Raw genomic sequence first — 72,089 nt, 5'->3', positions numbered from 1 at the left:
ACTGGTACTGTATAAGGCATAAGTCTTGGCAAAATGTGTAGAATTGCAGGAAATTAGCTTAAAAACTGCAAAAAACATTGTCTCTGCCCCATGGCAAAATGAGTAGAACTGCATGACTTTTTTTGGGGAAAATTGCTAAACTTCTCTCCGCCCCATGGCAAAATGTGTAGAATTACATAAAGCTTGCTTTAAAACTGCAACATTTTCTCTACTCCCCATGGCAAAATGTGTACAATTGCAGGAAATTAACTTGAACCCTTTGACACTTACCAACAAACGGGTGTGATCATTCTACAGTGGTCCCTGCAGCGTATGCTCAAACCAGTGTGATTGGAACGCTTATTTAGAACGTCCAGTTTTGATTGACGCAACAGTCAGCGTTTGAGCTGAATGTGACCAGTTTATTTTTGGATGCAATGTTCAGAGATTCACAGAAGTAGCAACAGCATAACACAATCATCCAAACCGGAAAATGTAGGCTACATTAGTCCTAGCGCTAACTGAGAAAAGATTGACGTAACACAAGCGGTCATATTTAGCTAACTCTCGGCTGACAGAAACCACAATATGAATTAGCTAATAGCAATTACTATTTACAACTCATCACTAAAAATCGAAAGTAATCCAATGATTGGTAGTTTGTGCACACCACCATGTTTGTTTTTTCACATCAACCAAAGATAAGAAGAGGAGACCAGATGAGTTTGGTCTGTTTGCAGTATGCATGTTGAAGGGGGTGTGTCGTCTATGATCATTCACTTCCCTTTATTCACTTCCTGAAGTTTGCTTGAAAGATGAGTGAACCATTCCTTCACCTTATTTTGTTATAACATCTTTGGTCTGACAGACGTTGACGTGACACCCAGAATGCATTGTATAATGTCAACAAACAAATAGCTCAAAAAAGTATTTTACACACATCATAGGTGTCCATTACAAGTTATACAATAATCGGAATGCATGATTTGTCACCAGTACTTGAAAACATGTGAATAAAACTGTAAATATATTATGCTCCATACATACATACAGTATGCTACAGTAGAAATGACAACAAGGTATACAGAAAATAAGGCACTCACAGGTCCAATTTATTATTTGTAAGGAAAACAACATCTGGTAATGTTGATGTTGTTATTATTTGCCTTGCTTCCAAAGGAGAAGGCATGCACTTTCAGTTTAAAGGCAGTTTGCAATCAAAAATGTTATTTTCCTGTGTTTTATATATATTTCCACACTATGAGGTTGGAATAATACTGTGAAAATTATGATATGCCTTTTTGTGTAAGAGCTGTTTGAAAAGAGCTGGAATTTCAATATGTTATGGTGGGATGGAGTTTTGGCCTGCCTGGTGACATCCCCAGGTGGTAAATTAGTTAATAGACCAATAAGAAAGCGAGTTCCAATTCTCTCTGCCAATAACAGCTAGTTTACAGTTTTCCCCTCCCCACTCAGACCACTCCCAGACAGTCCTAGCACAACTCTTGCTTGAGAAATGCTAAGAAGCTATTTTTGTTTCTTTTTGACCATTTTAGTTGAAAACAATCACAGTAGTGATTTGATACTGTGATAAAAACTGCTGCATTGGATGCAGTTTGACGTTTATTGTCATGAGTCGGAACTGAGCGATTTCCTCTTAGACAGGCCAGCTGTAAAGTCAAAATTGTCTATTTTGTACAAATTTATGAAAATGTAAGGTTGGGATTAGGTATTAGGGTTAGCAGTGTGGTTAAGGTTAGGGTTAGGTTTAAAATCAGATTTTATGACTACTCTGCAGAGCTGCCTGCAGAACAACATTAATGACGAAAAACCGTAACCTGCGCATTGGACCTTTAACTCAACTCTCACTCCACAACATTGCACTCCATTAGTGAAGTCTCCATGGCAAGGTGTCTTTTAAACAGGGATTTTCGAGAATGGACATGCCACTACAAGCACATACAATTTGGCTCAAGTATGTCATAACATTTCACTAAAAAATGTGCATGCCACAAATTAACTCTTGGGATTAAGTTCCAATAAGGTATTCTATGGGACTGGAGAGCTCCCACTTTATGCTGCCATATCAACTACTGTATTATCTTAAATCTATATATATTTTATTTTCACAGTGCAGTGAAATGTGTTGTTTTACAAGGGCAGCCATAGTAGTACAGCGCCCCTGGAGCAAATTAGGATTAAGTGCCTTGCTCAAGGGCACATCGACACATTACACATTTTTCACCTTGTTGGCTCGGGTTACTGGCCCAATGCTCTAACCGCTAGGCTACCCTATGTACAGATGATACTGTCCCATTTTGAGAAATATCAACAAAGGCCTCAGCATACTCAGTGAGCTAAATTAATTCCAGTATTTGTTATTGTAAGATTTCCTTTTTGAACATTACTTTATTATGTAATACAGAAAATTGTACTGTGAATTAGCACACCATTAGGGAGTTCAGAGGATGAGGTGAAGTTGTGTTGTAGGAGATCCTGCCTGGTGATGTCACTCATTTACAAAGGAACTAAATGCCTGGCTGCTCTAATCCAAATCCATCCCCCCTACATTGATTACTGTATTTGTTATGATTTTCAATCAAGTCTGTAGATATGTGGTTAAATAATTTGTAATTAACAGAGTTTATAAGGGTATCTCTCCCCCCCCCAGTTACCTCACTTATCCTCACTTAGCAGTGTTGGGTGAGTCGGTGAGTTATGTCATTTAGAATGTACCCAGGGACACAATCAAAACAACCCATGGATTGACAGTGCATGCATTGCCGTTTCAAAAACAACAGTTACTTCTCCGGTTCCAAAGGAGGAGTGACTGGCTGGCTGGTCCTGAGAACTGCACAGTGTACATGGTGCGACCCGACCAACCCAACGCCTGAAACAGCAGAGCAGCGAGCTCAGACGCACCGTCAGCCTCCAAACCCAAGCCACAAATTATGTCTGGGGCATGGAAAGGATCCTGTGGGCCAGCCAGGCAGAGTAGGAGTGGTGAGAGCAAGAGAGGAGGTTGGTGGTGGTGGTAGCAGAGCCGGATCGGACGGATACGATTTGCATTCCTTCTCCGGGGATGTGATATCAAGACAAGGTCAGAGCAAGGCTAATACACAAGAGACTGGAAGTACTGTAGTAGTACTAGGACCCAGGGACGGCCTGTTCAATAGGGCGATATGGGCGACGCACTGCCAAACGGGAAAAGGAAGGGATTTTTTTTCTATTCAATTATATCACGGCAACAGTAGTTATCAGTGTTCACGTCTGATCTGCCAGCCACTAAATGTCAAATCAGGCTAAAGTCGTGCTTCAAATGGCCCCGCCCGTTTTTGGGGCGATTTCAGTCAAGTTGAAAATCGCCCAGAAGTCTCTCATAGCCTGTCATGTAAAATCTATTTTTTTCAAATTTCAAAGCTTTCAATACATTCTCTATGGGTGTCTGTGGGCTTGCACTTACGCGCTTTCGTCATACGTGACGTAACCATGAACGTAACTAAGACAATAGCGGCTAGCAGCGTCTCTGTTGCGACCTGCAGTGTGGCGTTATTTTATGTTTTTAATTTGTAGACTTAGTTTACAACGTTCTGCCAACCATGGATTTCCAGTGGTTGGTTTTGGACTGATCTTGTTGATCGTGTACATACCCGCTACGAACGGACTAAATAATGAAAACGCTGCTGGCAGCGGAATCCCAATACAGCTGGGAGACTTGGCTGGATGACAGAGTCCCGGACAGAGAAGTGGAGCCGGCCGGCTTCACCCCTGGTCAGAGCGGACCGCGATCCTGGTAAGAGAGCGACTCTGTACCCCGACATTGAACTGCTTTCTGTGTCATTGCGACCTTACTATCTGCCCCGTGAGTTCCCCCAATTGTTTGTTACCGTTGTGTACTGTTGATAATCACAAGTTTACTGGAGAACTGAGACCAAGTAGAGACTTTGGACAGGGTGGATATGGTATAATAAAGGCAGTTTATTCAGAGGTAAAGATATCTGGAATCGCGTGCACGGACTCGTTCGTCAAACTCTTAGGGAGAAGAGAGCCCCGAAAACATTGTGTGCAGACATTTTATACAATAAATGATGTAGGTTGAATCTAGTAGTTCTGATCTTCTGATTGGTCCTGATGAGTTGGGCGAGGTCCCCTCCACTGTTGCATTGGCTCTGAGTCGGGTTCTCTGTCTTCAAATGTTCAGCCTAAAGAGAGGGGATTTTTGTGTGTGTGTGTGTGTGTGTGTGTTTAACAGTGATGATGTGTGTGTGTGTGTGTGTTATCGGTGATGATGTGTGTGTGTGTGTGTCCTCAGAGCAAGAACTCGTGAGTTGGAAGAACTGAGAGACCTATGGCGTGGGTGTTGTCCTTGGCCACCTGCTGACAAGGCTGACAAGATAGGACTCTTTTGTCCATTGTTATAGGATAGGAACAGCATTGATTGAAAACAAACGCCCAACACAAAATGGGTCATGCACAAGATTTTAGTCAGACCAAGCTATAACATTATATATTTACTACGACAGTACATTCAACCAAAAGCTAATATAACAAAGGCATCAGAGATTATTTATAATCTGTCACAGAAACTGGAATCCATCTCCCCAGATCAGTCAATAAATGCTTCTGGTATTGACTTATATGCTGCCCCTGTCTTCATGTTGTTGCTGGACATATCTTTTTTAAAATGTGTGTAGGTCACCTAAATCATCAGAAAAATTGCCCCTCCTGAGAATTTTTTCAGGAGCCGCCACTGCTAGGACCCTATGTTAGAACTTCTCTGGCATCTCCTGTGCTCACTGTTTCAGTCATGAAGCTGACACTGTGGGTATCTTCTTCTCATCCCTTCAATTTTAAGTTACTTAACAAATAAAACAAACATAAACTGTCTTTATAGAGGCAGTGGTTGAAAAAGTACCCAATTGTCATACTTGAGTAAAAATAAAGATACCTTAATAGAAAATGACTCAAGTAAAAGTGAAAGTCTCCCAGTAAAATACTACTTGAGTAAAAGTCCAAAAGTGCAAATAGTCCGGGTAGCCATGATTAGCTGTTCAGGAGTCTTATGGCTTGGTGGTAGAAGCTGTTGAGAAGCCTTTTGGACCTAGACTTGGCGCTCCGGTACCGCTTGCCGTGCGGTAGCAGAGAGAACAGTCTATGACTAGGGTGGCTTGAGTCTTTGACAATTTTTAGGGCCTTCCTCTGACACCGCCTGATATAGAGGTCCTGTATGGCAGGAAGCTTGGCCCCAGTGATGTACTGGGCCGTACGCACTACCCTCTGTAGTGCCTTGCGGTCGGAGGCCGAGCAGTTGCCATACCAGGCAGTGATGCAACCAGTCAGGATGCTCTCGATGGTGCAGCTGTAGAACTTTTTGAGGATCTGAGGACCCATGCCAAATCGTTTTAGTCTCCTGAGCGGGAATAGGTGTTGTCGTGCCCTCTTCACGACTGTCTTGGTGTGTTTGGACCATGATAGTTAGTTGGTGATGTGGACACCAAGGAACTTGAAGCTCTCAACCTGTTACACTACAGCCCCGTCAATGAGAATGGGGGAGTGCTCAGTCCTCTTTTTGTTCCTGTAGTCCACAATCATCTCCTTTGTCTTGATCACGTTGAGGGAGAGGTTGTTATCATGGCACCACATGGCCAGGTCTCTGACCTCCTCCCTATAGGCTGTCTCATCGTTGTCGGTGATCAGGCCTACCACTGTTGTGTCGTCGGCAAACTTAATGATGGTGTTGGAGTCATGCCTGGCCTTGCAGTCATGGGTGAACAGGGAGTACAGGAGGGGACTGAGCACGCACCCCTGAGGGGCACCCGTGTTGAGGATCAGCGGGGCAGACGTGTTGTTACCTACCCTTACCACCTGGGGGCGGCCCATCAGGAAGTCCAGGATCCAGTTGGAGAGGGAGGTGTTTAGTCCCAGGATCCTTAGCTTTGTGATGAGCTTTGAGGGCACTATGGTGTTGAACGCTGAGCTGTAGTCAATGAATAGCATTCTCACGTAGGTGTTCCTCTTGTCCAAATGGGAAAGGGCAGTGTGGAGTGCAATAGAGATTGCATCATCTGTGGATCTGTTGGGGCGGTATGCAAATTGGAGTGGGTCTAGGGTTTCTGGGATAATGGTGTTGATGTGAGCCATGACCAGCCTTTCAAAACACTTCATGGCTACAGACATGAGTGCTACGGGTCGGTAGTCATTTAGGCAGGTTATCTTAGTGTCCTTGGGCACAGGGACTATGGTGGTCTGCTTGAAACATTTTGGTATTACAGACTCAGTCAAGGACACTTGCCAGTTGGTCAGCACATGCTCGGAGTACACGTCCTCATAATCCGTCTGGCCCTGCGGCCTTGTGAATGTAGACCTGCTTAAAGGTCTTACTCACATCAGCTACGGAGAGCATGATCACATAGTCATCCGGAACAGCTGGTGCTCTCATGCATGCTTCAGTGTTGCTTGCCTAGAAGCGAGCATAGAAGTGATTTAGCTCGTCTGGTAGGCTTGTGTCACTGGGCAGTTCGCGGCTGTGCTTCCCTTTGTAGTCTGTAATAGTTTTCAAGCCCTGCCACATCCGACGAGCGTCAGAGCCGGTGTAGTACGATTCAATCTTAGTCCTGTATTGACTCTTTGCCTGTTTGATTGTTCGTCGGAGGGCATAGCAGGATTTCTTATAAGCTTCCGGGTTTCCGAGTCCCACTCCTTGAAAGCGGCAGCTCTACCCTTTAGCTCAGTGCGGATGTTGCCTGTAATCCATGGCTTCTGGTTGGGGTATGTACGTACGGTCACTGTGGAGACAACGTCATCGATGCACTTATTGATGAAGCCAGTGACTGATGCGGTGTACTCCTCAATGCTATCTGAAGAATCCCGGAACATATTCCAGTCTGTGCTAGCAAATCAGTCCTGTAGTTTAGCATCTGCGTCATCTGACCACTTTTTTATTGACCGAGTCACTGGTGCTTCCTGCTTTAGTTTTTGCTTATAAGCAGGAATCAGGAGGATAGAGTTATGGTCAGATTTGTCAAATGGAGGGCGAGGGAGGGCTTTGTATGCGTCTCTGTGTGTGGAGTAAAGGTGGTCTAGAAATGTTTTTCCTCTGGTTGCACATTTAACATGCTGATAGAAATTAGGTAGAACGGTGTAAGTACTTTACACCAGAGGTTCATGGTAACATAACATTTTGCACAGTTTGTTGTCCATAGTCTATCTGGCTGCATACATACATTGGCCATTGGGTTTAGGTTTAGCCTGTGCTGAAGGAAATACCTAGAACTCCATCATCACCCTACAGCACATTCCAGCTAATTTGAATAGTCTACTCTGTGATCAGAAGTGCTCCTAACCACAATGCCCAGAATAAACTAATTGTAATTGCAAAGAAATGTACTGTAACACTGTAGGCTAACTCCTAATCCTGTCTGAGTATTATAGTCACACTAGGAGTTGAGACCAGGTTGACTTTTTCAAAAGAAAACTCAAGGCTACACCTGCATTTAGTTACGGATACTTTTCACATGATATTTTATATCTCGACACACAAAATATTATTCACATTCCCAAATGCAAAAGGCATAAGAAATTGATGAAAAGTTTCAGTCAGACATCATATCCAGCTGCCCATATCAGAGGTGTGTGTGTGTGAGAGAGATAGAGAGAGAAAGAGAGAGAGAGAGAGAGAGAGAGAGAGAGAGAGAGAGAGAGAGAGAGAGAGAGAGAGAGAGAGCTCAAAGACATTGCTCCTGCATTTTTAACAAAAAATATAGATTTAGAGTTAGATAAAGTAGGATTTTTTGGCAGGGACATATACAGGATGCTACCCTCCACAACATAACCTTCCCGCTTGACCCTATCCCCTCCTCTCTTCTCCAGACCATCTCCGGTGACCTTCTCCCCTACCTCACCTCGCTGATCAACTCATCCTTGACCACTGGCTATGTCCCTTCCGTCTTCAAGAGAGCGAGAGTTGCACCCCTCCTCAAAAAACCAACACTCAATCCCTCTGATGTCAACAACTACAGACCAGTATCCCTTCTTTCTTTTCTCTCCAAAACTATTGAGCGTGCCGTCTTTAGCCAACTCTCTTGCTATCTCTCTCAGAATGACCTTCTTGATCCAAACCAGTCAGGTTTCAAGACTGGTCATTCAACTGAGACTGCTCTTCTCTGTGTCACGGAGGCTCTCCGCACTGCTAAAGCTAACTCTCTCTCCTCTGCTCTTGTCCTTCTAGACCTGTCTGCTGCCTTTGATACTGTGAACCATCAGATCCTCCTCTCCACCCTCTCCGAGCTGGGCATCTCCGGCGCGGCTCACTCTTGGATTGCGTCCTACCTGACCGGTCGCTCCTACCAAGTGGCGTGGCGAGAAGCTGTCTCCGCACCACGTGCTCTCACCACTGGTGTCCCCCAGGGCTCAGTTCTAGGCCCTCTCCTATTCTCGCTATACACCAAGTCACTTGGCTCTGTCATATCCTCACATGGCCTCTCCTATCATTGCTACGCTGACGACACACAACTAATCTTCTCCTTTCCCCCTTCTGATAACCAGGTGGCGAATCGCATCTCTGCATGTCTGGCAGACATATCAGTATGGATGACGGATCACCACCTCAAGCTGAACCTTGGCAAGACGGAGCTGCTCTTCCTCCCGGGGAAGGACTGCCTGTTCCATGATCTCGCCATCACGGTTGACAACTCCGTTGTGTCCTCCTCCCAGAGTGCGAAGAGCCTTGGCGTGACCCTGGACAACACCCTGTTGTTCTCCGCTAACATCAAGGCGGTGACCCGATCCTGTAGGTTCGTGCTCTACAACATTCGGAGAGTACGACCCTGCCTTACACAGGAAGCGGCACAGGTCCTAATCCAGGCACTTGTCATCTCTCGTCTGGATTACTGCAACTCGCTGTTGGCTGGGCTCCCTGCCTGTGCCATTAAACCCCTACAACTCATCCAGAATGCCGCAGCCCGTCTGGTGTTCAACCTTCCCAAGTTCTCTCACGTCACCCCCCTCCTCCGCACACTCCACTGGCTTCCAGTTGAAGCTCGCATCTGTTACAAGACCATGGTGCTTGCCTATGGAGCTGTGAGGGGAACGGCACCTCTGTACCTTCAGGCTCTGATCAGTCCATACACCCAAACGAGGGCATTGCGTTCATCCACCTCTGGCCTGCTGGCTCCCCTTCCAAAACTGTTCGCTGCTCTGGCACCCCAATGGTGGAACAAGCTCCCTCACGACGCCAGGACAGCGGAGTCACTCACCACCTTCCGGAGACATTTGAAACCCCACCTCTTTAAGGAATACCTGGGATAGGATAAAGTAATCCTTCTACCCCTCCCCAAAAACAAAAACAAAACACATTGTAAAGTGGTTATCCCACTGGCTATAAGGTGAATGCACCAATTTGTAAGTCGCTCTGGATAAGAGCGTCTGCTAAATGACGTAAATGTAAATGTAATTCCAAACCAAAACTCCAAACCTACAACCTGATTTTGGACGGAATTACCTGGAAAGCTTTCTACTACCAAGGATTACTATTCTCAAACTATACAGCAAATGCTCTGGCAAACAAACAGAAACCTGAAAACACCATCCAACCTGGAACTGAGTGAGTAATGTTTAGTATGAAGCTATTTTTCACTTTCAAAAACCAAGAAGAATAATACATTACAATGATATATTTTATTTTATAAGGACTGAATGCTAAGGCTACCAAGCTTAAGCTTGCTTGTACAAAGAGATACAATTTCAATTAGCACTGACGTGTGAAGTGAGAGGTGTCAAAGCCCCTGAGCCCAACAATGGCAGGAGAGTCATACAGTCTACCCCAACCAAATGGAGAGGCCTTAGAAGCACCCCCCCACTGTTCAGAGGTCATTAAAATACAGTACCCTCTGAATGTAAAAAACGACAAGACACGAAAAGAGTACAAATTGAAACTTATTTTGGGGAAGCAGGAGACACTTTTTGCTGATTTGTATAAAAATGGGAACATAAGCAACCTTATCTTCCACACAGACCATCCCCTGGCATGGCACAGTGCTATACTAGCACACTACCCCTCTGTTAAGAGGGGGGTTGTTAGCGACGGGTGGAAACTCAGGATACTGGACAACGAGGACTCTGAGTCGTCTAATATTAATCTCTATAAATCTGGAACCGTTTTGGTTCAAGGCAACACCAAACAGTTCCAGCTGGACTTTCACCTAATCAAAGAAATAGCTCAGCAGGAGAAGCTCTCCCTTGAGAAAGATACCCCTACCCCGAGCGGGTCAGACCAGACCTCTTCATTAAATAACCCCACAGAGCAACCCCAAGCAGAAAGTCAACTTCCCAGCACAGAGTACTACTCCCTCATTGAAATGAAGGATAAATTCACCCAGCTGGAGGTAAGGCAGGTGGAGCTGGAACAGCAGGTGAACACACTCCAGTCAGCACAGACCCAGACAACAGCCCAGCACAACAACACCTCCTTAACTAGACCTGGAGAGCTGCAGGTAGAGAGAGACATGTCTGCACTCTGGACTGTGGTGAGACAACATCAACAGGAGAAAGAGCAGGAGCAGGAGAAGAACAGAGCACTAGAGGAGAGGATCAGAGTGCTGGAGGAGAAGGTGAGAACGATGACGGGTGACATAGAACAACCCATTAGAGAGCTGGCCACTTCCGCAGAGAAGCCAGCAGAACAGCCCACCTCAGATCCTGGCCAAAGTCTCGACACCGCAGCAGAACAGTACACCCTAGACCATAGCCTCGACATCACACCCAGACAAACAAATGAAGAACCCCAAGCCCAGGGGATCCCAACCCCTCTGAGCAACCCCCCAGTCAGACACCCTGATAGCCCTCATGACGACCCCCCCACACCCACTGAGGACATACACAAGCCACAGATTGTAGTCCTTATGGACTCAAACAGGAAATACATACAAGAAAATAAACTTTTTCCAAAACACACAGTGTCTAAACTCTGGTGTCCAAACACCCAGCGCGCCCTAGACCTTCTGTCTGAGGACCGACTAGGATCACCCAGCCACATAATAATACACACAGGCACAAACGACCTGAGAACACAGCAGGAAAGGGTGGCCACATCACTCAAGGGAGTGATAGAAAAAGCTTCTTCTACTTTCCCCAACGCACTAGCGGTTATCTCAACCCTATTACCACGAAAAGACTTCCACCCTGCTACCATACAGCGGGTAAACGCAAGTATTTCCCGTGACTGTGCATCAAAACCAAATGTCTACCTGGCCCACCACTCCACCCTGGATGTGAACAGCCTTTATGACCAGGTCCACCTATACAAGGCAGCAGTGCCCACCTTCGCCCGGACCCTAAAGGATATCACCCTCAACCGCAGACCCAACACCTCACACAGGAGCAACAGATCAACAGACACCCCGCCCAGACCAGCGAGACACTCTCCCAGACCTGCGGGACCCCCCAGGACCTACACATAGAGGACCCCCGCAGAGAGGACCTACATCCAGATCACAGCACCATCAACCACATCTACACCCCCACCCCACCCCCACCAATTAACTCCCCCCCAAGTCAACCATGCCCACACCCCATTTAGGCCCCCTCAGATCAGACCTATGCCCCTACTACCCACCCCAAGCCCCCCACTCCCACAAAGAGGGCCTCAACATGAAAGTCACACATACGCCCAGGCCGTGAGCAGGCAAACAGGCCCAACACCCACTCTTACATTAGCCCAAGCCAATGGCATGTACCAGATGCTCAGCAGGCTCTGCTCACAATTACTGGCCTGAGGCCAAACCACACAACCAACAACATTAGACACTTTATGGAACACAAAGCCTTCACTATTTCATCCTGGAATATCCAAGGCCTGAGGTCATCTGCCTTTGGCCTAAAGAGCAGGAATCTGGACTTCACCAAAGAAATCGGAAATACAGACATTGTCATCCTACAAGAAACATGGTATAGAGGAGACGGACCCACTGGTTGCCCTCTAGGTTACAGAGAGCTGGTAGTCCCATCCACCAAACTACCAGGTGTGAAACAGGGAAGGGACTCAGGGGGTATGCTAATTTGGTATAGAGCAGACCTAACTCACTCTATTAAATTAATCAAAACAGGAACATTTTACATTTGGTTAGAAATTCAAAAGGAAATTATCTCAACTGAGAAAAATGTCCTCCTGTGTGCTACCTATATCCCCCCACTAGAATCCCCATACTTTAATGAAGACAGTTTCTCCGTCCTGGAGGGGGAAATCAATCATTTCCAGACCCAGGGACATGTACTAGTCTGTGGCGACCTAAATGCCAGAACTGGACAAGAACCTGACACCCTCAGCACACAGGGGGACAAACACCTACCTGGAGGTGACAGCATTCCCTACCCCATATGCCCCCCTAGGCACAACTACGACAACATAACCAACAAAAACGGGTCACGACTCCTGCAGCTCTGTCGCACACTGGGTATGTACATAGTCAATGGTAGGCTTTGAGGGGACTCCTATGGTAGGTACACCTATAGCTCATCTCTTGGCAGTAGTACTGTAGACTACTTTATCACTGACCTCAACCCAGAGTCTCTCAGAGCGTTCACAGTCAGCCCACTGACACCCCTATCAGACCACAGCAAAATCACAGTCTACTTGAACAGAGCAATACTCAATCACGAGGCATCAAAGCCAAAGGAACTGAATAATATTAAGAAATGCTATAGATGGAAGGAAAGTAGTGTTGAAACCTACCAAAAAACTATTAGGAAACAACAAATTAAATCCATTCTAGACAACTTCCTGGACAAAACGTTCCACTGTTATAGTGAAGGTGTAAACTTGGCAGTAGAAAACCTAAACAGTATATTTGACCTCTCAGCTTCCCTATCAAATCTAAAAAATCTCTAACAGAAAACCAAAGAAAAGTAATAACAGTGATAAATGGTTTGATGAAGAATGCAAAAACCTAAGAAAGAAATTGAGAAACCTATCCAACCAAAAACATAGAGACCCAGAAAACCTGAGCCTATGCCTTCACTATGGTGAATCACTAAAACAATACAGAAATACACTACGGAAAAAGAAGGAACAGCATGTCAGAAATCAGCTCAAAGTAATTGAAGAATCCATAGACTCTAACCACTTCTGGGGAAATTGGAAAACACTAAACAAGCAACAACACGAAGAGCTATCTATCCAAAATGGAGTTGTATGGGTAAACCACTTCTCCAATCTTTTTGGCCCTATAACAGAGAACAAACAGCAAAAAAATATACATGATCAAATGCAAATCTTAGAATCAACTATTAAAGACTACCAGAACCCACTGGATTCTCCAATTACATTGAATGAACTACAGGACAAAATACAAACCCTACAACCCAAAAAGTACTGTAGTGTTGATGGTATCCTCAATGAAATGATAAAATATACAGGCCACAAATTTCAATTAGCTATACTTAAACTCTTTAACATCATCCTTAGCTCTGGCATCTTCCCCAATATTTGGAACCAAGGACTGATCACCCCAATCCACAAAAGTGGAGACAAATTTGACCCCAATAACTACCGTGGGATATGCGTCAACAGCAACCTTGGGAAAATCCTCTGCATTATCATTAACAGCAGACTAGTTCATTTCCTCAGTGAAAACAATGTACTGAGCAAATGTCAAATTGGCTTTTACCAAATTACCGTACGACAGACCACGTATTCACCCTGCACACCCTAATTGACAAACAAACAAAACAAAACAAAGGCAAAGTCTTCTCATGCTTTGTTGATTTCAAAAAGCTTTTGACTCAATTTGGCATGAGGGTCTGCTATACAAATTGATGGAAAGTGGGGTTGGGGGAAAAACATACGACATTATAAAATCCATGTACACAAACAACAAGTGTGCGGTTAAAATTGGCAAAAAACACACACATTTCTTTCCACAGGGCCGTGGGGTGAGACAGGGATGCAGTTTAAGCCCCACCCTCTTCAACATATATATCAACAAATTGGCGAGGGCACTAGAACAGTCTGCAGCACCCGGCCTCACCCTACTAGAATCTGAAGTCAAATGTCTTCTGTTTGCTGATGATCTGGTGCTTCTGTCACCAACCAAGGAGGGCCTACAGCAGCACCTAGATCTTCTGCACAGATTCTGTCAGACCTGGGCCCTGATAGTAAATCTCAGTAAGACAAAAATAATGGTGTTCCAAAAAAGGTCCAGTTGCCAGGACCACAAATACAAATTCCATCTAGACACCGTTGCCCTAGAGCACACAAAAAACTATACATACCTCCTCCTAAACATCAGCGCCACAGGTAACTTCCACAAAGCTGTGAACGATCTGAGAGACAAGGCAAGAAGGGCCTTCTATGCCATCAAAAGGAACATAAAATTTGACATACCAATTAGGATCTGGCTAAAAATACTTGAATCAGTTATAGAACCCATTGCCCTTTATGGTTCTGAGGTCTGGGGTCCGCTCACCAACCAAGAATTCACAAAATGGGACAAACACCAAATTGAGACTCTGCATGCAGAATTCTGCAAAAACATCCTCTGTGTACAACGTAAAACACCAAATAATGCATGCGGAGCAGAATTAGGCCAATACCCGCTAATTATCAAAATCCAGAAAAGAGCCGTTAAATTCTATAACCACTTAAAAGGAAGCGATTCCCAAACCTTCCATAACAAAGCCATCACCTACAGAGAGATGAACTTGGAGAAGAGTCCCCTAAGTAAGCTTGTCCTGGGGCTCTGTTCACAAACACAAACAGACCCCACACAGCCCCAAGACAACAACAACAACACAATTAGACCCAACCAAATCATGAGAAAACAAAAAGAGAATTACTTGACACATTGGAAAGAACAAACAAAAAAACAGAGCAAACTAGAATGCTATTTGGCCCTAAACAGAGAGTACACAGTGGCAGAATACCTGACCACTGTGACTGACCCAAACTTAAGGAAAGCTTTGACTATGTACAGACTCAGTGAGTATAGCCTTGCTATTGAGAAAGGCCGCCGTAGGCAGACCTGGCTCTCAAGAGAAGACAGGCTATGTGCACACTGCCCACAAAATGAGGTGGAAACTGAGCTGCACTTCCTAACCTCCTGCCAAATGTATGACCATATAGGTTAGGTTAGGTTAGGGTAGGGTAGGGTAGGGTTGGTTAGGGTAGGGTAGGGTAGGGTAGTAGCAACACGTTTGAGGGGAAACTCCTGACAGACCTCAGAGATTTGGCTAGGTTACAAAACTAATCTCTAGTCCAGCCCTCACGTCCTCTTTATAACCACACACTTCTGTCTTCAACACCACTCTCTCTCTCTCTCTCTCTCTCTCTCTCTCTCTCTCTCTCTCTCTCTCTCTCTCTCTCTCTCTTTCCCTCTCTCTCTTTACACAAACACACACACACACACCGGTGAAGGACTGTTTTCCTGGTTTCTCAGCCTGGTGTAATGAGAATTGAGGGAGAGTGTTTAAGTTAAGCAGGGTGTGGGAATCAATCACCCCACTCACCAGACATGTAGGACCAGTGGGTATTGCCTACCAGGATTAGTGTCCATTCTTGTCATGTAGCTGACAAACCCTCCAGCTTATCTCCTTTAAACCAGGTGTTATTAAGAAGCAGGCCAGGGATCTCTTTCTTACTCAGGCCTAGATTAACTGACAACAGTGTCAGAACTGAACTGACTGACAAGTGTAACTGTAACCCTATAAAAAGCATTCCTCTGAAGTGGGATACAAGTGGACACCTGTATTGAGATTCTTTCAATATTCAGGAATAATGTTGTTCTTCATTGTAAAAAGCCCACAGTACTTTACCATGTATGTGACATGGGGTTCAACAAATGCAATCATACCAAGCGCAACACTTCAATCCCTTAGGCTAATTAATGTTTGTTGTCAGACAAATGGGCCACAACTGAAATGGTGACCAATTCATACACATACAGTGAGGGAAAAAAGTATTTGATCCCCTGCTGATTTTGTACGTTTGCCCACTGACAAAGAAATGATCAGTCTATCATTTTAATGGTAGGTTTATTTGAACAGTGAGAGACAGAATAACAACAACAAAATCCAGAAAAACGCATGTCAAAAATGTTATAAATTGATTTGCATTTTAATGAGGGAAAGATTTCTGGCTCCCAGGTGTCTTTTATATAGGTAACGAGCTGAGATTAGGAGCACACTCTTAATGGGAGTGCTCCAAACTCAGTTTGTTACCTGTATAAAAAACACCTGTCCACAGAAGCAATCAATCAATCAGATTCCAAACTCTCCACCATGGCCAAGACCAAAGAGCTCTCCAAGGATGTCAGGGACAAGATTGTAGACCTACACAAGGCTGGAATGGGCTACAAGACCATTGCCAAGCTGCTTGGTGAGAAGGTGACAACAGTTGGTGCGATTATTCGCAAATGGAAGAAACACAAAATAACTGTCTATCTCCCTCGGCCTGGGGCTCCATGCAAGATCTCAACTCGTGGAGTTGCAATGATCATGAGAACGGTGAGGAATCATCCCAGAACTACACGGGAGGATCTTGTCAATGATCTCAAGGCAGCTGTGACCATAGTCACCAAGAAAACAATTGGTAACACACTACGCCGTGAAGGACTGAAATCCTGCAGCGCCCGCAAGGTCCCCCTGCTCAAGAAAGCACATATACAGGCCCGTCTGAAGTTTGCCAATGAACATCTGAATGATTCAGAGGAGAACTGGGTGAAAGTGTTGTGGTCAGATGAGACTAAAATCGAGCTCTTTGGCATCAACTCAACTCGCCGTGTTTGGAGGAGGAGGAATGCTGCCTATGACCCCAAGAACACCATCCCCACCGTCAAACATGCTTTGGGGGTGTTTTTCTGCTAAGGGGACAGGACAACTTCACTGCATCAAAGGGACGATGGACGGGGCCATGTACCGTCAAATCTTGGGTGAGAACCTCCTTCCCTCAGCCAGGGCATTGAAAATGGGTCGTGGATGGGTATTCCAGCATGACAATGACCCAAAACACACGGCCAAGGCAACAAAGGAGTGACTCAAGAAGAAACACATTAAGGTCCTGGAGTGGCCTAGCCAGTCTCCAGACCTTAATCCCTTAGAAAATCTGTGGAGGGAGCTGAAGGTTCGAGTTGCCAAATGTCAGGCTCGAAACCTTAATGATTTGGAGAAGATCTGCAAAGAGGAGTGGGACAAAATCCCTCCTGAGATGTGTGCAAACCTGGTGGCCAACTACAAGAAACGTCTGACCTCTGTGATTGCCAACAAGGGTTTTGCCACAAAGTACTAAGTCATGTTTTGCAGAGGGGTCAAATACCTATTTCTCTCATTTAAATGCAAATCAATTTATAACATTTTTTACATGCGTTTTTCTGGATTTTTTGTTGTTATTCTGTCTCTCACTGTTCAAATAAACCTACCATTAAAATTATAGACTGATCATGTCTTTGTGGGCAAATGTACAAAATCAGCAGGGGATCAAATCAAACGTACAAAATCAGCAGGGGATCAAATACTTTTTTCCCTCACTGTATACTGTACAGCCTTGAGCCAGTGGTGTAGTGGAGGGTATACACAGGTAAACGCCCCATACCCACTTACACTGGATATACAAAAGTATGTGGACACCCCTTCAAATTAGTGGATTCGGCTATTTCAGCCACACCTGTTGCTGACAGGTGTATAAAATTGAGTACACAGCCATGCAATCACATTGGCAGTAGAATGGCCGTACTGAAGAACTCAGTGACTTTCAATGTGGCACCGTCATAGGATGCCACCTTTCCAACAAGTCAGTTCATCAAATTTTTGCCCTGCTAGAGCAGCCCCGGCCAACTGTAAGTGCTGTTACTGTGAAGTGGAAACGTCTAGGATCAGCAAATGCTCAGCCGCGAAGTGGTTGGCCACACAAGCTCACAAAACGAGACCGCCGAGTGCTCAAGCGCATAGCATGTTAAAATAATCTGTCCTCGGTTGTAATACTCACTACCGAGTTCCAAACTGCCTCTGGAAGCAACGTCAGCACAGGAACTGTTCGTCAGGACAGCTTCATGAAATGGGTTTCCATGGCCGAGCAGCCGCACACAAGCCTAAGTTCACCATGCGCAATGACAAGCGTCAGCTGGAGTGGTGTAAAGCTCGCCACCATTGGACTCTGGAGCAGTGGAAACGTGTTTTCTGGAGTGATGAATCAGGCTTCACTATCTGGCAGTCCGATGGACTAATCTGGGTTTGGCGGATGCCAGGAGAAAGCTACCTGCCCCAATGCATAGTGCCAACTGTAAAGTTTGGTGGAGGAGGAATAATGGTCTGAGGCTGTTTTTCATGGTTCGGGCTAGGCCCCTTAGTTCCAGTGAAGGGAAATCTTAACACTACAGTATACAATGACATTCTAGATCAGGGTTATTCAATTCCGGTCCTGGAGGGCCGAAACACCTCTGTTTTTCATCCTCTCCTTCTAATCACGGGCTAATTCAGACCTGGGACACCAGGTGAGTGCAATTAACTACCAGGTAGAAATAAAAAACAGAAGTGTTTCGGCCCTCCAGGACCGGAATTGAAGAACCCTGTTCTAGATGAATCTGTGCTTCCAACTTTGTGGTAACAGTTTGGGGAAGGCCCTTTCCTGTTTCAGCATGACAATGTGCACACGGCAGTAGGCCTACGTGTGAATATTCCAAAATGCAATTTGCAGGAAAACACCTTTCTAAAATGCACACCACACATGCGAGCAGTTTCATGGACAGAGATGGAAATAGCCATTAGACATTTTGAGATCGAAAGATGCAATATGACTAGGAGAATGCCTTTGGCTGCTAGACAATGAAAGAAAGTTGAGAAAAAAAAACAATAGAACAGGAAATCGTTTTTATAAAATAATTGCCTCCACGTTTCTACGGTGGGTTTTGTCTCTAGGCTACTTTAAAGCAAGGTAAGACATGCTTCATAATATGAACGTCCAAGTTTCAAACAATGAAGAAACAGGAAAAATATAGCGATGCTCATGATAGGCCTAACACGTCTTCTGGTAGATGGAAAGGCTTTCCCAATAACCTTCTCTATTAAATGTTAACAAACTACGAAGTAGCCTATGCCTACCTGGCAGAATGATATCATGATTATTTGCATCAATCCAGTGGCCATTTGTTTTGCTAACTCCATCTCAGTTCTAACTCCAACAGTGCTAGGTGCCTGCACACTTGAATTAACAGGTAACTACACTCAAAAATCTAAATTCTTAGATTTTTCCCGACCTCAAAAGTGGTCTCCTGGTGTAGTTGAAGCATTCTTATGGACTTACAACATCCAATATTGTTGTTTTTCTATTAAAAAGTGTGACTTTGAACAACCCGGGCTCAGTGGTAGACGTAAGATAGTAAAAGTAAATCTGGGAACTCCAATAAGTATAATATGTTACACTTTATATGGTATGTATTAATTTGTGGATGTCCATCATCCATTTTGTTTGATATTGTACGAGTTGCATTCATACAATATGTTACAAATTTGCAAAATGTATAATTTGTTACAAATTCCAATTTGTTGTGGCTAATGTTAGCTAGGTGGCTAACGCTAATGTTAGCTAGGTGGCTAACTTTAGCTAAGCTAGGGGTTAGGGTTAGGGTTTAAGGTTAGGGTTAAAGTTAGGGTTAGGACTTAGGTTAAATGGTTATGGGAAGGGTTAGCTAACATGCTAAGTAGTTGCAAAGTAGCTACAAAGTAGTAAGTAGTTGCAAAGTTGCTAATTAGCTAAAATGCTAAAGTTTTTTTTATAAAATCAGAAACCTGTGAATTTCTGACTCAGTTGACATCCTAATTTATCTGTTTCAATAGTAGGCCTAGTATTAACCTACTTGCACAGTACAGCTTGGGTTGGCCTGACTGTGAAAGACCAATATGGGGTTTATCACTTTAGGTAATTCAGAGTGTATGTCACTGTTTCTCATAGAATTTCTCACACATGGCGCTTTTCCTTGGCCGGGCGGGGCCGTTTGGGATTTTGTTTTGCAAAATTAGAGTATATCCACTTCTCCAGGCACCTCTACACCACTGCCTTGAGCCTCACAGTAATCTATGCCATTACTCAGGTGAACACAACACAAATGATCTCTATGACATTGGGCAACCCTTCAGTAACTAACTACATAATGATTTATGAAGCACAGCGACATACAGTAGGCCTCTATATCACATGGGTGAGGTGGAACTTTCTTCAGCATGATGCTGATCTTTGGTAATTCCTTTTCTCATTCATTCTTATCCACTATTTGTGAGCTTGTATAACTGGCCATTCTGTAAACAGAAACTTGGCAGAAGCGTGGCTGTTCCTGGCACTTGTGTTGATGTTGCTGTGATCTTTGTGATGAATGGGGATATATTGTTTAATTTTGGGGATGAATAGACTTCATCCCTGGTTCTGGCATGCGTTCTTCACAGGTGTAGGGTATGAGAAGAAAGCTGGATCCTTCCCAAGTCCAGATCCATATCTATTGTTTACTCCTTGCTCCATAAATTAACTAAAATTAACTAAATGAACACAGAAATTATCTTAATATGTCTGAAAATCATGAAATGTATTGATTAGATGTTTAATTTATGGCCATCAAAGTCTCTATTATGGAACCGAATACTGTAGATCAGAATAATAATATCAGAACAAGCATAGACAATCTTTTCCTAACCATGCTTGCCAAAATCCTATTGATTTATGGCTTTGAGTATACATTTGTGCTTACTAATTAAAAGGTTCGATCTTCAGCTCTTGCGAAATATTAGCCTAAAGAAATATGCTTTCACATGCAGTTGTGAACTAGAAATGAACCTATGTTCTTACTTAGTTCAGTAAATAAACACAGAAAAGGATATCCCACAAAGGATAGGCACATACACTGATCTTTAACTTAGATGGATCATCTTTAACCGAAAATAATTAATAATGGTTAGACTGTCTGTGATTTATGTTTTCGCTATACATACGCAGGCCAGCTGCAGGTGATCGAAATAGTTTTTGTCTCCGTGTAGACAATATACACCTTTGGGAGTAGCTATACACAACAAAATGATTATTTTAGTCCATATGTCTTCTTGACTGATTTTCTCAGCCCAGGACATTTTTGGATGAGCATAGTGCCAATTTAGTCACTGCTACACAGGATACTATATTGTAGCAATACAATAGATTATTTAGTGAAAAATAAATCATGCACAAACTTTTCCAAGCCAAGCCATTTAGTAGTGTAGGTTGCATGCAACTTTTGCACAACCCCTACTAACCCCTAAAGGCTAACTTGCCATTCCAGAAATGAATTGTTATGTCATTGACCAATTGGCAGTAAACACAGGGGACATATCAGGCTGACACCTCTGCTCAGCTGACCTCAGTTAGCATGCTGCACAACTACTGCTGGACACTTACCAACAAAGAAAGACAGCTCATAAATGTCGATCAAGTGTTGTTGACTTCACTAGCATATATATTTATATATATACATCAAAACATGCTTTTGACATGTGTACCCACTTTCACAGAGTTTATTATGTCTGCAAGGAAATTAGTCCATAATAATCATATTGTTGAGTTATAACAAAAACTTTTAACAGGTCTATGATCAGTCTGTCAAGTTAGGCTGTGTGTGTGCGCGCGCATGCGTGGATGGTTGGGTTGGTGCATGCGTGCGCGCAAATTTGACAACATCAGTGATACTTAAAATATTGAAAGTAATTCATATTTATAATCTATAACAATCGGGTTCACAATGCAAGCGCTCGCTCTCTCTCAATTAAATTAAATTCAATTTAAGGGCTTTATTGGCATGGGAAACGTATGTTAACATTGTCAAAGCAAGTGAAGTCGATTGTAAACAAAAGTGAAATAATCAATAAATATTAAAAGTAAACATTACACTCAGAAGTTCCAAAAGAATAAAGACATTTCAATTGTCATATTATGTATATATACAGTGTTGTAACAATGTGCAAATAGTTAAAGTACAAATGGGAAAATAAATATAAATATGGGTTGTATATACAATGGTGTTTGTTCTTCACTGGTTGCCCTTTTCTTGTGGCAACAGGTCTCTCTCTCTCTCTCTCTCTCTCTCTCGCTCTCTCACACACACACACACACACACACACACACACACACACACACACACACACTCACCCACTCCCTCTCCCTTACTCAGATTTGCTCTCCGCTAATGGGAGGAGCGCAAAATTTCTCTCTCTATAAGAAGTGCCGAACGTACAACAAGGGATTTTACACAGCTACTCAGGAGAAACGAAATGATCTGCCCTGGAGCCGCAGCAAAATGCTGGATGGACACCTACTCCTGGGATGGTTATCGTTCACAGTTATAGTGTACCTTTTCAACTTGCCAGGACCGACAACAGCGTATTTTGGGTAGGCACTGTATCCATCCACATGTTCATGACACTGTCATTGATCAGAGTTTATTACGAGATATCATGCGCTCTTAGAGCAACTTTGAAAGATCGGATAAATTGCTTTACTTATATTAGCATACGGTTCATTCAATTGCTTCAACTTTAGTATCGCGTAAATATGACATAAATTAATAAGTATGGCACTCATATTTATCACTGTTGATGTGTCCTTTAGAAATATCAAATGTGGTTCAAGTGAATCGTTTAGGCTACTGCATGGTGTCCTTGTAGCTATATTGTGATTTGTTTCAAGTATCTGCAACATTGTTGCATAGAACTGTCAGTTCAGCGGCACTTCTGTAGCGCAGTAGGCTGTCACAGCGGGTGGTGAGAGCAGGTAGATGTGAGATGAATTAGTCGGAATTGCAGTGGGTTTACAGACGGGTGTAATAGCTCAGCCTACCGAAGGTTTGTTTTCCTCTGTCTTTGGGTAATATGCTGTAGCATATATATTTTTAAGGGGAGGAGGAGTTGGGGTTGTAAAATAACCAATATCAGCTGTCTCTGGGCAGGTTTAGACACACAGCATTGTATTTGCCTAACAAATATTAACATGGATCTAATAGGGCTAGTTTTGACAAAACCCTTATGTAAGTGTTGTTCAACTGAAAGGTGAACCCCTGTAGCTCAGTTGGTAGAGCATGGCGCTTGCAACGCCAGGGTTGTGGGTTCGTTTCCCACGGGGGGCCAGTATGAAAATGTATGCACTCACTAACTGTAAGTCGCTCTGGATAAGAGCGTCTGCTAAATGACTAAAAATGTAAAAAATAAAAGATCCCAAAAGCAATTAGTCTTCTGACAGGTATCCTACGCTCAGCCATTGATAGGCCTATCAGGCATATTTGAATGAAAGTAGCAGAGTAGTGTGATTACTTTGTTGAAATCGGCTCTGAAAACAGACATGGAGCGAAAGGTGAATGTAGGCTTCAGTCGCAACAGCTGGTAACAATAAAGCAATGCAGCTCACTTAACCGGTGTCTGAAACGTCTGTTCAGCTTTCATAGAAAATTCCCCGTCTAGCATAAACATCGAGATAGGGAAAATTCTGGCATATGGTTCGTGCTCCCACTAAGTTTAAAAACAGTTTAAAACACATTGGAAAGAATGTGTCCAGAATTTACAGTTCGTTTCGCAATCTCATGAGATACTATCATATCAAGGACAGTATTTTATTTATTTAATGAACAATTAAAAACGTTATTCCCAGGGAACGCCTTGGTTTTTTAGGTGTAGCCTACTATGACCACCGCAATATATCGAGGCTACTGGCAGCCTTTGTCTTTTCTGATGAATTTCATTCATTAGGATTCAGACTTCTTTGGAAGACCATTAATCTAAACATAGCAACAACAACAAAAATGCAATATCAACCTTCAAAGCTCTTGTGTGAAGGATACAAGTAGCCTACAGCAGGCATGTTATAGCTTGGATATGTTATAACAGAAGGTTCCTTCCCAGTTGGTGGTTTATATATCACTAATCTATTCTCAGTGGCACCTGCAATCTTACAGCAACTATGAGAGAGTTCAGTCAGAATCGTGATATTATTTTTAGGGATCTTTTATTCTACCATGAACACCACATCATTACAGTCACATTCTGTCTACAATATACAGACAATATATTGTTGTTGACGGAAGTAATCGATACCACCTTGTGTTGCAAACAATAGTTGTCATGAAGTTGATTTGAGTCTTTCACACAAACAAATGTGCACTCCTGGCAGCACTGAAATATTGTGGCTGTTTTAATTGTAGAGTGATGAGAGTGAGTGATAACACCAGCAGTATAATTCCATGGGTATCAAATAAATACATAGGTTTTATTGTCACATACACCAGATAGGTGCAGTGAAATGTGTTATTTTATAGGGTCAGCCATGGTAGTACGGCACCCCTGAAATAAAATAAATCAAGTACCTTGCTCAAGGGCACGTCGACAGATTCTTTATCTTGTCAACTCGGGTATTCGAACCAGCGACATTTCCATTACTGGCCACATGCTCTAACCGCTAGGCTTCCTGCCGCCTATATAAGATAAGGGCGTCGTTTAGCTGTGAACCAGTGGGGGGATGCAGGGACGGGATGGGCCCTACGGGACCTGTTGGACATTATTACATTTACATTTTAGTCATTTAGCAGACGCTCTTATCCAGAGCGACTTACAGTTTTAGTGAGTGCAAAACATTTTCATACTGGCCCTCCGTGGGAATCGAACCCACAACCCTGGTGTTGCAAGCGCAATGCTCTACCAACTGAGCTACACGAGGCCCATTTTGAAGCTGTAAACTGGTTTGTTAGGCCTCAGGGGTCTAGTCTTCTCTCAGATCTCATAAAAGGAAACCAATAAATTAGGAAGGACCGGACAAAGCCGACTAGGGTGGAAGGAAGGAATAGCGCTGTTTGGAAATAATTACTTTTTGGATAACGATCATGGTTTTCATTGCCAGAGGTTGTGTGATATGATAGGAGTGTCCGTTTAGGTCTAATGTGTCACTCCTGAAAAGGTTATGTCCCCTGACCGGTACAGTATGTTGTTAGAGGAAGTTACTATCACCATAAATCCAACATGTTATTACAGATAATAAACATAAGTAACCTCGAATGTTAGGGTAACTGTCATTACTTAGTGTTCTTACTGTAGAGTTCAGACCTATGCTAGTTTGGTCTGGACTGTTACGCTGTCTAGTTTGGTCTGGACTGTTACGCTGTCTAGTTTGGTCTGGACTGTTACGCTGTCTAGTTTGGTCTGGACTGTTACGCTGTCTAGTTTGGTCTGGACTGTTACGCTGTCTAGTTTGGTCTGGACTGTTACGCTGTCTAGTTTGGTCTGGACTGTTACGCTGTCTAGTTTGGTCTGGACTGTTACGCTGTCTAGTTTGGTCTGGACTGTTACGCTGTCTAGTTTGGTCTGGACTGTTACGCTGTCTAGTTTGGTCTGGACTGTTACGCTGTCTAGTTTGGTCTGGACTGTTACGCTGTCTAGTTTGGTCTGGACTGTTACGCTGTCTAGTTTGGTCTGGACTGTTACGCTGTCTAGTTTGGTCTGGACTGTTACGCTGTCTAGTTTGGTCTGGACTGTTACGCTGTCTAGTTTGGTCTGGACTGTTACCCTGTCTAGTTTGGTCTGGACTGTTACACTGTCTAGTTTGGTCTGGACTGTTACGCTGTCTAGTTTGGTCTGGACTGTTACGCTGTCTAGTTTGGTCTGGACTGTTACGCTGTCTAGTTTGGTCTGGACTGTTACGCTGTCTAGTTTGGTCTGGACTGTTACGCTGTCTAGTTTGGTCTGGACTGTTACGCTGTCTAGTTTGGTCTGGACTGTTACGCTGTCTAGTTTGGTCTGGACTGTTACGCTGTCTAGTTTGGTCTGGACTGTTACCCTGTCTAGTTTGGTCTGGACTGTTACGCTGTCTAGTTTGGTCTGGATTGTTACGCTGTCTAGTTTGGTCTGGACTGTTACCCTGTCTAGTTTGGTCTAGACTGTTACGCTGTCTAGTTTGGTCTGGACTGTTACGCTGTCTAGTTTGGTCTGGACTGTTACGCTGTCTAGTTTGGTCTGGACTGTTACGCTGTCTAGTTTGGTCTGGACTGTTACGCTGTCTAGAAAATGATACATGTGAGAGTTGTTCAGCAGCCCAGTGCCATAGAAACCACATCATCGCTAAAAGTCACACGTGTATCAAGTGAGCGTTTGAGGTATAGAGACATAGTGGTAGATCATAACCATCCAACAACATTACTATTGGCCCTCAATAACTAACCAGTTGCATGTATTAAGATTGATGCACAAAACAGGCACGTTATCTGATCTATATCTGTGGTCTTTGGAATGAGGACGCTATGATACTAGTCCAGAGTTATTCTATGTCCTTAGGACAGAGGGAGAATATTAAGGAGATGAGTGTCATTGAATGATTTATCCCTTTAAACCAGAGAACATGAGACAAACAGATGACATAGGTGACATAGATACACAGAGAATGTTGCTGCTACTGCCCCAAAGCCAAACCGACTACCCAGAAACCGGACACCACTGACACTCAGTGCAACACACGCATGCACACACACGCACGCACGCACTCACAGACACACAGACACACAGACACACAGACAGACACACACACACACACACACACACACACACACACACACACACACACACACACACACACACACACACACACACACACACACACACACACACACACACACACACACACACACACACACACACACAGCCAAACACACACACAGCAACAGACAAACAGCAACACACACACAGCAACAACACATACCCAAGAGTCCACTGTTCCCAAGTCCCTTACTGAGCGTGTTTTATCCTCTCCAGGCCTCATCTCAGAGGGGAGCACGTCTGCCCCCTACTGAGTCCAATACCCACTTCCTAAAGCAAGGGAAGCCTGTTCTGAACAGCCCGCTGGCCTCCTACCTCCATTCAGACAGTGCCGACTAGCCCTGCAGACCCATACATTTGCTTTGATTTGGGCATGACACACACACACACACACACACACACACACACACACACACACACACACACACACACACACACACACACACACACACACACACACACACACACACACACACACACACACATACACACATCCCTAGGCTGGCTGACATTGAGTGGAGTATACATACATACTAACACACACTTGTTCAAATAAATATCTGCCATGAGCACGAGGACAGCACATCCTCCGGCCCTCTTCCTGGGTACTGATTTACTCAAAATAGATGGTCGATGTTGCATACCCAATTTCCAGAGTGCGGTGGAGCGTAAGTGTAACATAAACACTGTCTCTGTTGCCCGTAGTCTGCAGCGGCAGAGGGCGGGGTGGGATTCCTAGTGTGGTCAAGCACCCGCTCAAATTGTCATCCTTTGCCACAAGAATGTGAGCACTCATTTACTTTCCCCTGTTCAGCCTGTTGTGGCAGGTGCTGTTTCTCTCTCACATCCCAGTATCATTAGGCTTACCATTGGGGAAGTTAGCTGTGGTTTCATTCTCAGGCTTAGACAATACTGTACCTTGAGGGAATATTCTTTGTTGGGTGGTATTTTCGAGAAGGGAAGGGAGTGAGATTGTTCACTTAGTTGACCCCGGCTGAAGGGTTCACCTTGAGGAGTTTCAGCAGGATGCTGTTAAACAAGCTAACTTCATTCATTTAAATGCTACTTTTGGCCCATTAAAAGGCATTTTGTGGTCTTGTAAACTGCATTCAATGCAAGCCCTAAACTGACTCAAACAGGCATTTGTTTTTATTTAGTTCACATGCTGCGGCATATACAGGAAGCCTACTCACAGCTATGCTATGTATGGTGAATTACCAATCACTAAGGCAGGGGTTTCCAACCTAGGTAGCGCCCCCTCCCCCCCCATATGGGGCCCCAACGTTTCGTGGGACTTTCCTTGATTTGAGGATTAAACGTATTTTTACAATTCACGATTTTACCAATATAAAACAATGCATTAATCTGTGATGCTTTAGGCTAGAAACAAACGGTGAAATGCCAGAGGAAGACGCGACGTTGATGCACATGGGAATATCTTTGGTTTGTCTCTATGACATTCAGAAGCTGAGGTACGACCTTCTAAAGTCAAGGAGTCAAAGAAATTGGTATTTTCTTGGGAAGTAATCTTATACAATGTGTGACTGTCGCTATCAATTGATTGAATCACTTTCTGTAAAAGATAATATGTATAATTAAATTGAGGGTGATCGTTTTTAAATGTGAAAAAGGGGTCCCTGGGGAAAATTTTTTGGGAACCCCTGCACTAAGGCATCACAATGAGTGTTAATAGGGTTGTTTATTGCTGCGACAGCCTTATGTGCCCTGTCCTCAGTTCAAGCTCCCAAAGGTAATGTCCACCTATTGTTTTCAGCCCCATTATTAAGAGAAAGTCTCAATATGCCTAAAACAACGTAACAAAGCAGATTCATTTGTAGCCTGCAATATACTCACTGCTTCTCCACAGTCTCCAGCGTTAATGTCTAGGCTTTAGCTTAGCGGGCTAACACAGTTGTAGCGGGCGGAACACGCTGGTTCAAACCCCCAGTTGGTGTGTTTCCAAGAGGTTATAGGCTACTCAACAGCCAGTCTCCATGTAAACACTTCCCGCCTGCTCCCCTCCACTCCCCAGGCTGCTGGTTCATGTGCGTGCTGCTGCTGGTATCCCAGTGGTTTGTGTAAAGATGCAGGGTGATTACCAGCCATTAAGAGTGACTGTGGGCTCAGGGCTGATGTTGGCGTGGGGCTAGGCTGGCAGACAGTGGTGGCGGGCTTCTCATTACAGAAGCCTTAAGCACTGATTAGCCCTGACGCTAGGCTAGCTCACAGGCAGGATACAGGCAGGCAGGGCGCAGGCAGGCAGGCAGGGTGCAGGCAGGCAGGGTGCAGGAAGGCAGGCAGGTCGCAGGCAGGCAGGCAGGGCGCAGGCAGGCAGGCAGGGTGCAGGTAGGCAGGCAGGGTGTAGGCAGGCAGGGCGGGGAGCGTTCCCTGCCTGGGATAGAGGGATTTCCCAACATCAGAGGATATCCTGTGGCCGCAGTCACACCTCAGAGGGTATCACTTTACAGTGAGCCAAGATAGGATTCTCTCTCAGTGCTGGCTGCTTGGGGTTAGCTGTGATCACATGGAGTCTGGCTAGTGGTGAGATCTCACCTGGTATATTTGGCACAGTATTGTTTCAAGCTTGTCTTATGAGTTAGAGTTTGCACTGTGTAGAGTTAGGTCAATGTCCTCCCAGAAAGCATCTGGTGGAAGGAGTGCTATGCCCATAGCCACCACAGGGGGGAGCAGCCGCTTTCTGGAGCCCAGGATGTGTCTCATTCAGCACCTTTTAACCCCTTTGTGTAACCTTAGGAGAGTTGGAAATGAGATGTGAAAACAGCCAAATCTAAAGGCACCAGACACTGTGTAAGTACAAATTCAGGAAAAAATGTGTTCCATGTATGCATAGTTGTGGTCAAAATAAATGTCAAGTACAAAATGCTGACTTTGATCAACTTGGATGTCCGATGTCATTCAACTCAGCTCACTCACAGCAGGGCCTTGCTGTATTGTGCTGTAAAAATAAGAATTAATTTCACTTAATTGCTCCTTGAATAGCAGGTTAAGGCAGTCTGTCATGGAAATGGTTCCTCTACCAAATGTTGCCTGTTGGAGTTATTTTTCGAGTTTAGTCATTTGGAGGTTTACATACTCACACACCTTTGTTGTGAAGGTTTTAGTCGATGTTGTCTGCAGTGGCCTGGGTAGTGGATAGTCTGGATACACTCTGTACAGTATAATGATATGGTTCTACTGTATATGTTGAAGATTACATGGTGTTATTGCATTTGGAAAGGTCTTTAAAATGTGTGTTGGCCCACTCACATCCGAAGGGCTTAAGGTTCTGGTATCGTCAGCATGCCGAGCCCGACCACAGTTAAGAAATATTGTCTTTTAAAAGGAGGGAGCGGCTCCTGCTCCTATCCAGCCTTTACCAGTCAGCTGTGTAATTCATGGCTGGGTAGTCTGCAGATATGGAACGGAAACAAATTCTCATTGGTAAGAGAAGGTATACAGAGTTAGACACATGATGTTCTTTACAGATGGGACTCGGGACATAGCCTCGACAAGGGTAATTTGCAAAACAGGAAAACCAATATAGAATCATGATGCTTTTAGTGGTCTGGGATTGATGATCTGACGTTAATTAGCGGGATTGCCATGTCATATGTTTTCCGTCCTTAACCACAGGACAATTTCTGTGGGAGAACGCCTGTGTGTGTGTGTGTCTCTGTGTGTGTGTGTCTCTGTGTGTGTGTGTGGCCCTTGTCTCCAGCCAAGATTAGCCAGATTGACAAATGCTTGCTTTGGATTCTGGCTTCGAAAGGTAATCTGTTCTACTCTTCTTGCCTCATTTTCAGGTCGTGATGGGTTCAAGGAGGTCGTATGCAGTTACATGCAGTCTTGCCTTGCAGGCAGGTAGCACAAAGCAGCACAGGTTACCCCATGTTGTCTATGATCCAGTACAGTATGTTCAATAACTGGAAGTCCTTGAGAAATGAATCTACATGTAGAATCTAGAGTTAAGGTCTCGGAATGTTTAGCAAAAACCAAAGTCAGAATCATGAAGTAAATTAATATTTTATTGGGTGATTAAGTCTCAGTGTATGATGATTCTTACCCATATGGAACACCATAAGAATCTCATTATGACTAGATTGAATCCAGGTGGATGTACTGTATGTAAGGTGAGCCAAAATTACATCTCTTCCAGTTGTGACTAAGAGTTAGTACCTTGATGTTATAACCAGTGTGTAGCTACAGGACAGTAGTTTATCATCTTGATTCATTCATGTTGCTACTTAAGACTGCAGTGCAAACAATATACTGTACCACTTCCACCCTTACTGAGTATTGAATTTAGCTTTTGCTGGCTTTTCAGTAATTCTATTTGAATTCCCTGAGAGAGAGAGAAGGAAGGAAACCTTGTAATCTCTCAGTAGCAACTGTAAATAACCGTTAATAACGACTAAACTTAGCCAGTCTTTCAGTTGCTGATGCATGGTTGAAAACAGCTACTGTTTTTTTGATAGTGGTTTTACTTTACATGCTTGGATTACCCCTGGGAAGTGAAGTGCTCACTGTACAGTAAGAATAAATTAATAAATGTGTGTGTTACAAATCTATAATCTGCATAACCAATTACTCATTGTACAGAGTATTATCGAAAAGTACACTTTAAAATACACTGGTTCCCTTTCTTTCTTACCAAATAGTGGTGGTCTGATTCTCGTGTGAGCGTGTGTGTGTGAATGGTATATGAATGCGGTGGGTGTGTATGAATGTGTGCCGTGGCTGAACTTGTTTGGTGCGTCGGTCGGTCGGTGTGCTGGTACAGGGGTGCTCTGCGCTGCTCTGTGCCATGGCGTATGCTAGAACAGGGGAGTCATGTGGACACTGTTGTGGCGTGCCCAATCTGTGCCAGTCACACAGTGACTACAACTGAGCCGCTGACCCTAGGAGCCTTGAGTTCTCACATTGCAGTTAAACCTCTTACCAAGCTCCATGGTCTCATTCCCCAACCAACCCCATATTCAGACAGTACAGACCGCTCCACGGCTACAGAGCCAATAGTTCAGATCAGGGTAGCATTTTGAATAAAAGATTGGGAAATAATAATCTGCAGATGTCTAGAAAATGGTGATGTATTTCATTTTCTGGATTAAAAACTATAGTTTAGGTTCATAATGACTCTGGTAGGGGGGAGTGTCCTGACTGCTGTAGAGTAGGGCAATAGGGGGACAGGAAGGCCAGAGCAGTGCAGAGCTACGCCCTGTTGAGAATGGAGATGTCCTCCTTTTGCCAGCCTTAATGACACTGTTTCCATTTCACTTGTAATTTATGCCAGATATGGGGGAAAGAGTAAAAGGTTATTGAGGAGGTAAAGCTAAGATCAGCCATTGGTTGAGAGAGAACTGAGTTATATGGCTATTGCTTCTAAAGCCCTGAGATTGATACTGTACAGTTACAGGACACATAACAGATCATCTCTATAATAATAATAATAAGCCATTTAGCAGACGCTTTTATCCAAAGTGACTTACAGTCATGCGTGCATACATTATATATATTTTTTTGTGTATGGGTGGTCCTGGGGATTGAACCTACTACCTTGGCGTTACAAGCACCGTGCTCTACCAGCTGAGCTACAGAGGACCATCTCTGTGCCAAAACAGACCAATATAACTTCACATTTCAGTAAGTCATTATCGTTTAAATAATGAACCTTCCCGAATGGGGAGAATATGATGCCTAGTCTGTTAACGCTACAAAGTATTGTTCACTAAGTCGTAGAGGGGGTGAGGGAGGGATGGAGGGGATCGGGGGAAGTCCCCTATCTTCAACTGCTGACCTATACAGGATGTGACCAAGCATGATGTCATCTCTGTCCCTCTAGCCACTTTCCCAAATGGGACATGTCAGAACTGTGACTCAACTTGGGCATAATGATGCAAAGTATGATGACAACCATTACAAAGTAATGTTCATTGGTCATCTAACCCAGTACAGATCAAATGTGGACCTAAACATTTTCAATGACTTGGATGCCACAGTCGGAATGTTGTTTTTTCTCTCTTTCACTCAAGCTTCAGTTCAGTCAGTAGTAGTACATAGCCTAGGCAGCAGCCTTGGATTCAGGCCGGGCCAGAGGGAGAATACCACACTGACATTCCTACTACCTCTGGCAGGGCCTGGCCCGTGAGATACCGGATGGGACGAAGGTTTGGGCCCTCCAGAGGTCACACCCAGCCCAGATTTTCTTTTAAAAAATTCCCCTGTTATCTTTACAATAGCCTGGCTACCACCATAGGGTTGGATCACATTTAGACTTTTCTGAGGTGAGCATGGTGGTTTGTCCCTAACAGACAGGGGATTAGGTAAACTACCCCAGGGGGCTTGTATTTACAACGACTGTTAATATGGGACCTGTTGTGTCTGCTTGCCTTGCTCACTGTCTGTCTGGCTGTCTGTCTGGCTGGCTGGCTGGATGCCGTTGTTTTGGGTTATCTTTAGTAAGACAGCTGGCTGGTTCGTTTTCTCTGGGAACAGACTTTGTTTTGAGCCAACAGCTGGAGGGAATGATTGGCATTCGTTTAGAGTAAATTGGCCTGTGGGGGTAGGTATGGGTGAGGAGGGCGAGAGAAGAGGGGAGAGCAACCCCTTGAGAGGGGGAGCGAGGGATAGGAGAGGGAAAGCAGAGGGAGATGCAGAGGGAAAGGGGGGAAGAGGAGGGGGAGAGGGGAGACAGGTAAGGAGAGAGGGGAGACAGGGGAGACAGGGAAGGAGAGAGGGGAGACAGGGTAGGAGAGAGGGGAGACAGGTAAGGATAGAGGGGAGACAGGTAAGGAGAGAGAGGAGACAGGTAAGGAGAGCGGGGAGACAGGTAAGGAGAGAGGGGAGACAGGTAAGGAGAGAGAGGAGACAGGTATGGAGAGAGGGGAGACAGGTAAGGAGAGGGGGGAGACAGTTAAGGAGAGAGGGGAGACAGGTAAGGAGAAAAGGAGACAGGTAAGGAGAGAGGGGAGACAGGTAAGGAGCGAGGGGAGACAGGTAAGGAGAGAGAGGAGACAGGTAAGGAGAGAAGGGAGACAGGTAAGGAGAGAGGGGAGACAGGTAAGGAGAGAGAGGAGACAGGTAAGGAGGGAGAGGAGACAGGTAAGGAGAGAGAGGAGACAGGTAAGGAGAGAGGGGAGACAGGTAAGGAGAGAGGGGAGACAGGTAAGGAGAGAGGGGAGACATGTAAGGAGAGAGGGGAGACAGGTTAGGAGAGAGAGGAGACAGGTAAGGAGTGAGGGGAGACAGGGAAGGAGAGAGAGGAGACAGGTAAGGAGAGAGAGGAGACAGGTAAGGAGAGAGGGGAGACAGGTAAGGAGAGAGGGGAGACAGGTAAGGAGAGAGAGGAGACAGGTAAGGAGAGAGGGGAGACAGGTAAGGAGAGAGGGGAGACAGATAAGGAGAGAGGGGAGACAGAGGAGGAGAGAGAGGAGACAGGTAAGGAGAGAGGAGGCAGGTAAGGAGAGAGAGGAGACAGGGAAGGAGAGAGGGGAGACAGGTAAGGAGAGAGGGGAGACAGGTAAAGAGAGAGGGGAGACAGGGAAGGAGAGAGAGGAGACAGGTTAGGAGAGAGAGAGAGGAGAAAGGTAAGGAGAGAAGGGAGACAGGTACGGAGAGAGGGGAGACAGGTAAGGAGAGAGGGGAGACATGTAAGGAGAGAGGGGAGACAGGTTAGGAGAGAGAGGAGACAGGTAAGGAGAGAGGGGAGACAGGGAGGGAGAGAGAGGAGACAGGTAAGGAGAGAGGGGAGACAGGTAAGGAGAGAATGGGAGGGAGTTGACCTTAGAGACACCAGACCACACAACCAGCAAGTTGAGACTGATTGATAAACTGTAGTTTCAAGTTGAGACTGATTGATAAACTGTAGTTTCAAGTTGAGACTGATTGAGAAACTGTAGTTTCTCGCTTTTCTGTTTGGGAGGGTTCAGCCAGGGTTGACTCTTTAAGGTGTTGACTTTAGGTAGCAACACACACAGACACACAAGTGCTGTGCACATGCAAGCGCAGGTGCGTGACGCACACATACACACACAAGTATGTACACATACACACACACACACACACACACACACACACACACACACACACACACACACACACACACACACACACACACACACACACACACACGCACACGCACTCACAGCACCTGTTGGCAAGTGGGGTGGAGATGGTATAAGGGTACATACTAGCTGCACATTTGTCTAACCTTCAGTAGCCTCTGTTTGATATACACTGAGTATACCATACATTAGGAACACCTTCCTAATATTGAGTAGCTCACAAGGCCCTTTAATGATGTGAGGCTTGAGGCAATTGCCTCTTCTGTCTAATGATAAGTCCGCTAGTGTGTGCAACCAGAATAACCATTGACGAAAGACAATGGGGATTGTGATACTGTAGCCTAAGTTTTCAGCCAAGTGTAATATGTAATGTCCCAAATGTCCATTGGAACTCACAAAACCACCAATGGTTTGCAGTCTGGAAAAGCACAGATCTGATTGGAGTAGGGTGGTCAGTTATCGTTTTTCTCTATCAGCATCACTGGATGTCAATCAAAGCCAATGTAGTCTGACACTGTTAATGAACAATCTGGAGATCTAAAAAGCAATAGTCATGGTTGTCGTCTTAAGTTCATCACTCCCTCATTATGTAGTTCACAACAGCAAGAGCATATTTGTTACAGAGCAATCCGTTAGTTGCACTGCAGCTCTCTCTGTCACAACATGTGTTTTTATTAGTCCCCTGTAACTGCAGATTTTGTACTGAGTTGCCTTTTTGACATACTGATATTATGAAGTGTAAATGACACGCCAGCATCTATGCATGTTTGCATATGTTTATAAAGAATGAGTCATTGCATACTCATCACATACTCATTAAGATGATCAATATTAGGCCAAAGGTTATGTGATATCAAGGTTATTATCAAGCTGCCAATATTTGATTATGTTAAATGTTCTTGTACTACCCCTTCACATGTAACCCTTAATAACCCTTCATAAACCCTTTATAAACCCCAGATGAAGAGCGACATTAACAGCCATATTATAAAGCAGTGCAGCAGCAGTGCAGGCCAGGGTCGTGGTAGGGGCTCTGACACGAAGCCAGAAGGGTGATGAAGGCAAAGTTTAGTCTGAATAAATGATTTCCTCCAGGGATCCAGGGCTGTGTGAGTACACACACACACACACACACACACACACACACACACACACACACACACACACGCACACACACACACACACACAGCGTAATGAGTCGTTTTCACTCAGCCATCATTGGAAAATGTATATCAAGTAAATGTCACGGGCAATGGGACGCGTTGACAGGTGAAGAGAAAGACCTAAACAAACTCCACCAGTGAAAGGTGCAGGCAGGGAGGAAGAAGGCAAAGCGACGAGGGAGATTAGCCTTGTTTGAAGCCTCGGTCGACGATGTCTGTGTGTGAGTGAGGAGTGCATGAGTGAGTGAATGAGTGAGTGTTAGGAAAAAGCAAAGCTGAGCAAACAGCAGTAAGAATCCCACCTCACGTAGGATAATAGTGAACTTTATTATTTTTCTGTTGGTGTTATGTTCCATGTGTGTTGCTGTGCCAACACCTCAAAGGAGAAACAGCCTCTGAAAACAGTTCATGATAGAAAAACAAGGGTCTACATGCTCTTACATTCTAATGTGTAAGACCTAAACCTAGCAGCAGTAGCTCGCTACACTGCTAACTATACTCCCTTTAGTTCATATACCTTACATTGTTAACATGTACAGTCGTGGTCAAAAGAGAATGACACAAATACTAATTTTCACAAAGTCTGCTGCCTCAGTTTTGATGATGGCAATTTGCATATACTCCAGAATGTCATGAAGAGTGATCAGATGAATTGCAATTAAGTCCCTCTTTGCCATGAAAATGAACTTAATCCCCAAAAAACATTTCCACTGCATTTCAGCCCTGCCACAAAAGGACCAGCTGCCATCATGTCAATGATTCTCTCGTTAACACAGGTGAGAGTGTTGACGAGGACAAGGCTGGAGATCACTCTGTCATGCTGATTGAGTTAGAATAACAGACTGGAAGCTTTAAAAGGAGGGTGGTGCTTGAAATCATTGTGCTTCCTCTGTTAACCATGGTTACCTGCAAGGAAACATGTGCCGTCATCATTGCTTTGCACAAAAAGGACTTCACAGGCAAGGATATTGCTGCTAGTAAGATTACACCTAAATCAACCATTTATCGGATCATCATGAACTTCAAGGAGAGAGGTTCAATTGTTGTGAAGAAGGCGTCAGGGCGCCCAAGAAAGTCCAGCAAGCGCCAGGACTGTCTCCTAAAGTTGATTCAGCTGCGGGATCGGGGCACCACCAGTGCAGAGCTTGCTCAGGAATGGCAGCAGGCAGGTGCGAGTGCATCTGCACACACAGTGAGGCGAAGACTTTTGGAGGATGGCCTGGTGTCAAGAAGGGCAGCAAAGAAGCCACTTCTCTCCAGGAAAAACATCAGGGACAGACTGATATTCTGCAAAAGGTACAGGGATTGGACTGCTGAAGACTGGGGTAAAGTCATTTTCTCTGATGAATCCCCTTTCCGATTGTTTGGGGAAAACACCTTGTCCGGAGAAGACAAGGTGAACGCTACCATCAGTCCTGTGTCATGCCAACAGTAAAGGATCCTGAGACCATTCATGTGTGGGGTTGCTTCTCAGCCAAGAAAGTGGGCTCACTCACAATTTTGCCTAAGAACACAGCCATGAATAAAGAATGGTACCAACACATCCTCCAAGAGCAACTTCTCCCAACCATCCAAGAACAGTTTGGTGATGACCATTGCCTTTTCCAGCATGATGGAGCACCTTGCCATAAGGCAAAAGTGATAACTAAGTGGCTCGGGGAACAAAACATTGAAATTTTGTGTCCATGGCCAGGAAACTCCCCAGACCTTAATCCCATTGAGAACTTGGTTGATCTTCAAGAGGCGGGTGGACAAACAAAACCCCACAAATTCTGACAAACACCAAGCATTGATTATGCAAGAATGAGCTGCCATCAGTCAGGATGGGCGGCAGGTAGCTTAGTGGTTAAGAGCGTTGTGCCAGTAACCGAAAGGTCGCTGGTTCTAATCCCCGAGCCGACTAGGTGAAAAATCTGTCGCTGTGCCCTTGAGCAAGGCACTTAACCCTAATTGCTCCTGTAAGTCGCTCTGGATAAGAGCGTCTGCTAAATGACCAAAAAAAAAAAAATGGATGTGTCCCAGAAGTTAATTGACAGCATGCCAGGGCGGATTGCAGAGGTCTTGAAAAAGAAGGGTCAACACTGCAAATATTGACTCTTTGCATAAACTTAATGTAATTGTCAATAAATGCCTTTGACACTTATGGAATGCTTGTAATTATACTTCAGTATACCATAGTAACATCTAACAAAAATATCTCATAACACTGAAGCAGCGAACTTTGTGAAGACCAATACTTGTGTCATTCTCAAAACTTTTGACCACGACTGTACTCACTGTAGTTTTCACATGTTTCAGGACCATAGATATTGAGACATTGTGGTTGGGCAGGGCTTTCCATCATTCCTACTCAGAACCAGTGAGCTCCTGTGTTCCTGGAAACAGAATAATGACTTTAAGACCAAAGATCTTGCAAGATCAGTTTCTGGAGTGCTACTGTACGGGCACAATACTCTCCTTTCGACTCCATCCTTTGTTCTAAGTGAGTTGAATGAGTTCGCTCTGCAGAAGTCAACAGTGCTCCTTTTGAGTGTGTGACACTGGCTCTGCAAAACTTAGCATAGTCTGAGTGAGTGTGTGACATTGGGTTTCTTTTGACTCACATTATGGAGGTAAACTGATCTTTAAACTGATCTTTAGCTAGTTATTCTGTACGGTTTTGGGTTCTCCTTCTTCGTCTAACACCTCTTCAAATGTGCTTGTTAGGCAACATGCAGGAGCACAATTCACCAAAGTACTATGACCACCATTGTGCATGTTGAGGATAGCTCTAAGAAGTAAAATTATAATTTCCATCAGTGTTTTAAAACCTAATACCGATAGCCTCCCCTCAGCTCCTCCTGTAGATATCAGAAATCCTTTAGAATAGGGGGGAACTGGAATTAAAGCACATCTGTGATAGCATTTGACTGCCACAGAGCGGAAACATGCACAAGACGAGCCACAGTAGCTTCTTCTCGCGAGACCTGAAGAAGTGTTTCTCAAATCTCCTCCTCCTATCCGCACTTTGCCTCCCAGCCTTCTTGGTAACTGGATAAAAATATGCTTTTGTGTGGAAGTCAGCTAAGCAGGCAGAGCAGTAGCCCAAATGATTAGTGTTGTCTCTTGCCTCCTTCCAGCTTCAGAATGTCTTTGTGTCTCAGACAGACACACAGGCAAACAGACAGACGGACAGACGGACGGACAGACGTCACAGTACACAGACACTTTTGAGGAATGGCATTTTATTTGACTCTTGTCTTGGATAGCCTCAGGGCCAGGCAGGCAGCCAGCCAGGCCTCTGTGCTCTATGGAGAGTTAACACTGAGGAGACTGTGATAGTGACAGTAATGGTTGAGGCTCCTGATGTGTGTCATGTCCACTAAGGAATGTAACATGTCATGGTGATAGGATTTAGATAATTCTGACAACATTTTTGTCTGTGGAGTTTCACCACTGTTGTTATTGGTAATAATGGCACACCCATGTATAGTTTAGCACAACCGGCAGCAAACTATCTAGAGTTATGCCATGAGCAACCATTGTGCCTAACATAATTGAATTGCTGTGTACGGTACATTACAAAGGGTATAACTCAGCATCCGGTTGCTGTTTCTTTTGCTCTTACAGACTTCAGGAGCGTGATGCTTACATCTGTCAAATCTCTAGGAATGTTTAAATAATAGTTTTAAAAACAGGTGCTTAATTTACTGAGACTGCCAAGCTTCATGAATAATCTGTTCCACTTTGTATCTCCTGGGTAACATCACTTATTTTATTCATCCAGCGATATCTAAGTTCAGTAAAGTTTGTATATTATTATATTTGTATATTATTACATTTCAGGCATATATCTTAGGGCTTGTTGAGTGATGGCTGGAGTTTGGCTCTCCTGATGGCATGTAGAAATTAATTATGCAGGTTCTCTAAATGGTGTTGCCATCATTCAAATATTGAGCCTCAGCCCACAGCAGAAGTGTTGTGGAAATGTTGTCAATCACGATGACAACCGTTTATTAACTGGTACATTTTGCTCTTCAGTTCTTTATTTTTCTCCTCACTGTGTTGCAGACGTAGTGGATACACATATTATCAAAATAAATAACAATTAAGATGAATAAAGATAGCATTTGTATGTTTGGAGTATCTCTATACGTACAGTATATACTGAGGCACAGTCAGGCCAGACTATCCTACAATGTACTTAAGCTCTTTTACTCCCTAAAGGAGAACAATTTCTGTCAAGACACAGCTTGCCAGGTTTCCATTAGAAAAATCCTTAGATGTCAGACAAGTTAGGAAAGGCAAACATGTTTTGAAAAAAATAAGAGATAGGAGCCATTTGACCTGATCTGAGTACACAAATTCCAAAACCTGCCCTTAACCCCACTAGACTGTTGAGATCATATTCTTCATATGGGGCATGCCATGTACATAGTAGATAATGAAAGCACTGTAAAGTATTCAACAGAAAATGTATATAATAACATACCATTGTAAGCTAACATAAGCTAAACATAATAGGATATTGCTATGCAGTATGACTTTGTGGCCATATAGAGGCACCACTCTAGGTTTTGTTTGTCATGATTTTAGACTCCAGGGAAAACACTTCACAATCAGTTATTATCAGTTCTGAAAGTTTTCTCTCTCTCTCTGTGTAACATGACCTCTGTGACCTCTTCATTGAGGCCGTTTGGCTCTGAATGGTGACAGAAGACAAATGAGGTCATAAAGTGAACATGTAGCACCATTGACTGGAGGAGTACACAGGCAGAAGTACCCAGTAACTCTCTTGATATACAGACTGTGAATCAATCAGTGTTCACATTCGCTGCAACACGGCCTATGCCTGGGACATCTGGAAGGAATCTCTATGGCTGTGATTTGGTTAATAGTTGTACCCAAATGACTCATGGGCTGGAAATGGAATTGAATAGGTTTCTGGTTCATTGGCATCAGTAACACGCTAGCTAAATGCTAATAGTGGTTGGCTGACTGGCTGTGTCTTGCTCACTCTCTCATTAGCTTGTGTCCTACTATTACAGAACAGGGCTGAATCTTTCCTCACTGAAGAGTTATTGTACGGTTCACTTGTCATAGTTACTCATTAGACTAGCTATCGCGACCTGTTCTGCCCATGTGACTGGTGATGTCTGCATGGGCCTCTCATTGTGCACGGTGTAATCAGAGCATTGTTTTGTGAATGAGATCAGAACTGTGTCATCCAAATCTGACACACCAGATTCACTTGAACATGACAAGTAAACTCCGCTTTTTGTCTGGTGACATGCTAAAGCCATTAGATAAAATAAACCTGTTTTATTAAGATTGATGGAAGGGAAGTTCACTGAAGGCCTAAAGCTAAATGCCAACATTTTGATGGCGGAGGCCAGAGACAGGTCACCGTATGGCACTGAGCAGAGCACTGAAGTTATATTGAGGAGACAGGAAGAAAAACAACCTCTCCTTGTCACCTCCAGAGTAAATCTAATATGTTTATCCCTTATTGATGGCTGTTGTCAGGACAACCCCAGATTGTTTTCAAATATAGCAGATGTCAATATTAGCAGGGAAACGTTGACATTTAAAAGGCATCAAACTCTTTCAGTAATGGCATATTATGTGCCCGGGTCCGTTGTAGGAGTCTGTTTGTGAATTCTTCTGTAAATCCATGTATTCTTCTCTTTCACTTTAATGGTGTAAAAGTGGCTCTGAAATTGCACATAATGAACATCTACCCTGCCAATCCTGTCAGATGGTGTGACCAAAATGGTCACAGGCTGACAGTCATGTCCCCTGCGTCTGTTTGTGAAAGTAATGCTCTGCTTTGCCTATCCGTCACAACCTCAGAACGCTGGTCAGTCAGGGAGGGTTTTGCCAGCTATGCGGCAGACCCCGTGATAGCTTGTGTGTTTTATATACACTTCCTTTAAATAAACTGACGAAAGGAGTGCAACTCTACCACATGTTCTCCTATACCGTGTTTAGAAACTAAGCTTAGCCTCATTATATTTCAAATGAATTGCAGCTCTAGGGTCCTGAATACTGGAAGTTTGTATGGGGATTCTATAATGAGAGTGTAAAGCCTGCTGTGTGATCATGTTTAAATCTATACACCGCTGGTCGCCGTGAGTGACAGTCAGTAGTCCCCAGGATATGGTAAGTCTCCATTGGTTGGCTACTGTTTAGCATGCCTGTGGTGTGACGGTCAAATTGACTGTGTGGGACCATTGTTTTAAATATGTCATATCATGTCCTTTAACCACCCTGTATCAATCTAGCTAGCTAGCCAGCGATGTTATGACTAGAGTCCTTATTGGTAGCTACACTAAAAGAGACAAATCAGCACAGAACGTTCTTCAGCTGCTGAGAACGTGCTATATACACAGACATGGTGAATGTTGATTTCAATCTCCAGAAAACGTTGCATTCCCCGGAACATTAACCATTGAACTCGATTGCAACCTTCAAAAAATGGCAGCCGAATTCCCTCGAACATTAACCAGCTCTGACTTAGACCATAAAGGTCAGCCTTCTGTATTTGGGACTTAGCATACCATTTTCCTGACATTTCCAGTCCACTGTACTGACTGAGTGTTCCGATAGTTGATTTTTCATTCTCCGTACCCCAAAAACGGTGTGTTACAGTACATCTCCCCAGATTGCCAGGTAATGCCTGTAATAAACTTGAGGAAGGCCCTTGGGTCGAAGCGTTGCTAGCAGGAGCACAGCAGGAGCACAGCAGGAGCACAGCAGGAGCACAGCAGGAGCATCTGACAGTATCTAACGGGCATCTCTCTCTGTCTCCCCAGACTGACAGGTAATGAACCGCTGTCCATCCTACCGCTGAGCTCCCAACCCGAGGAGAACGTGGGTAGGGCCCACTACAAGCTGTGCGACCGGCTCAAACTGGAGAAAAAGCAGCGGCGGATGTGTCGACGAGACCCGGGTGTGGCCGAGACCCTCATGGAGGCCATCAGCATGAGTGCCCTGGAGTGCCAGTACCAGTTCCGCTTCGAGAGGTGGAACTGCACCTTAGAGGGCCGCTACAGAGCCAACATTTTAAAGAGAGGTAGGGAAAGAAAAGCTTCTCAACTTCATATAAAAATATGCCATTTAGCAGACACTTTTATCCAAAGTGACTTACAGTCACGCGTGCATACATTTTTACGTATGGGTGGTCCCGGGGATCGAACCCACTACCCTGGCGTTACAAGCGCCATGCTCTACCAATTGAGCTACAGAGGACCACATGTAAAATGTTCTGAGTTAGACTTTTTCAGCTTGCAGATAACTCATTTCTGACTTTCATGGGTGGAGGGGGAGAGACATTTTTGCAATTTATGCTGCCATCATTGAATGGTATAACATTGAATGGCCATAGTAGATAGTACAGTAGAGAGTATTTGTTTTGTGATGGCAACTTTCAATGGCTCATTTTGAGTGTCCAGTAGGAAGTTGGTAGCTTATAACTGATATCTGATTCTTCCCCTTGCTCCACATCTCTCCAGGTTTTAAGGAGACAGCCTTCCTGTATGCCATCTCCTCAGCAGGCTTGACTCACGCCATGGCCAAGGCATGCAGTGCCGGGCGAATGGAGCGTTGCACCTGCGACGAAGCCCCAGACCTGGAGAACCGCAAGGCCTGGCAGTGGGGCGGCTGTGGAGACAACCTGAAGTACAGCAACAAGTTTGTCAAGGACTTCCTGGGCAAACGCTCCAACAAGGACCTGCGTGCCCGCGTGGACATGCACAACACTAACGTGGGCATGAAGGTGAGTGTGGAATGGAGCCATGTTGGACGATGCAGTACATTTGATCTTGTTGATTTGTGTGATGGGACCACAACTCACAATTCGTCACAACTGTTGCTGTAAAAAGGACTATATGAATATTTGATGGTTAATTGACTGATTGACTGATTAATTGAGTGATTTAGTTATTGATTGATAGTGGAGTTTGATATATCTAGGCCTGAGTTCTATGGGCGTATTCTAGGGTGAATATATTCTCCTACATACACATCTCTATATAATGTTGGGTTGTTAAATTATTGTTCTCTAAGTTGACATCAGTCTAAAGTCACAGCAAAATGACCAGAACCAGTGAAAATGACCAGAACCAGTGAAAATGACCAGAACCAGTGAAAATGACCAGATAGGAATTTAATGTGACCACGAGAAGAATAACAATGACAGGGTTTTTACGGCTACATTCCAGTGGTCGACAGAGAACCGTTTACCCACATGCTGTGGTTATTAAACAAAACTATAGATTCTAAAGCATCCCACTTAATAGGAAGATAAAAGGCCAGCCTAAATCACTTAAATTGACTGCTAAATTCAGTCAAATAAGAGGCCTCTCGTTAATCAACCTTTGGTTCTCCCTCTCAAATTAGAGAGATAATAGCCTTAATTTGTGCCTTGGCGAGAGTAGACAATTGTTTGTGGTGAGGGAATGAGGGTTTGGTTTTTCAGCTTGGATGTGATTTTAATAGTAAAAACAAAAAGAAGAGAGAATGGTTTTAAATTGTCAAGCCAAAGCAAACTCAAGGTCCTGGCATCCGCTAGCTTTACTCAGATTTTCTCATATTGTAGCCATTTTCATTTTAGTATTAATATAAATGATAGCAGAAGCACACTTCCCCAAATGTTATCAGACACAAAGCTCTCCCCGAAGACCAATGGTGTGTTCTTCCTCTTCAGCTTGGCTCTCCAAATCCATTCTCTCAGGAGATTTTATTTGTGATAAAAGATTTACAAGCTGTTTTCGTTCAGGTTTTTTCTTATTTGCACATGTAGTGAGGTGTACCACGTCCCATATGGAGCACAAATCTTGGAATGTGCTAGGCTATGCATCCCTAGAACATTTCGAAGCTGACATTTCAAATTTTCCTGAACTGAACTGCAAGTGTGGCGAATATGCAGCACTTCTTTCTTATCCCCGAAGCAGTTTCCCAGTGTGTGAGAAAATAACCGGAGAGAGTCTGTCCAGTCCAAGCCTCCTTTGGAGAATATGCATTATGGATTTTCACAAAACTTTTTTATGTTGTGGTCAGTCGATGCTGACTGAGCTGTACACAAATGAACCGTTGCCTGCCACAGAGAGTTCAAGCAATGTCGCAACGTGTGCTATTTACTGTTGTGCTGTATTTGACCAAACAACAACCCGTTCACCACCCGAAAATTTTAGTTTGTCGAACATTAACGGTCAGAAGTGGTCTCTCAAGTTCAACTGAGTCCATATTCCATGCCATCTGTTGAATAGATCCTGTTATATGCATTATGAGAAATCTTCAGGTCTCAACATATTTGACGTAAAATGGATTTGTTTAGCTTTCCACTTATTAGCCTAACTGTAGTATTATGAAGTTGGCCTGGTGAAAGAGATGGACCTTAGGGTTTTTTGTCTCCCACATACCTTAAAACAACCCAAGAACAGGGGCCAGGGTCTGGGTATCCTGTCTCCTTCTTTCCCGTGGCTGTGGAACTCAATGGATCTTTTCTTCAGAAAAAGTGCCTCCACTTACTACTAGTAATAACCATGATGACTTATCACAATATTATCACAACAGTATGTATCGTCACTCCACCTACAAAGATTATCTTTTAAATGATTGCTTATAGTGTACCACATGTTTTGGTCTTTGGTCAGGAACTGATTTCAGTGTGACAATGTTATCATGTAAATTGTTATTATGTTAATGACAGTTTATCACCAATAAGTAGAGCCTATAGATAATCTAACTCTGTGGTGGGAGTATCAGCAGAAAATATCATAATGGCCTCGGTGCTCATCACATTTTAATACATTGATGTCCTGTGTATGATATGAGTAAAGTCTTCATATTGGAGGTTATTAATTATGATATTAGGATGTATAACATAGACCCATTGTGCTGCAGAAATTACAGGGGAGTGTCTGGGTAGTTTTTCTACCTTCTACCTACAAAGTACAAAGTGGGTCAAAGTTGATATTATGTTGTTCTCAGGCTGTCCCTTTGATCCCCTGTGGTGGCTGACTGTCTGTATGTTCCTCTCCTCTCCCACCACCAGGTGATCAAAGCTGGGGTAGAGACTACCTGCAAATGCCACGGTGTCTCAGGCTCCTGCACCGTCCAGACATGCTGGAGGCAGCTCTCGCCCTTCCATGAGATCGGCAAGCAGCTGAAACAGCGCTACGAGACCTCTCTGAAGGTGGGCAGCTCCACCAACGAGGCCACAGGGGAGGGGGAAATCTCCCAGGCCCGGCCCCAGCAGCAGCAGCCCCCACCGGGCCCCAACAACGACCCAATCCCACGCACCATGGACCTTCTCCACATCGAGGACTCACCCAGCTTCTGCCGGCCCAGCAAGTACTCGCCGGGCACCTCGGCCAGGAAGTGCTACAAGGACAAGAACTGCGACGCCATCTGCTGTGGCAGGGGCCACAATACCCAGAGCCGCGTGGTGACCCGGCCATGCCAGTGTCAGGTGCGCTGGTGCTGCTATGTGGAATGCAAGCAGTGTACACAGAGAGAGGAGGTCTACACCTGTAAAGGGTAGCCCAGTCTTAGAGGAGAGAGCAAGACAATGGAGTGGGAGGACCTTTAGAAGCACTTTGAGGGATTTTCTGTTGTGTGGGTTTGGTTCTAATGCCCTGTGGCCCCAGCCAATGGGGGTTGGGGTTGCAGCAGGAGATTGGCCTTGTCTGACAACCGGGTCAACATGTGTCTCATGCTTTCTGGTTGCAGAGTTGGAGCCTTGGAGAAAGGCTACCTCGCCTATTCAACATCCAGTCAGATGTGTCAGTGAGAAAACACAGCACTTGGCAGCTGTCTCCGGCTAGCATGCTGTTAACGAGGATCCAATATAATGACAGTAATAGTAAAAGACTGGCTTTTGGGCCTTGCCCAAAGTAGAAATGTGTGTGTTGGCAGCGAGTGAGGGTGCAGGGGGGTCAAATGACAACTCATATGGTAATCATGGCAACCATATTCCGAAACTGTTCTGAACACAGGGTGTAAGATTTATTATACACGCACATATTTACACTCACACACCAATGTGTGTATGCATATGTATGTAAATCAATTAAATTGTATTATAATGATATTATACACACTTGCCACTTCTCTGAATATGTTTAAACAAACCACTAACTACACAAATGTTTTGTTGTTTGTGTGTTCTCACTCTCTTTTGCTCTTTTGTCAATTTGTTTTGACAAGGCGCTTTGGAAAGCAGCACATTTGTGTCCTTTGTGTCTCTCTGTGGATAATTTATGGACCCTTTGGGACTACTCCTTCACGAGGAGAGAAAACACGTTCATTTGTCTTTGATTCTTTTACACTAGAGGGAAATTGTTGGTGAATACATGTACAGAAATGTATTTTTGTTTTGCCAGTAATTTTAGGCTACTCTTGGCCTTGAGTGAACTCAACTAATGTTCAGGGAATAACTGAAACCACTATACTTATTTGGAAAGAGTAAAAAGAAAAACTGAAAATCTGTACGTAATCGAATGTTCAATGAGAGAATGGCCTTGCTTTTCTGAGTTTAGTGTCTATTACTGTCACCGTGACAACAGGAGACCACCTGACCAGTAGAGAATGCATCTTCCAATCAGATGACTAGTGCTCTAAGTAACAGCAACTCAACTATGTCACCTTGCTTCTTGGTACTTAGTTAGCCCTCTGTTTAAAAAAGAAAAGCCAATCTTGCTAGTAATAGTACTATAACATTATAAAGAAAACAGCAAACTGTGGGGTACAGGAGAAATGTAACCCCTATTTCTATACATACCCTCTCATATCCTTCCTTCCTCTCTCTACACCCACCATTTGATTGACAAGGATAAATGGTTGAGGTTGAAAATGAACAGTATGGTGCAATAGAAACTAAAATACATCTTGAGATGTTTGCAAAATGGCTTAAACATTAACACCCAGAGCAAATGTGGTCTTTTAGAGATAGTCCTGCTGAAGCTCAAAGTATTAGGTGACAAAGTGTGTTTGCGACGACAAAGCAAATGTATGCTCTAGCTGGAGCCTATGCATTGTCTATCCATTGTTTTGGGCATAGCTACCACAACTCTGTGACTGCAAAGGTACAATCTCCTTTTGTGTTGTTTTGACAGGAATTTTCTCTAAGGCAGGTTACTATTATGTTGTATGACTAACATTTAATATAGGACGTTTGAAGCTTAAAATGACTGGTGGCAAAGGCAGAGCCAACCCTGTAAAACAGCTACAATAACTCGTGAGATCCAAAGTCATCTTTAGATTCCCTTTAGATATACAGTCTTTGCCTTGTTTTAAGTGGGTGAGAATGAACTACTGAGTGAGGAACCCAACATTGTAAGATAGCCCCATTCACGCACTGAAGCCCCAGAAGCCCTTAATAATTTCCCTTTAAAGTATTTATGAATATATACAGTGCAGATGTTTTTGTTTATTGTAAATAGCAATGGTTTATTCTCCTGTGGTATAGAGACAAGAGTGAGGCACATGGTAAAATCTCACAGGGAAGTAAAGAGGAAGTTGGTAGCAATAAGGAGGTTAGGACCAAGATATCTGATGCTGGGAAGTCAAGTGATAAAATATAAGTTGATGCGTAAGGCTAAGGCTAAACCATGAATATGGAATACATTGCTTCTGTAAACTTTTGATTGTAAGTGATCATCAGTAAGTGAAAAACAAGTGCCAAAACGAGTACCAACATTAGTAAATAGCATGCCAATACCCTCAAATAGCTTTGACCATCGGCTATGTTATATAGACTACAGTTCGCCTACAGTTTTAAACCAGGGACTCTCACAGGATTTATATCTGATTCGATCCACCATGATTCAGCCAGAAAAAGCAGCATGCTCTCAGAAGGGAGTCTAGTTTAACGAAGGTTGGTTGGTTCATCCTCTAGAGCTGAATTCCAAACATTTTGAAAATGACGAGGCATGCCAAATAAAGAATGGTCAAAGCATATACATAGAACATAGCACGCTACATGGAAACCATAATGGCTATGCTGAAACCCTGAGCATAAATGCCTGCTTCCCACAGCTTCCACACTCCTCTGCCCAAGACTGTGGTTCTCTACAGTGGTCATTTATTGAATGGATACAAATGGTCAACAGAGTCATGGCGAGAGGAATACAGTATGCACATTGCATGTATTTTGTGTGTTTTATATTGTACATATATACACTTCTAAGTTTTTCAAGACAAAGGACGGCAAGATACAACGGTTGTTTTTCAATGTCATTGTCTTAGTCCTCCATATTCTATTTTTGAACTCATAGCTCTGCACTGTGTAGTTGTCAGTGGATCATGTTTAAAAATCTATTTTGTAGGAAAAATGAAAATAAAATAAAGATAAATTATTTTAAAATATATTATGAGCATGTGTTCAACGTAAATAACGTAAAGTCAAAACTGATTTTATATACTTGTATTTTTTACTCAGTTTATTTTCTTTAGGCTTGTATGGGGGTTTGGCTTCTTTGCGGTGGAGGCTTCAAGAGACATTGAATACTGTAAAGTCAGCATAATTGTTCTTATAGATAACTCTAACATTTGCCGTTCCTAAGCACAAAACAAATCCTAACAAATTTAGTAACTCAACAATTCTAGTATATAGTATATATTATATATAGAACAACACATCTAAAGGCAATTAAATTGATCATAATCAGCTGTTTTATGTAATTGACATTGCACAGTACTACACACGTATTTTTGTAGCATCCCGGTTTGTAGCGTGACCCATTTGTTTGAGGGGTTGGTGAGGGGTACAGTATATGGGTTCTGTCTATACCCAGTAACATAGCCATCTGTGCAGATAAACACACTGACCAAACACAAGGTGGTATTGTATTCCAATTTGTAAGTCGCTCTGGATAAGAGCGTCTGCTAAATGTATTGGTGTGAACTCATTCAACTTTTGGTATATTTTTATTTTATTATTTTATTTTTAGCAGACGCTCTTATCCAGAGCGACTTACAGTTAGTGAGTGCATACATTTTTTTCATACTGGCCCGCCGTGGGAAACGAACCCACAACCCTGGCGTTGCAAGCACCATGCTCTACCAACTGAGCTACACGGGGCCTGGTATACTCTGATGGTCTTGGAAAGGATCACAACAAATTATATTTAGAGGGTCACATTCACTGTGTACATTTTATGTTAGGATTTGTGTGTGCTTGCTAATAAACAAAACAAACATGTATTACCCTTTGTGATAATACTATACCAACAAAGCTTTGTCTATGTTCACTTATTCATGTCTCATGGGAACCTAAATTATTTTCCTCTACCTCATGTGTATAGCTTGTAGGTATAAACAGATCACGAATGACTGGTAAGAATGTATTTAAGTTATTGAACATCTTTGTATAACGAAGGCAAGAAAATCTGAAATAATAAATGAATTTTTAAATTATTTGAATGTTTGGTCTCATTCATACCCAGTGGTTATATAGCCATTGCTAATAGGAGCTTGGTCCAAGTCTAAGTAAGCAAACAGTAAAAGTTCTACACCACTAATAATCCATATTTCATTCTCCCCATAACTCAAAGCAACTTTTTTTATGTATTTGTTTTATTTTATTTAACCAGGCAAGTCAATTAAGAACAAATTCTGGCCTGGCAAGAGACAAAAGGCTTCCTGTGGGGAAAGAGGCTGGGATAAAAATCATTATAAGACTAAACAGACAATAAAGACACTGGCAACAGCACAAATACAACAGCAAACAAACAGTGGATGTGTGCGTGTGTGCAGGCATGTGCAGTGGTGTAAAGTACTTAAGTAGCTTTTTTGGGGTATCTGTACTTTACTATTTATATTTTTGACAACTTTTTCTTTTACTTCTCTACATTCCTAAACAGAATAATGTACTTTTTACTCCATACATTATCCCTGACACCCAAAAGTACTCGTTACATTTTGAATGCTTAGCAGTACAGGAAAATGGTCTAATTCATGCACTTATCTGTTAGGCCTACTGCTGCTAGGTAGCTCTCTCTCTGCTCTCTCCCTCCCCTCTGTCTGTCCTTGATTGCAGGAGTGAAGTCTGGTGTGCGGGAGTCAGGGTTCCAGCTGCAGCTCATTCACCATAATCACCTCAGCCTTTAAGACCCGGTCAAACTTACCACTCATCGTCAGATCATAGTCAAGACGACCATGTTAGTCTCGCTGCCGACTCAACCTGTTTATTTTTGCTCTTTGTGTTTTTGGCCTGTTCTATTTACTTTTTCTCCTGTGCCACAGATATTTGGAACCTGACTCCTGCCTCCGCTTCACTCCTGCCACCACCATCCTGCTCTCCACTACCGGACCTCTCTTTTGGACTCACCACGGACACTAGGACATTACGGTACCACACCTGCCCTGACCTGGATCTGTTACCCTCCCTGTAACCTGGACTTGCTCTTCCCCTATATTCGGAAACCTGGACTATTGAACATTGTAAATAAACCTGTTAAACCTTCTCTGGCTTGGTGTACTTGTCTGCATTTGGGTTCTAATCCAGTTAAATCATAACAGTATGATCTGACCAACATGAACCCAGCAGACAGTAGCTCGGATACCACCCCAGAGTGCACTCAAATTTGGACTGCCATAGCCAATCAGGGCATTTTACTTGGCCAACATGATACCCTGTTTAAGACGATTGCTGAGGACAGTCAGGTGCTGCTTAATCAGGTTCAATTACTCACCAATCAAGTGTCTGCCCTTACTACCCCTTCTGCCCAGATCAGAGAGCCTTTTGTTCCTGCTCCAGAGCGCTATGACGGGAACATGGGAACCTGTGGCGATTTTTTGACTCAATGCTCGTTAGTGTTTGAACAACAGGCCCTCACCTACGCCTCAGAAAGAGCCCGTATTGCCTACCTTATCAACTCTACTAGCGGTTCCGCTCGTGCCTGGGGATCCTCGGTCTGGGAGAGTCAGTCAGACATTTGCAACGCTTACGTTGCCTTCACTACGGAGATGAGGAAGGTTTTTGACCACCCCGTACGAGGAAAGGAGGCTGCGAAACGGTTGTTTTCTCTTCGGCAGGGGGCTCGCAGTGTGGCGGAGATGGCAGTGGAGTTTCGGACTTTAGCAGCAGTGAGTGGTTGGAATGACGAGGCATTACAAGGAGTGTTCATCAATGCTTTGTCTGAGACTTTAAAAGATGAATTGGTGTCATATGATGAATCGCCTACGCTGGATAATCTTATTTCACTCACTATCAGGTTGGATAATCGGATTCGGGAGCGCCGCCGGGAGAGGAGTGTTAGTTCCAAGCAACCTGTCTGTCATCAACAAACTCCTCCCTGCATCTTCCCTACGGAGAAAGCCGTGTCTTCCCGAGTCGATACGAGGAGCACTGAACCCGACGCCATGGAGGTGGGTCGTGCACGGTTGTCCTCAGAGGAGCGTGCACGTCGTATTCAGGCTCGGGTCTGCCTGTATTGTGGAGAAGCTGGTCATTTCGTTCCTTCCTGCCCAGTTCGTCCGGGGAAAAGGGCCGGCTCATCATTAATGGGAGAAGTTTTGGTGAGCCGAGCAGCGATTCTTCCTCTTCTCCCCGCATTCTGCTCCAGGCATCCCTCCAGTGGCAGTCCCAGAATTTCTCTGTTAGTGCGCTGATTGACTCTGGTGCCGACAAAGCTTTTTGGATAGAGAGTGGGCTCAACAAATGGATTTGGAGACTGTTCCTATGGACTGTCCGCTGCAGGCTAAGGGTCTAAATGGACAATTGTTGACCCGTATTACCCATCAGACTGTTCCTGTTTGTCTTAGAGTGTCGGGAAATCATCAGGAGAACATTCAATTCCATATTATCGACTGCCCACAGACCCCCTGGTCCTTGGTATCCCCTGGCTCATAAGACACAATCCACACATTGATTGGGTGACAGGTAGCATTGTTTCATGGAGCACATTTTGTCATGTGAATTGTTTGTGTTCTGCTCAGACTCCTGCCAGTACTGTGCCTCAACCTCCACTGGAGTCCATGGATCTTTCTGCTGTTCCTGACGTGTATCATGACCTGGCATCCGTTTTCTGCAAACACAGAGCTACTTCTCTTCCTCCTCACCGGCCTTACGACTGCGCCATTGACCTCCAGCCAGGAGCCCCGCTCCCCCAGCAGTCGCCTGTACAATCTCTCCCGGCCGGAGACGGAGGCTATGGAGAACTACATTCGGGACTCCTTGGCGGCAGGTATTATGCGTCCTTCCTCGTCACCTGTAGGAGCGGGATTCTTTTTTGTTGCTAAGAAGGATAAGACCCTCAGACCCTGTATTGATTACCGTGGACTTAACAACATCACCATTAAGAACAAGTATTCTCTGCCTTTAATTAATTCTGCTTTTCCCCTCCTTCATGGTGCTACCATCTTTACGAAACTGGATCTACGAAATGCGTATCACCTGGTGCGCATTCGTAAAGGTGATGAATGGAAGACTGCCTTCAACACACCCTTGGGACATTTTGAGTATCTGGTTATGCCTTTTGGGTTGTCCAATGCCCCTGCTGTTTTTCAGGCACTAGTCAATGATGTCCTTCGGGACATGTTGAATCGGTTTGTTTTTGTCTATCTGGATGATATCTTGATTTTCTCAGAGTCCTCCCAGGAACATGAACTGCATGTGCGCCAGGTGTTGCAAAGGTTGTTGGAGAACAAACTGTTTGTGAAGATGGAGAAATGTGAATTTCATGTGTCTGAGACCTCTTTTTTGGGTTACATCATAGCTCAGGGGGAGTTGCGGATGGACCCAGCTAAGATCTCTGCTGTCACGGACTGGCCAGCCCCCTCTACCCGCAAACAACTTCAACGATTCCTGGGGTTTGCGAACTTCTATAGGAGGTTCATCAAGGACTACAGCCGCATTGCGGCGCCACTCACCGCTCTCACCTCCATCTCACGACCGTTCGCTTGGAATGAAGGGGCCGAATCAGCGTTCGAAGAACTGAAACATCGCTTCGCCTCGGCTCCCATTCTGATGCAGCCGGACCCCGACCGACAGTTTGTCGTGGAGGTGGATGCATCCGACACTGGGGTAGGTGCGGTGTTGTCACAACGTTCTCCTGAAGATAACAAACTGCATCCCTGTGCTTTTCTCTCAAGGAAACTTTCTCAGGCAGAGAGGAATTATGATGTTGGCAATCGTGAACTGCTCGCCGTTAAGCTGGCTCTCGAGGAGTGGCGACATTGGTTGGAGGCGGAACAACCCTTCATCGTTTGGACGGATCATAAGAATCTGGCTTACCTCCAGTCAGCGAAGCAGCTCAACCCCCGTCAAGCCAGGTGGGCACTATTTTTTGGGAGATTCAATTTTTCTCTGTCTTACCGTCCTGGGTCACGCAACGTCAAGCCTGACGCCCTGTCTCGTGTTCATTTGGCTGTTGATACTGGTAGTAACCCTGAACCCATTTTGCCTCCTACCTGCAGTATTGCGGTCATCACATGTGACATCGAGGGGATTGTTAGACAGGCTCAACATCATCAAGCTGACCCTGGGAGGGGTCCTCCTAACCGGATGTTTGTCCCTGAGTCTGCTCGCTCCCAGGTACTTCAGTGGGCTCACTCGTCTCCCCCTTACCTGTCACCCTGGAGTTTCGCGGACCCTTGACTTTGTGCGACGGAAGTTCTGGTGGGCCACGATGGAGGCGGACACTCGAGCCTTCATTGCTGCTTGTACGGTATGTGCACGAAGTAAAAACTCCACCCAGGCCAGCGCTGGTCATCTCGACCTCTACCTATACCCAGCCGGCCCTGGTCGCATATCGCTATGGATTTTGTCACTGGACTTCCCCCTCGTCTGGAAAGACTGTCATTCTTACGGTGATTGATCGTTTTTCTAAGTTCGCTCATTTTTTGGCCCTACCTAAACTGCCCACTGCCAGAGAGACGGCTGATATTTTGGTTGAACATGTGTTCCGCTCTCATGGTCTACCCACGGATATTGTCTCTGACAGGGGTCCCCAGTTTGTCTCCCAGGTGTGGAAAGCTTTCTGCAAAGCTTTGGGTATTACATCCAGCCTGTCCTCTGGATATCACCCCCAGACCAACGGGCAAGCCGAGAGAGCGAACCAGGAGATGGAGACCGCTCTTCGCTGTGTCACTGGGTCTAACCCTGGGTCATGGAGCTCCATGCTCCCCTGGGTGGAATATGCTCATAACACCTTGACTAACGCTTCCTCTGGTTTGTCTCCTTTTCTGTGTGCTCTGGGTTATCAACCTCCCCTGTTCCCTTCCCAAGAGAGGGAACTGGCGGTACCCTCGGTGCAGTCCCACATGCGCCGCTGCTTCAAGGTCTGGAGGAAGGCCAGGGTAGCTCTGTCCCGAGCTTCGGGCGTACATGCAGAGGCAAGCCAACCGTCACCGGTCCCAGGCTCCCGGTTACTCTCCTGGTCAAGAGGTATGGCTGAAGTCACGGGACCTTCCATTGAAGGTGGAGTCTAAGAAGATGGCGCCTCGTTTTATAGGACCGTTCAAGATACTGTCTATTGTTAACCCCTGCGCGGTTAAGCTACAGCTTCCTGCCTCCCTACGGGTTCATTCCACCTTTCATGTTTCCCAGATTAAGCCTGTGTCGGTTAGCCCTCTGTGCCCGCCCTCTCGTCCCCCCTCCTCCGCCCAGGATCGTGGGTGGGGTCCGGTCTACACTGTCCGGCGACTTCTGGATGTTCGCCGCCGAGGTCGTGGTTTCCAGTACCTGGTGGATTGGGAGGGTTATGGTCCTGAGGAACGTTCCTGGGTGCCCAGGAGCTTCATTGTGGATCCTGCTCTGGTCCGAGAGTTTCATAGGTTACATCCCGATAAACCCGTCGGCCGCCAGGTGGCGTCCGTAGAGGGGGGGTACTGTTAGGCCTACTGCTGCTAGGTAGCTCTCTCTCTGCTCTCTCCCTCCCCTCTGTCTGTCCTTGATTGCAGGAGTGAAGTCTGGTGTGCGGGAGTCAGGGTTCCAGCTGCAGCTCATTCACCATAATCACCTCAGCCTTTAAGACCCGGTCAAACTTACCACTCATCGTCAGATCATAGTCAAGACGACCATGTTAGTCTCGCTGCCGACTCAACCTGTTTATTTTTGCTCTTTGTGTTTTTGGCCTGTTCTATTTACTTTTTCTCCTGTGCCACAGATATTTGGAACCTGACTCCTGCCTCCGCTTCACTCCTGCCACCACCATCCTGCTCTCCACTACCGGACCTCTCTTTTGGACTCACCACGGACACTAGGACATTACGGTACCACACCTGCCCTGACCTGGATCTGTTACCCTCCCTGTAACCTGGACTTGCTCTTCCCCTATATTCGGAAACCTGGACTATTGAACATTGTAAATAAACCTGTTAAACCTTCTCTGGCTTGGTGTACTTGTCTGCATTTGGGTTCTAATCCAGTTAAATCATAACATTATCAAGAGAACATCCCTGGTCATCCCTACTGCCTCTGTTCTGGCAGACTCACTAAACACAAATGCTTTATTTGTAAATTATGTCTGAGTGTTTATGTGTGCCCCTGGCTATCAGTAAAAAAAACACACAAAAAAACAAATCGTCTTGTTTGCTTAATATAAGGAATTTTAAATGATTTATAGTTTTACTTTTACTTTTGATACTTAAGTATATTTAAAACCAAATACTTTTAGACTTTTACTCAAGTATTATTTTACTGGGTGACTTTCACTTTTACATGAGTCATTTTATTTTAAGGTATCATTACTTTTACTCAAGTATGACAATTGGGTACTTTTTACACCACTGGGCATGTGTGTGGTGTGTGTGTGAAGTAAAACAACGTTCTTCCTTACATAAGGCAATGCAACCTAGTGACATCAGGTGACAACTAGAAACAACTACATGTCTCAACCTGTTCATCTATTTGTCCTTTGAACTCCTCCAGGGACACCAGGTCCTGGAGTTGTATGTTGGCTTGGAGGGAATTCCAAGACCAGGGGGCTGAGTAAGGAAAAAAACTTTTTTCATGCTCAGTTCTAATTTTTGGGATTGTTAGCATAAAACAAGATTGAGATCTGATCTCATATGTGTTTTCATTTAGAGCTAGAAGAGAGGATAAATAAAATGGCAGTTTTCCTAAAATGGCCTTATAAATATAAATAAGTATAATAAATAAAATAATTAGTATAAATAAGAATGTACCCGTGTTTGAGACTGCATGTTGCTAGTGATGTCCACCCGACAGCACTGTAGAGATCACAATGGTGAGTTACAGTGCCTTGAAAAAGTATTCATCCCCCTTGGCGTTGTTCCTATTTTGTTGCATTACAACCTGTAATTTAAATTGATTTTTATTTGGATTTCATGTAATGGACATACACAAAATAGTCCAAATTGGTGAAGTGAAATGAAAAAATAATTTGTTTCAAAAAATTCTAAAAAATTAAATAACAGAAAAGTGGTGTGTGCATATGTATTCACCCCCTTTGCTATGAAGCCCCTAAATAAGATCTGGTGCAACCAATTACCTTCAGAAGTCACATAATTAATTAAATAAAGTCCACCTGTTTGCAATCTAAGTGTCACATGATCTCAGTATATATACATCTGTTCTGAAAGGCCCCAGAGTCTGCAACACCACTAAGCAAGCGGCACCATGAAGACCAAGGAGCTCTCCAAACAGGTCAGGAACAAAGTTGTGGAGAAGTACAGATCAGGGTTAGGTTATTTTAAAAAATCTGAAACTTTGAACATCCCACGGAGCACCATTAAATCCATTATAAAAAAATTGAAAGAATATGGCACCACAACGAACCTGCCAAGAGAGGGCGGCCAACCAAAACTCACTGACCAGGCAAGGAGGGCATTAATCAGAGAGGCAACAAAGAGACCAAAGATAACCCTGAAGGAGCTGCAAAGCTCCACAGCAAAGATTGGAGTATCTGTCCATAGGACCACTTTAAGCCGTACACTCCACAGAGCTGGGCTTTACGAAAGAGTGGCCAGAAAAAAGCCATTGCTTAAAGAAAAAAATAAGCTAACACGTTTGGTGTTCGCCAAAAGGCATGTGGGAGACTCCCCAAACATATGGAAGAAGGCACTCTGGTCAGATGCGACTAAAATTGAGCTTTTTGGCCATCAAGGAAAACGCTATGTCTGGCGCAAACCCAACACCTCTCATCACCCAGAGAACACCATCCCCACAGTGAAGCATGGTGGTGGCAGCATCATGCTGTGGGGATGTTTTCATCTGCAGGGACTGGGTAACTGGTCAGAATTGAAGGAATGATGGATGGCGCTAAATACTTGAGGGAAACCTGTTTCAGTCTTCCAGAGATTTGAGACTGGGACGGAGGTTCACCTTCCAGCAGGACAATGACCCTAAGTATACTGCTAAAGCAACACTTGAGTGGTTTAAGGGTAAACATTTAAATGTCTTGGAATGGCCTAGTCAAAGCCCAGACCTCAATCCAATTGAAAATCTGTGGTATGACTTAAAGATTGCTGTACACCAGCGGAACCCATTCAACTTGAAGGAGCTGGAGCAGTTTTGCCTTGAAGAATGGGCAAAAATCCCAGTGGCTAGATGTGCCAAGCTTATAGAGACATACCCCAATAGACTTGCAGCTGTAATTGCTGCAAAAGGTGGCTCTACAAAGTATTCACTTTGGGGGGGGTGAATAGTTATGCACGCTCAAGTTTTCTTTTTTTTTGTTTGTGTTATTTCTTGTTTGTTTCACAAAAACAATTATTTTGCATCTTCAAAGGGGTAGTCATGTTGTGTGAATCAAATGATACAACCCCCCCAAAAATATATTTTAATTCCAGGTTGTAAGGCAACAAAATAGGAAAAATGCCAATGGGGTGAATACTTTCGCAAGCTACTGTAGATGCCTCTGATTGGTGACAAAAAAAAGGGCTGATATAGAGTCAAGAGCCTTAAGTGTAGAGCTTGAGGCTTTCACATAAATAGTATCACCATAGTCCAACACAGAGAGAAAAGTACAACAAATCACCTATTTTCTGGCGGCAATAAACCCCAATATGCAGCTTGAGTTTCCTGACAAGGTTCTCTACATGGGTGAGGAACTCAACTTCTCATCCCCTGAACTTCCAGATATGTGTACATCTTGACTTGTTCTATAGAATGTCCTTCCAAGGTAGTAATTACTTGGTTTTCAGTGTTTAGTATTGGAAAATAACATGCATTTTGTTTTAGAGGAATTCAGAACAAGCTTCAAATCGTACATATTCTGTTGGATGATGTTAAAAGCTGTTTGAGCTTTTTCAAAAGCCAAAGTCAAATTGCTGCCACTTGAATAGAGAACAGTGTTATCCGCATAAAAATGTACATCAAATCAAATGTATTTATAAAGCTCTTTTTACATCAGCAGATATCACAAAGTGCTTATACAGAAACCCAGCCTAAAACCCCAATCAGCAAGCAATGCAGATGTAGAAGCACGGTGGCTAGGAAAAACTCCCTAGAAAGGCGGGAACCTAGAAAGAAATCAGGCTCTGAGGGGTAACATAGCCATCTGTGCAGATAAACACAAAGTAGTATTGTATTCCAATTTGTAAGTCGCTCTGGATAAGAGCGTCTGCTAAATGACAATGTATTTGTGTGAACTCATTCAACTTTTGGTATATTTTTATTTTATTATTTTATGTCATTTAGCAGACGCTCTTATCCAGAGCGACTTACAGTTAGTGAGTGCATACATTTTCATACTGGCCCCCCGTGGGAAACGAACCCACAACCCTGGTGTTGCAAGCGCCATGCTCTACCAACTGAGCTACACGGCCCATAGATGTCCAGCAGGGTCAAATAATAATAAATCAACTGTCTCCATATGTCTCCTAATGTTGTTGCTCTAGATAACAAACAACAGGGGACCTACAATAGATCCTTGAGGCACACCCGAGCACAACCCTACAGTGTCCAACATACAACCATCTTCCTTAACACACTGGGTTCGATTTGTTCACAAACCACTCCAGAGCATCACCAGTAATCCCAATACACTCCAATCTCTGCACCGAGACAGTATGGTCCATTGTGTCAAACGCCTCTATGAATACAAATATACAATGCAGATTCTTATACAGGGCACAGTGAATACCCACTGGGCAAAGACTTCAGTTCAACGGCTAGTTTTGATTTACATTTGGTTGAGTTGACAACTAATGTGAATTCAATGTGAAATCAACCAAAAAATTTCACCCTGTCATTGGATTTATGTAAAAAGTTTGGTGAAAAAAATAAGTTACGTTGATGACTTTTTGCAAATCCAATTATACTGAACAAAAATATAAATGCAACATGCAACAATTTCAAAGATTATGCTGAGTTACAGTTCATATAAGGAAATCAGTTAATTGACACAAATTCATTAGGCCCTAATCTTTGGGTTTCACATGACTGGGCAGGGGCACAGCCATGGGTGGAACTGGGAGGGCATAGGCCCACCCACTTGGGAGCCAGGCCCACCCACTGTCAGGCCCAGCCAATCAGAATGAGTTTTTCCCCACAAAAGGGCTTTATTACAGACAGATCCCGCAGGTGAAGAAGCCTGATGTGGAGGTCCTGGGCTGGCGTGGTTACACGTGGTCTGCGGTTGTGAGGCCGGCTGGACGTACAGCCAGATTCTCTAAAACAACGTTGGAGGTGGCTTATGGTAGAGAAATTAATGTTAATTTCTCTGGCAACAGCTCTGGTGGACATTCCTGCAGTCAGCATGCCGATTGCACTCTCCCTCAGAACTTGAGACATCTGTGGCATTGTGTTGTGTGACAAAACTGCACATTTTAGAGTGGCCTTTTATTGTCCCAAGCATAAGGTGCACCTGTGTAATGATCATGCTGTTTAATCAGCTTCTTGTTATGGCACACCTCTCAGGTGGATGGATTATCATGACAAAGGATAAACTGCTCACTAACAGGGATGTAAACAAATTTGTGCACAAAATTTGAAAGAAATAAAACAATTTTGTAAGTATTGAAAATTCCTGGGATATTTTATTTCAGCTCATGAAACAATGGACCAGCACTTTATATGTTGAGTTTATATTTTTGTTCAGTATAGTTTTTCACGTTGATTCAACGTCATCACATTATTTTTTGGGGTTGAAATTATGTGGAAACAATGTTGATTCAACCAGTTTTTGCCCAGTGGGTATCATTCAAAACCTTCAAACCTGATTGCATACCACTCAAAATATTTTTTTGCTGTAGGTAGGCCTTAGGCAGCTTATTGACTAGGGACTCCAATACCTTTGCCAGAACAGACTTATGGACCAATAGTTATTCAGTAAAGCGGGTTATCTACTAAGATAACTTATGGAATTGTTTTAAGATGGTCATACCATGGATCATTTGCAATGTGATTTGGAATTTTAGGAACCCTTTAGGTATCAAAAACAAATATATAATAAATCTTTGATAAAATATTGAATTTGGCCTTTACTATTATAGCCCATAGAAACGCATTGAATAACACATACATAAATGGCAAAAAAAGACAGCCAGAAAATGTATCATAACGAATAAGGACACATATTTAACCCCTTGGCACAAAACTACCTCCATACTTCCAATCATTTATATGGGTTACCTTCAGACGAGTCCTGTGACACTTGTGGGGTCGTAGAGCAAAATGGAGAACACCGTCGTGTTCGTGAGAGTCTCATCTTTCCATAGAGTGGTCATATTAGTTTGTAGGCCGAACAGACAATTCGTGAGAAGACCAATTTTCCGCTGTAGCTCGGCCACCTTCCACCGCATGCGGAAGGCCGACATAAGCGGATGTGGTGGATTGAGATGCAGCCCGTGCAAAAATCTATCTATATTACAAAAACAACAAAGAGATGCAAATGTGGATTTATGGGACAGAGACATCATTCAGAATGGGATTCTGATGTAATACGAGTTGGTTTGGAGTGTTTTGGAGTGTTTTCTAACATGCTTTAGGGCTAGATTCTATAAGATCCGCGCTAGCCGACCCCCCACATAGCGGTCGTTTTGGTGGTGTCGGAGGTGGAACTGTGTTAGAGCTGTCAAATCCACAAGCGGCTCCTAGCATTATACCTAAAGCGGACATTGCCATTGGCTGCACTGAGTCGCATTAAGGGCTATATTCAATCTGTAAAGTTGAAGCGGCAGGTAGCTTAGTGGTTAAGAGCGTTGTGTGTTGTGCCAGTAACCGAAAGGTCGCTGGTTCTAATCCCTGAGCTGACTAGGTGAAAAATCTGTTGATGTGCCCTTGAGCAAGGCACTTAACCCTAGTTGCTCTGGATAAGAGTGTCTGCTAAATTGGAAGGTAATTTCTGATTGAGCCAACATATGCAGCGTTTACCATGAATGCTGTCTCCGCTAAAGCAGGAACATTGCCTTTAAACTTCAATCACGCTGTAAAGCTGAACTTCCATGAGGTGGATTGAATAGAGCCCTAAGAGAAACCCCATGCAGTCTTGTTTACAAGTTCGACACTGGAATGTGAGATGTAATTTACACCTCGATTAGGCTGATAGAAATCCTCTTTATTTAATGATTTCTATTTGAGTGTCATTATTTCTATATAGCCTACACTTTCTCGTTCTTAACTTCTAAAGTGAGTGGGACGGGTGTGGCTTCGTGACAATGACTACACGAGATTTGAGAGCTCCAACGCAGTTACACCTCCGACACCACCAAAACACCAGCTATGCGGGTGTAGGCTATCACGGGTTAACACTTGATCTGATTGAATCTAAGGACTCTATTCAATCTGTATCACTGAAGCGTTACAGATAGTCAGCTAGAAATGTAAAGGTAATTTCCTATTGAGCCAACATCTGCAGCATTTACTGTGAATGCAGTCTCCGCTAACGCATGAACATTGCCTTTAAATTTAAATCCTGCTGTAATGCTGAATTTCCACGATACAGATTGAATAAAGTCCTTAGACACATTTTCATAATGCAGTGTAGTCAATGGCAAGTGATGACTCAGCAAAATGTGTCTGCCAATTTTCTCTGTAATGAAACAAAATATTTAAAAAACGGTTTTGGGGTTCAACTACAATCACAGAAAGAGTGAAAATAAGTCTAGTGTGAAGTTTCCCTTTAAGGAGATTTTGTTTGGGGGGGGGACTTTTATTTGTTCAGGTCACGATACTGTAGTTTTATTTCCCCATTGCTTTAGCCAACATTCATAGGCTTTACAGCACAACTTTAAACAACCATGACACACACATTAAAGATGCAACGTTTGTCATCTGTTTACAGCCCTTAAAAGTGGTCTTCAGTCAAACTAGACAGCTTGTCCAGAGCTGGAAAGATGAGGTGTTGAGAGTAGTGAAGCTACAGAGAGGGAGAGGTACCCACCTCTGTCATCAGATTAAAGACAAGTACACATGAACATTAGAGACACTTTCAGTTGGAAAAGGGCCGTACATCCCCTGTTGTGGAGTGATGTCACAGACAAGGAAGGTAATGTCTGCGAACTGAGTTATGTCATGCCGAGATAAGTGTTTATTAGAATCTGATACCGACTCCTGTTGGATTACCATATATAGCATGGAGACTCACCCACTATATGCTATGACATTTAAAATGTCTTCCTCCGATGCCCAAGGGTAGCATTTTAAATTGATTATAAAGACCTACGATTGTCTTCTGTCATCGTACAGTATACATTTCAATCTGTCATGGTGTCCGTTTACCAGAAAGTCAAATACAATTATTTTGTAACTCATTAATATAAGATATCACTATAAACATTTCACTCTGTTTTGGTTTACACAGAACAGGACAGATTTGCCAAAACTGATACAATCTCCTTGTTGAACTACTATTATTTCAACAAGCTTAATTCCCCTTCCAGATGTGTAAAGTCAAGAATGAAGGGATTTCTTTTTTTCTCAACAACCTTCACGAGGCGAAGCTTCTCATTGCTCCATGTGCACAAGCCTGAAAGCCCTGACTAGATCCAAAAGAAAGAGACTTGAGTCCCTGAATCTGCATCTGTGAAAAAGAACCTCCCATCAGATTGTGAAAAACAAAACCCAATTACAGGGAGTGTATCTCTTCTAACACCTAAAACATCACTGGAAAAGCCCTGTGGTATCCTCAACACGTGTAGTTGAATCAACCAGCCACTACAGTTACAAGCAGCAGGGTCCTGGTCTTAGATATGCCTCCCCAGGGTCCTACTCCTACTTGTGTCCTGAATATTCTCTGCTCGGCCCGACCCTTCCTTACTTCCTGCCCAGTACCAGGCTCTAATATGAGCCGTAGCTCTGCGGTGTGCTGTAATCCAGTAAGGTTTTGACAGCTGTTACCATAGAGGAAGTGGGTGCAGCTAGAGCACAGACCAACAAAAAAATAGTAAAAAATAATCTAATACACGTCTCAAATACCCCCCCCTCTTTCTCACTCTCGTTCTCATCCTTCTGGTCTGCTGAGGCCCACAATAGGATAGGCCTGAGGCGGTCAAGGCTTAGTGAATAAGGCTGTGAGATAACCCTTGAACCGCTGAAAATTACATAAAATCTTTAACCCTAAAAGCGCCAACGGGGGTCATTTATGACCCCAAATTGGGAATGATTAGACGTTTTTGAATGTTTTTCATATTTTGAACAGATATGTTGATAAATTCCAGCCATAGCCACTTGTTATGAACATTTGTCTGTTATTCATTCTAAGTATTGTGTTTCTGTGATACTCAGAGGCTGCGAAATTGGCGATTGAGCTAATTGAGCTAATCTGACATACCGGTACGTCCACCGATATGGGCAATATAGGCGATATGGGCGCTGGTGCCATCAGACTTTTAGCTCTAGAGGTTTTCTCAGTTACCACCTGTGAGTCAACCAGCAGTTGTTCAGGGAGCTCTGCATCCTTTTTGCACTCTAAATCTTTCAATACCTGCAAAAATGTGGAAGGATTATTCAGATTAAATTTGCAACCCAAAAAAATAATTATGGGGTATTGTGTGTAGATGGGTGAGAAAGAAAATCTATTTAATCAATTTTGAATTCAGGCTGTAACACAACAAAATGTGGAATAAGACAAGGGGTATGAATACTTTCTGAAGGCACTGTATTCGTAGAGGTTTTCCTAAGGAGTATTGATTGTGGTGTAGTTGATTCCTCTGTAATTGAATGCAGTGTTGAGGCCCAGGAGGTATATGGCCAGAGAAGTAGCTACCACTTAGCTGCTACTAAGTGAGTTACTGCTGCTTGGTGAACTAGAATGCAACCTAGAAGGGACTGTCAAGACTGACCAGTGACAGAAATGTAACAATTACATGAGAGATGCAGAGAGAGTTTTATTTTAAGCTCAACAGTGCATATGATTTCAGACCTTTCATCCAAAGGCTTCAACCATACATTCAGTACCAAGACAAAAGGTTTGTTGTCCAAGGACAAGCTCAGGATGAAACAGGCAATGCCCTACCCAGTAAAAACACCTTAGCTCATACAGGTCTATGGAACGCACAGATTTATGAATTTAGATTTTTTTCTTCGTCTTTTTTAGTTCTTTGGGAAAAAGTCAGTTCCTGTCTGGAAAGTGTGATAGGAGGGGTCTGTAGGCTAGGCAGTACTGTATGTGCCTTAGCTCGCTCACTTCCTGCACCCTGCCCAATAACGTCCCCTGTTTACAACTGTTTTTGATTGTTGTTAAGTACCTGTCAAGGTTCCCACTTGTCCCTCTTGCCTGGAAAAACATGTGAGCTCAGCATCTCTCAAAACAGGAGCAAAATAAAATGCACCAGGTGGAGGAAAAATACAGATGTAGGATCTTAATTTGATCACTCTTTTGTTGGTGAGAATTTTCCTGCACAACAGGAAATGTAATTTTGTAGTGTATTCACGGTTTAAAAGGTAATTTCTACTTTAAAATGTCAGACTTGATTTGACCTATCCTCGTCCCTAAAATGGGAAGCCTGGGGAAGTTCCATGGGAGAAATCAGCTAAAGAGGGGTCGGAACCCAGTGTAAATCAGTGACACCTCGCAACACATCAAACCAATCAAATGCCTTGCTTGGGCGGAGCTCAAAAGGTGCTCACCAGATTTGTGCCTTAGGAGCAACAGTGGGTGAGGACTAAAAATGTCAACCAAACAAGCACTGGTGACAAAACATTTTAGAATGAAATGAGCTAAAGCTGCAGCAAGAGGGGAGAAATGGTCTACAATGCTGGCATTATCAATAAGTTTAATTATGACATTTCTGAAGTGATAAAATGGCTGTAAAGGATAGCATGAGGGACAAGTAGCTAGCCACAATGAGGATTGTGTTGAGAAAAGTAAGCTAACCTTGTAAGCTACCTAGGTATAACTACCTAGCTAGCTACTAGCTATTTACATTTCTCTCACAATTATAAAGCCAACAAAATTTTAATAAAAACAGTACATTATTGACCTAAATGGTTAGCTGTGTTAGCCCAGTCACTAGCTTATCCAGGGTCAGTGATACATAGAGCAACCATGTACTGTCTATCTATGGGAACTGCAATCATTTTGTTAGCAACATTGCTAAAATTAATGAAATAAAATTAACCTCGTAAAATGTTACCTGTCATGCTCATCTCCTGCCTAATTGTCATCTTATTTTCATACTGTACCTAAATTACAAAGGTTCGATTTGCACTAAACAATTTTAAAATGCATGTACAAAATCTGGTATATATTTTTGCCTCATATACATTGTCTACTGGTATCATTTTAAATTGAGAACATATACCTCAACATGTAAACATTGTGTGAGTTCTCTTCTCCAGTAATGCCATCATACTATAGGCCCATGGCTGCACTGGCGATGCATGCCATATGATAAGCTGCAAAATTGTCACGTCTACTCCCGCTCCGGCGCTCGACGTTGCCCGTTTACTAACCACCGGTCCTGGCAACCCATCATGACACACACCTGGCAACCCTCATTACGCACACCTGCGCCTCATCATGAGGCACACCTGGACTTCATCACTACCCTGATTACTTCCCCTTTATCTAGCACTCCCTAGCATCACTCTTCAGGCAGTATTGGTTCGGTTTTCATGTCCAGACGCTTCTCTTGTTTTGTAACTCTCCATGTTCCTTATTATTAAACTCACCATCTGCACCTGCTTCCTGACTCCCTGTGTCTATGTTACAAAAATGGATTCACACAACTGATATACTGAGAGAGTGAAAATCAAATAAAACAGATTGGAGATCTTACAACTAGACAAAAAGGAAATATGACTTTTTTAATACAACACAGACACATTAGAGACAGAACCCTTCCCCTCTTTATTGCAGGATTGTGATATGTGATTAAAACAAGTTTAAACACTTAACTTCAAAGAATCAACACTTCATCACTTCAACATTTACAAATAAGCTAACTTGTATGTGAAGATGAACAACAATAGATCATTGAGTAGTAACAAGTAAGCTATTATTAAAGCATAATTTATCAGGTGTGTTATTGCTGGGCTGAAACAGAACCCTGCACACACAGAATACCTCCAACAGGGTTGGCCTGCTCCAATTGTAATAGGATTATCCATTGTGTGTGATGTTTAACTCTATTTTTTGTATACAACATTTGCTAACATAGGTAGGCCTACACATATAACCCATGGCATATAGGATATACCCTTAGTCTCTTGGGGCCTCTCTCATCATCTGCAAACAGGCTTTCACAGCTTTGATTATCGGAGGACAGAAAACATTACAAAGAAACAGGCTTCATTATACTCAAATTAGACAGCACTGAATATTAATTTGCTATTATTTCTCTGTCCTCAAAATTTTCCCATCTAGGGACTGGAACTGGAAAATCTTTTCATAATGTCCTCCCACAAAATGACTTGCCCTATCCAGTAACCTACACGCTTCCTTTACTGACAGCTGGAGCTGCAATTTCACCCTCTTCCATGGCTGTTAACTACAAATACATTTGGAGACTGTGTTTTTCATTTACAAGGATTACATCAAGATAGCTAGCTAATTGAAAGTTTGCTAGCTGATGACATTTAATTCAATTAGCTAAACTGTGTGTATAGATAGATAGCTAGCAGCTCAATTGAGTTAGCCTACAAAGTGGCCTAATTTACATTTACATCATTTAGCAGATGCTCTTATCTAGAGCGACTTACAAATTGGTGCATTCAACTTATGATAGCCAATGGGACAACCAATTTTATATTTATTTATTTTTTATGGGGGGTGGGGGAAGAAGGATTACTTTTATGCTATTCCAGGTATTCCTTAAAGAGGTAGGGTTTCAGGTGTCTCCGGAAGGTGGTCAGTGACTCCGCTGTCCTGGTGTCGTGGGGGAGCTTGTTCCACCATTGGGGTGCCAGAGCAGCGAATAGCTTTGACTGGGCTGAGCGGGAACTGTGCTTCCGTAGAGGTAGGGGAGCTAGCAGGCCAGAGGTGGATGAACGTAGTGCCCTTGTTTGGGTGTAGGGTCTGATCAGAGCTTGAAGGTAAGGAGGTGCCGTTCCCCTCACAGCTCCGTAGGCAAGCACCATGGTCTTGTAATAGATGCGAGCCTCAACTGGAAGCCAGTGGAGTGTGCGGAGGAGCGGGGTGACATGAGAGAACTTGGGAAGGTTGAACACCAGACGGGCTGCAGCGTTCTGGATAAGTTGAAGGGGTTTAATGGCACAGGCAGGGAGACCAGCCAACAGCGAGTTGCAGTAATCCAGACGGGAGATGACAAGTGCCTGGATTAGGACCTGTGCCGCTTTCTGTGTAAGGTAGGGTCGTACTCTGCGAATGTTGTAGAGCATGAACCTGCAGGATCGGGTCACCGCTTTGATGTTAGCGGAGAACGACAGGGTATTGTCCAGGGTCACGCCAAGGTTCTTTGCACTCTGGGAGGAGGACAAAATGGAGTTGTCAACCGTGATGGCGAGATCATGGACCGGGCAGTCCTTCCCCCGGGAGGAAGAGCAGCTCCGTCTTGCCGAGGTTCAGCTTGGTGATCCGACATCCACACTGATATGTCTGCCAGACATGCAGAGATGCGATTCGCCACCTGGTTATCAGAAAGGGGAAAGGAGAAAATTAATTGTGTGTTGTCTGCGTAGCAATGATAGGAGAGACCATGTGAGGATATGACAGAGCCAAGTGACTTGGTGTATAGAGAGAATAGGAGAGGGCCTAGAACTGAGCCCTGGGGGACACCAGTGGTGAGAGCATGTGGTGCGGAGACAGATTCTCACCACGCCACCTGGTAGGAGCGACCTGTCAGGTAGGACGCAATCCAAGAGTGAGCAGCGCCGGAGATGCCCAACTCGGAGAGAGTGGAGAGGAGGATCTGATGGTTCACAGTATCAAAGGCACCGCTAGAAGGTCTAGAAGGATAAGAGCAGAGGAGAGAGAGTTAGCTTTAGCAGTGCGGAGAGCCTCCGTGACACAGAGAAGAGCAGTCTCAGTTGAATGACCAGTATTGAAACCTGACTGGTTTGGATCAAGAAGGTCATTCTGAGAGAGATAGCAGGAGAGTTGGCTAGAGACGCTCAAGTGTTTTGGAGAGAAAAGAAAGAAGGGATACTGGTCTGTAGTTGTTGATATCGGAGGGATCGAGTGTAGGTTTTTTGAGGAGGGGTGCAACTCTCGCTCTCTTGAAGATGGAAGGGACATGGCCAGTGGTCAAGGATGAGTTGATGAGGGAGGTGAGGTAAGGGAGAAGGTCTCCGGAAATGCTCTGGAGAAGAGAGGAGGGGATAGGGTCAAGCGGGCAGGTTGTTGGGCGGCCGGCTGTCACAAGTCGCAAGATTTCATCTGGAGACAAAGTCAAAGCATAGGGTAGGGCAGTGTGAGCAGGACCAGCGGTGTCATTTGACTTAATAAATGAGGATCGGATGTCGTCAACCTTCTTTTCAAAATGGTTGACAAAGTCGTCCACAGAGAGGGATGAGGGAGGGGGAGGAGGAGGGGGATTCAGCAGGGAGGAGAAGGTGGCAAAGAGCTTCCTAGGGTTAGAGGCAGAGGCTTGAAATTTAGAGTGGTAGAAAGTGGCTTTAGCAGCGGAAACAGAGGAAGATAATGTAGAGATGAGGGAGTGAAAAGATGACAGGTCCGCAGGGAGTCTAGTTTTCCTCCATTTCCGCTCGGCCTCCCGGAGCACTCTTCTCTGAGCTCGCAATGAGTCGTCAAGCCACGGAGCAGGAGGGGAGGACCGAGTCAGGAGATCGGAGGGAGAAGGATTTAGCAGAGGGAAGAGATGATAGGATGGAAGAGGAGAGAGTAGCGGGAGAGAGAGAGCGAAGGTTGCAACGGCACATTACCATCTGAGTAGGGGCAGAGTGAGTAGTGTTGGAGGAGAGCGAGAGAGAAAATGATAAAAAGTAGTGGTCGGAGACTTGGAGGGGAGTTGCAGTGAGATTAGTAGAAGAACAGCATCTAGTAAAGATGAGGTCAAGCGTATTGCCTGCCTTGTGAGTAGGGGGGACGGTGAGAGGGTGAGGTCAAAAGAGGAAAGGAGTGGAAAGAAGGAGGCAGAGAGAAATGAGTCAAAGGCAGACGTAGGGAGGTTAAAGTCACCCAGAACTGTGAGGGGTGAGCCATCCTCAGGAAAGGAACTTATCAAGGCGTCAAGCTCATTGATGAACTCTCCAAGGGAACCTGGAGGGCGATAAATGACAAGGATGTTAAGTTTGAATGGGCTAGTGATTGTGACAGCATGGAATTCAAATGAGGAGATAGACAGATGGGTCAGGGGAAAAAGAGAGAATGTCCACTTGGGAGAGATGAGGATTCCTGTGCCACCGCCGCGCTGACCTGATGCTCTCGGGGTATGCGAGAAAACATGGTCAGACGAGGAAAGAGCAGTAGGAGTAGCAGTGTTTTCTGTGGTAATCCATGTTTCCTTCAGCGCCAAGAAGTCGAGGGACTGGAGGGTAGCATAGGCTGAGATGAACTCTGCCTTGTTGGCCGCAGAACGGCAGTTCCAGAGGCTGCCGGAGACCTGGAACTCCACGTGGGTCGTGCGCGCAGGGACCACCAGATTAGAGTGGCAGCAGCAACGCGGTGTGAAGCGTTTGTATGGTCTGTGCAGAGAGGAGAGAACAGGGATAGACAGACACATAGTTGACAGGCTACAGAAAAAGGCTACAATAATGCAAAGGAGATCGGAATGAAATGAACTAAACATCTGGGAAAGCGAGAGAGCGGGGCCTCCCTCACTTACGTTTAACTGAAACATTCAAATACAACTCTTCCAACTTCCACTTTAGAAATTATAATTGTTGTAAACTACAGCGGTTCAATGTTTTCTAGGAATAGACTCTAACTTAGTTTATTCAGCTAGCTAACTTGGTACAGTATTCTTCCGTGAAAACCGTCCAGGGCACCGAATCCTATGACGCCATAGCCAACTAGCATGCCAGCCTCCAATAACACGGTTTAGCACCAATACTCGGTTACAACAAACCACCAGTGTGTTAACACGCCAAACAGATCATTTGTGTCCGTGTCTAACGTTGTGTAAAGTTTTGGGTTAGTTTTGACAGTTTGAGTGAGTACGTCGTCAACTTATTCAGCCAGTTAGTTAGCTAGAATAGTTAGCATACTAGCTAGCCATTGCTCTCTGCCAACAAACCAACCCCACCTCCCACGGCACGAAACACACAGAGAGAGCCAAGCTAACGTTAACTAGTCACCCATGTCCCGAATTCCCTTGAACGACTCTGGTTACCAGTATGTAAAAACAAAACAAAAATAAATGTAGGTTATAACTTACCCTTAGTAGCTACTGTTAGCCAGTTAAGTGCAAAGGTAGCAACTGAATCGATTCAGCCAGTTCGCGTCTGTCCCAACGGAGAGAAAGCGTCTCCAAATATTACAGCTAGGTCGCTCCAGCTATTGTTTAGTTAGCTATCCAGGTAGCAACAAGCTAGCTACATTTCGAGTACAGTAGCTACTAATTACCTAACATTAATGCTTCAGATAATGAGGTTAGAAAAACAGCTGAATGGTAGGTAGCTAGCTGGCATAATTACAGGTACTATAACGTTATCTAGGGGTTCTGTCCACCACTGCCCATCGATCTACAGGTAGTGAGCACTGACAGGAGAAGCCATTGAAAGATATGTGTACCTCTCGGGCTGCTGCGCTGTGATTGTTGCTGCGGTGTGGAGGTGAAAACCTAAAGATTTATAACGTTATATAGGGATTCTGTATGGAGATATGAAAGAAGAGAGTACTATTTCCGAATATGCTGTTAAATGGAACACGGGGGAATATTTAAACCCCTGTATGGATAGAACACTGGTGTAGAGGAGGAATTTGTTATGTAACACAAATGTATAATGGGTTACTAGAGATAAAGTAACATAATATTGAGTATAATGGGTTACTAGAGATATGATAATAATAATATGCCATTTAGCAGACGCTTTTATCCAAAGCAACTTACAGTCATGTACACATAC

At 44.0% G+C, this 72,089-nt stretch overlaps 1 protein-coding gene across 1 annotated transcript; it reads left to right on the top strand.

Moving 5' to 3' along the window:
- The first annotated feature begins 22,229 nt into the window (after nt 1–22,229).
- Nucleotides 22,230–48,704, top strand: LOC121535361 (protein Wnt-9a-like). Its single transcript, XM_041842371.1, has 4 exons — nt 22,230–22,366; nt 42,562–42,821; nt 43,261–43,523; nt 45,804–48,704. Exons 1-4 carry the CDS (start codon nt 22,275–22,277, stop codon nt 46,290–46,292), a joined length of 1,104 nt encoding a protein of 367 aa, XP_041698305.1. The 5' UTR covers nt 22,230–22,274; the 3' UTR covers nt 46,293–48,704.
- Nucleotides 48,705–72,089: the final 23,385 nt, after the last annotated feature.

This window comes from Coregonus clupeaformis, chromosome 21 (assembly GCF_020615455.1).
Source record: "Coregonus clupeaformis isolate EN_2021a chromosome 21, ASM2061545v1, whole genome shotgun sequence".
Classification (NCBI taxonomy): Eukaryota; Metazoa; Chordata; class Actinopteri; order Salmoniformes; family Salmonidae; genus Coregonus; species Coregonus clupeaformis.
The sequence above is the reverse complement of the archived record's forward strand: the minus strand, read 5'-3'. Positions and strand labels throughout refer to the sequence as shown.

Coding starts and splice junctions, on each gene's coding strand:
- LOC121535361 (XM_041842371.1), top strand. CDS start 22,275: ATGCTGGATGGACACCTACTCCTGGGATGGTTATCGTTCACAGTTATA. Junction 42,822..43,260: donor AGCCAACATTTTAAAGAGAG/GTAGGGAAAGAA, acceptor ACATCTCTCCAG/GTTTTAAGGAGACAGCCTTC. Junction 43,524..45,803: donor ACACTAACGTGGGCATGAAG/GTGAGTGTGGAA, acceptor TCCCACCACCAG/GTGATCAAAGCTGGGGTAGA.